Below are 68,402 nucleotides of genomic sequence, written 5' to 3' on the forward strand. Positions count from 1 at the left end.
TGAGAGGTCAAGACCAGAGAGAGGCATGCTAGATGACACGACTGAGAAGCTGTCCTGACTGGAGGAAATGTATTCTAAGCATTTCTGATCCTGAATTGTAAATTGTTAACTTCCCTTATAGACCTCATAATCATGAGTATGTTTTGTAAATTCTGTACAGCCATTGCAAGGAACTGTGGAACCCCGCTGGTGGCATGGTGGGTTGCGGATTGGGCTGCTAAGCATAAGATCGGCAGTTCAAACCCACTAGCAGCTCCTTGGGAGAAAAATGAAGATTTCTGCTCCCAAAGAGATTCACAGCCTCAGAAAACCATAGGGCAATTTTCCTTTGCCATAGAGGGTGGAAATCGAGTGAGTGGGTGGAAATCGAGTGAGTGGGTGGGATGGCTGGTGTTAGAATTGGTAAAGGGGGTGAGAGGATAGAAGCATGTCTGACCTGAGCCTCCTGGGATTTGGTCTTGGCTGATGAATTGGATTCCAGTTGCCCCTTGTGAAGTCCAAGGAGGTCAGACACTACCTCCATGCCGTTTTGCTGTGACCAAACAGGCTGACCTGGTGAGGGAAAGAATCTTGGCTAATAATACATGTGGAAGCAATGACTGAGTTATACAATTACCATTCTGTGAGCACTAGTGCAAGGACAGGCAAGGAACAAGGAATCAAAACTATTAGATAAAAGTTTAACACGAAGCCTTCCAATGGCGGGACCAGGCTGTCACCATGTGAGTTTCTGGACCAATCACAAACACCAGCTTTGACTCCTGGAAACCCCCTGGGCTCCATAGTGTTTTCAGCAGCTGGTTTTTCTCAGGTGCCGCAGGATGGACTTGCACCTTCAATCCTTCTCTTTGGTCAGCAGCTGAGCTCATTAAGTACCACCAGGGACTCAGCATCCCTAGGATGGGGGCAATGAGACCATGTGATGCCAAAACATAGCACTTCCCTCCTAAGACCTCTTGTTGGCCCGATGTTGATCATGGATAACAAACCAACCTCTAGATCCAAACTCAATTTTCAGGAAACATGGGAGAGAAAGAGGGCTAAGTAAAATGGTCCCACAAGGAGGCAGGCAAATCCACAAAATGAGGCATCTTCAGGACAGCTGACCTGGTTTCTGCAACGAGTGAATGCCATCGACAAAGTTAAAGTGTCCAGAGAATGTTCCAGAAGTATGGGCATACCTGGAAGATAGTGTGGATTCCATTCCAGACCACTAAGATAAAGTGACCACTGCTATAAAAGTGAGTCCCCCAGTGTTCTGGGTCCCAGTGCACAGGCGAGTAAAAGCAATGTTGATGCTGTGATACGATGAAGTGCACAACAGTCTCCTGTAAATGCTTGAAATAGTCTGAGAATGACCCACAGCGGACGCAGATCCCAAAAGTGAGCATGTGCCATGGGGAAATGGAGTGGATAGACTTGGCTTGACATGGAGTTGCCACAAACCTTCAACGTGTGAAACAAAACACCACCAGGTAGCTGAAGTGCAGTGACGCAGCTCTCAGGCTCAAAAGCTCATTGCTTAGAACCCTTGTGGTAGAGAGGTTAGGCATTGGGCTGCAGTCCTCCAGGTCAGCAGTTTGAAACCACCATGATCTATGGGAAAAGATGGGGATTTCTATTCCTCTTAATAATTATAGTCTCAAAATAAATAAAATTTAAAAAAAAAAAAGCTCATTACTGTTGAGTCGGTTCTGACTCGTGAAGACCTGATGGGGCACAGAAGAACTCGGTGTGTAGATCGGGTATGTACTGAGTTGAACAAACTGCTGTAAAAAGATACATTTCAGAAAACCAGAGAAATCAGATTTTCTCTTGCATATGAGACAATACAAGGAGCACTGGCAGCTGCTAACCTCTGAGTCAGCAGTTTGAAACTACCAGTGGCGCCTCAGAAGAAAGAGGAGGCTTTCTGTTCCACAAAAAAAATTAAGTCTCAGAAACCTACAGGAGCAGTTTTACCCTGTCTTACGGGGCCACTATGATCGGCATCGACCTGATGACATTGAGGCTGGATTTCTTTTGGATTGAATAATTGTGCCAGAATAGGTCCTTTTTTTCAGAGCTGTGTAAGAGGGCAAGTGACACTGTCTGAAGTTTAAAATGCTGCCGCCGAAGAAAACGGAAAGGGATACACAGAACCGATGTGACAAGATCTGCATCATGGTTGAAGCTGAGCGAAGGGACCAAAACAACCCTGCCAGTCGATGACCACTCAGAATGACCCGACAGGACCACGGAGCAGACCTCTAATCCATTACGGGAGTGGAAAGCCCTGTCTGTCTCCCAAGGCAGAGGCTAGTGGTTTCACACTGCTGGCTTTGCGGTTAGCGGCCCAAGGCCAAGCTGCAAAGCCACATGCGCCCTACTTGGACCCTCTGGTGGCATTAGCCGATTGCAATGGCAATGACTCCGCCTCACTGCGGCCCCCTGGGTATGAGGGAGCAAGGAGCAAATTCATGCTAGTCGCTTCTTTTGAGACCACCTGAAGATCCCCATGCCAACAAAATGGACTGGGGTGGGGGGGCAGAGGGAGGGTATTTGTTCTCCTTTCCCAGGACTGAAGCCCTGTGGGTGGATGTGAAACACACTCCACCCCCGTGGTGTGGTATGAAAACCCTCTCCTGGGCCTAGTTGGCCCGAGGAACCACATAGCTTGTCTTCAGAGTCGGTATATGGGCCACGCCCCCACCAGGGATTAAAACCCCATCACAGCTAGACTTACAGCAAGAGCCAATGTCTGAGGGTTAGCTTTTTTGGGTGATCTTTTTTTTCTTAAACAGGAAATTATTTCCGAGCTATTAAAAAGAAAATCCCCAAAGCAGCAGCTGCAATTTTAGTTCTAGAATAACCCTGTGTTTTAGTCAAACCTGAACAAAACCCTGGCTCACATTCGCCCCGAGAGAAGGGCCCTGAAAGCACGAACCTGTTTGACCTCCTGCTAACCATTGGCCCTTCCACCCAAGACATACTGAATCGGGCTTACCTCCCCCAGGGGAGTCCCATAGGTCCCAGGTGGCTTGTCTAAATAAGAATGACCTAGGCATCTGGCTTCACTACATCTGGGGTGAAGAGACCGCCTCAGCAGGTGGTAGAACCAGCATGAACTCGTTGGAAGCCCTACTTTAGACAGCAACCCCCACCCCCCAAAAAAATATAAAACTCACTGCCATTGAGTCAAATCTGACTCATAGCGAGAAAAGAATTGCCCTGTGAGTTTCTGCAGCTGTAACTGTTTATGGGAGTAGAAAGCCCCCCCCCTTCCTCCTGAGGAGCTGCTGGTGGTTTAGGTAGTAATGAGGTAATTAGGCCTGGGCGCCAGCGGCTGCCCCAGCCCTCAGTGCCTCAGGTCCACCAATTGCCGCTCTGTGGTGGAAGAACAGCACCTGGAACGTCTTACAGGTGGTTCACTTGACCTGATTCAGTCTTCTCCGCTGCTCTCATCTAGATTCTCGGCTGTCACCCCACATTATCTGAGCACCATGGTAGTCCTGCTCAGCATCTCGCTCGCAGCCCGAAGACTTGGGTGTCTATAGATAATCTTATCTGGGGGCATACTCCCAGGACTTCACAGGCTGGGCCAACCTCCGGCTTGTTCATTTGGGGCCTTGCAGCCGACAGGCTGCCCTGTTGATTTTCTTATTATTTTCTTATTGAATCATACACACAGCAGAGTACACACCGATGCAGCAGTTTCCTCACGTACAGTTCAGTGACACTGATGCTCTTTTCATTCCTGTTTCTCTTAATACATCGCCCGCTGCAGAAAACACACTCAGGGAGTGTGAAAAGACAAAAAAATCACATCCAATCCCATCATTGTCAGTTCCCTGGAGTCCCCACACTCACAGTACACACGGAAGGAAAACGCTGCCCAATCCTGGTTTTCCGTGAGCTGAATTTTAAAAATAGGTTAGCAGGCCTTTCTTCCTAGTCTGCCTTACTCTGGACGCTGTGCTGTAGTCTGTTCAGCATCACAGTAACACACAAGCCTCCACCTACACTTAGGATGGATGGTGGCTGTGCATGAGGTGCACGGACTGGGAACTGAACCGGGTGTCCTGCATGGAAGCCAGCAACACCCATCACCCCCTATCTGACCCATGGGCCCCAAACAGATTTGATGTGCTCTTTCCAGGAAAAAAAATTACTCAACGTCCCCCTGGTACTGTATATACTCGAGTATAAGCTGAACCAAATATCAGCCAAGTCACCCAATTTTACCATAAAAATGGCATTAAAATGTCCTGAAGTAAGGTTACGTAAAGAAGAGGTATAGCTGTAACCCAGGTGGGGACGGAGCATGATAGAGGGGCAGGAGGAAAGTCAAGGGAAATAGAGGAGAGAGCTAGGAGGCAAAGGGCATCTATAGAGATCTAGACAAAGACATATATATGCATATATATATATGAGGATGGGGAAATAGATCTATGTGTCTATATTTATAGGTTTAGTATTAAGGTGGCGGAAGGACCTTGGGCCTCTACTCAAGCACTCCCTCAATGCATGAATACTTTCTTCTATTAAATTGGCATTCTATGATGCTCACCCTCCACACACAACTGCTGAAGCCAAAGCAGGTGAACAAGTAAATGTGGTGAAGAAAGCTGATGGTGCCCGGCTATCAAAAGAGATAGTGTCTGGGGTCTTAAAGTCTTGGAGATAAACAAGTGGCCATCTAGCTCAGAAGCAACAAAGCCCACATGGAAAAACCACACCAGCCTGTGCGATCACGAGGTGCCAAAGGGATCAGGTATAAGGCATCATCAAAAAAAAATCGTGCCATAGTGAATGAAGTGGGAAGTGCAGAGTGGAGACCCAGAGCCCATTTGTCGGCCACTGGAGATCCCCTCACAGAAGGGTCTAGGGGAGGAGATGAGTCAGTCAGGGTGCGATATAGCACCGATGAAGAATACAGCTTTCCCCCAGATCCTCAATTCTTCCTCCCCCCAACTACCATGATCCGAATTCTACCTTGCAAGTCTGGATAGAGCAGAGGTTGTACACTGGTGCATATAGGAGCTGGAGGCACAGGGAATCCAGGGTGGATGATACCTTCAGGACCAGGGGTGTGAAGGGGGTTACTGGGAGAGTAGAGGGTGAATGGGTAAGAAAGGGGGAACCAATTACAAGGATCTACATGTGACCTCCTCCCTTGGCGATGGACAACAGAAAAAGGAGTGAAGGGAGACGGCGGATAGGGCAAGATATGACCAAATAATAATCTATAAATTATCAAGGGCTCATGAGGAAGGGGGTTGTGGGGAGGGAGGGGAAAAAAAAGAGGACCTGATGCAAAGGGCTTAAGTGGAGAGTAAATGCTTTGAAAATGATTAGGGCAAAGAATGTACAGATGTGCTTTATACAATTGATGTATGTATATGTATGGATTGTGATAAGAGTTGTATGAGCCCCTAATAAAATGTTTAATAAATAAATAAATAAATAAATGGAAATGTCCTGAAAAACTCAGCTTATACAGGAAGGAGTCTACAGGGTAATTTAAAATGTTTGTCCTACTTTATCCAGGATAAAGTGTAGGTATCTGCTCTTGCAGCCCCCCACCCCATCAATCCAGTCCCCCCCATCTTTGGCATCAGCAACTTTTGGAAACACTCTATACTAATAACCTTATCTCTTTGTCATCAGTCCATTCAAACTCAGAGTAAGACCCTGGAGGACAGAGTAGAACTGCTTCCAGAGGGTCTCTGAGGCCGTAATCTTTTTTCTTCTTCTAGGATTAGAATGCATCTTTTAAAATGTTTAATTGGCATGTAGCTCACATGTCATACAACTCAATAGATCAATCATATTCAGAAGTTGTACAATCATCACCACAATCAATTTTAGAATATTTTCTTGATTCCAGTACTCATTGTAATGAGCTTCGGGGGAAGCCCCCCTGCCCCCCAGCCATACCCCCAAGAAACCTCAATCCAGTGACTGTCCTATCTGGGATTTCATATGCAGCATCTTTAGGGAAGCGGGGTGGGCAGGCGCGGGAGTGGGGAGCGTTTAACCACCGTGCCTCGGGACTCCTTTCGCTCACCCTACCCTCCGCACGCGCTCCCTGCCTTGCGCTGGCTCTTCGGGGCCACCTGTGTGTTTAAGCACGTGTAGCTGCTGGGAGACTGTCACCGTGTCTACTAGCACTTCCTGCCGTCATCAAACGCCCGAGCAAACGATGAAGGGCAGACCCACAGAAACAAAGTGCCCCAGGGGTTTGGCCGGCGAACATACCCCAAGTGACCACGGAGTCACGGTCTAGACTACCGAGGGGGCGGGGCGCTCCGGCTCTGTGACGGCATCCGGAAGCCCCGCCCCTTGGGCGGAGCCAGACGGAGCTCCAGGCAGGGACACTCCCCCTTGCAGCGGCGCGCTCGCGCGGGCGGCCGGCCGGCGGCGATGGAGCTGAGTGCGGGCTGGACGCTGCCCAGCGCTCCCCGCGCCCACGCTCCTACCCTGCAGCGGTCCGGGGAGGCGCGGCCGCCGGCGGGCTGGGAGGAGGAGCTGCACGACTGCCTGGACTACTACTACCTGCGCGACTTCCCAGCCTGCGGGGCCGGACGCAGCAAGGGCCGGACGCGCCGCGAGCGGGAACTGCGCACCAATCGGCCCGTGCCCGGCGGCCACGAGCGCAAGATCGCGCAGAAGCTCCTCAATGCTCAGCGCAAGCGGCGCCAACGCCAGCTGCAGCCCCGGCCACGCACCCGCCTCGCCTGAGCGCCGGTGCGGGCGGTGGGACCCTGGGGAAACGTCTCCCACTCCCAGCCTGGCTAGGGATTCCTGTTAAGGAGCTATGTATATAAGTACCTAGGTCCCTGGCTGGGGCGAAAATGGCTTGGGCTGGGCTGCTGGCTTAACGATGGTGGTCTGAACCCAGCCTGAAGTACCGCGCAAGAAAGACCTGGGAGACCTGTTACCACTGTTAGTTGCCATTCAATTCATTCCAACTCACAGCAACCCGATGGGACACAGAACTGTCCCCCTAAGATGTTCCAGGTTCTAAATCTCTATAGGAGCAAAAGCACCAGGTCTTTCTCCCAAGGAGCAGCTACAGGGTGGATTCTGATCTCTCACCTTTTGGTTAGCAGCTGAGCACCTTACCCATTCACTGCACCACCACGGCTTCCACTTAGAGATGATGGCCAAGAAAAGCTTGTGACGCAGTTCTACCCTGCGCAGGGGTGGGTGGCCCAGAGTTGGTACCCACTCAAGGACAACTTCTCCCGCCACCGTTTGGGTAGAAACCACGTGCTTGGCCTCAGACTGAAGCCATAACCAACCCTTGTTTTCCTCTGATTTTCTACAGGACCTTGGAAGAACCTGATAATAGTATTTTCTCTGGCTCTGACCGTGACTGTGGCACTGGGGAGAAAAGAAGCCATGTAGGTCAAAACGGAACTTCTTTCAACCTGCCTCAAGTGGGCGCTCACAGTATCTTTCATTGCCAATTGATGGCTGATAAGTCGTGTGTAGGTAGGCCTTTTTAGGATTTCTAATTAAAGGGGAGCAGCAAGAATGGCATCTTCACGCTTGTGTTTCTGCCGGTTGCTATGGTAACTCAGGTCCAGTCCACAAATAAATGTACTGTGGTTTTGTGTGTGAGGAGGAAGCCACCGTGGGGGTGAAAATGGGTACCATCCTGACCTAAACTTAACAGAGCAGCGGGAAGGGGACAGGCAGGCATCTGGGTGTCAGAGACTACCATATGGGTTTAAGCCATGGTTACAGAAATGGTTGTGTTCACTAAGGAACCCTGGTGGCATATTGCGCTGCTAACTGCAAGGCCCAAGGTCTGCAGTTCAAAACCACCAGCCTAAAGTGGATTCTATTTCCCCCTTGGAGTTGTGGTCATTCTGAAATGAATCCCTTCTATACTTTTTAAAGTGTAGAACCACCTTCTCCCCTAAAAAGGGTTCTGGTGGTGCAGTGGGCTAAGCATCGGGCTGCTAACCAAAAGGTTGGTGGTTCTAACACACTGGATGCTGCTCCTTGGGCGAGAGACAGCTGCAGTCCCACAAAGGCTGACAGTCCTGGAAAACTAGAGGGGAGGTTCAACTGCCCTGTAGGGTCAAGATGAAGCCAAATAACTTTACAATTGGCTTTTCCAGGGACTTTTCTCTTGAAAGCCGTCATCTGCATTGAATGTCTACTGCCTTGAAAGCCAAGAGGATGTCAAAGTTCCTGTACTGGTTTAACCATTTCATTCCTTGTCCAAGGAGCCCTGGTGGGGTGGTGTTGTGGGCAGGAGCTTGGGCAAGCTGTGGCAGTCGGCTCCCATTAGGGCACACTGGCTGCAAACCCTTTAGAGGCAGTTGTACCCTGTCTCACAGGGTCACTGTGAGTCAGACGTGACAAGGGGCCTGGTTTGGGTGTGGAACTCCTAGTTCCTACAGGAGTCTGTACTTTTAAGATCAGCAGCTATATTCCAGCATCGCTCTTGGTCTGATACATAAGGCACAATATTCATGTTAGTCTGTCTGTGCTACCCAAAGTAGAAACCAAATAAAGGCAAACATTTCAGTTCCTCCACAATCCCTGCTGGAAAATGAAGCCGACCTGGTGGACAGAAGCAAACCAAAGTCCCCTGCCAACGAGTCAATTTTGACTCAGAGCGACCCTCTCTACTATAGTCCACAGCTGTGGTTCTCAACCTGTGGCTCGCGACCCCTTTGGGCGTCAGATGACCCTTTCACAGAGGTCACTCAATTCATAACAGTAGCAAAATTACAGTTATAAAGTAGCAATGAAAATAATTTTATGATTGGGGGGGTCACCACAACATGAGGAATTACATTAAAGGGTCGCAGCATTAGGAAGGTTGAGAGCCACTGGTCTATAGGGTTTCAGAGACTAAGTCTTTATGGGAACAAACCGCTTCATCTTTCTTACACACAGTGGCTGGTGAGTTTGAACCACCAACCTTACAGTTAGTGACCCAACCCCAAAACACCAGGGCCTCTTACCTGGGTGGACACAAATAAAAAAGTCCCACTGCCATCAAGTCATTTCCGAATCATAGGGACCCTTTGGACAGGGTAGAATGGCCACTGTGGATTTCTGAAACTATTATGGGAATAGAAAGCCTTGTCTTTCTCCTGCAAAGCAGCTGGTGGTTTTGAACTGCTGATCTTGCAGTGAGCCTCCCAACTTGTAAAAGCTACGCCATCTGTATGGACATAAACCATGTTAAAGTGTACGTCAACATTCTGTACATATAACCCTCTCCCTGGGGGATGGACAACAGAAAAGTAGGTGAAGGGAGACATTGGACAAAATAATAATTTATAAATTATCAAGGGTATGTGAGGGGGGGGCAGGGAGTGGGAAAATGAACTGATATCAAGGGCTCAGGTAGAAATCAAATGTTTTGGGAATGATGAGGGCAATGAATGTACAGATGTGCTTTACACAATTGATGTATGTATGGATTGTGGTAAGAGTTGTATGAGCCCCCAATAATATGATTTTAAAAATGTTCTGGTAGTCTGCTTACTTGAACTTGTTTTAGATAACTCAGATTTTTTCTCTTAAATTATATGAAGGTCATGGTAGAAATGGGCATACGTTCTCTGTAGCTGAATAACAAATTGCTCAGAACTTGGCGGTAGAAAGCAACAAACACAACCTCCCCGCTTCTGTGGGTCCACCGGTGGCCGATCTGGATGGCCCAGGCCAGGGAGTCTCACAAGACACAACCAAGCTGTTGGCCGGGCGACAGACATGGGTGCTGGCAGGCGGCCTGTTTCTTGAAGCATGAGCTTCTCCTGAGGCTCCCGAGTGCCCTCATGATATGGCAGCTGGCTGTCCCCAGAGTGAACAGAGAGGAGAGGAGGAGAGTGAGAAGGCCAGGGCTTTTTATAGTATCATCACTTCTGCTTTTTGGGGGTTAGAAGTGATTCACTAAATCCAGCCCACACCTACTGCTCACTGCAGCTATCGAGTCTACTCTGACTCATAGTGAGCCTACAGAACAGAGCAGAACTGCCCCTGTGGGTTTGCGAAGCTGTAACTTTTTATAAGAGCGGAAAGCCTCTTCTCTCTCCTTTGGAGCCTCTGCTGGGTTCAAACTGCAGACCTTGGGTTTAAGCAAACCAACTTGTAACCCACTGTGCCACCAGGCTCTTAGCCCACACCGGATGGGAGCAGAAACAGGCTCCATCTTTGAAAGCAGTGGTAGCGGTGGTTCTTAGCTGCCATCAAAGGTAGTGTCAAGCGTTTGTGAACATAATGTCACCCCCACATGGTATCTTTACTCATGTGTGCAATGTAGACAATGAAGAGCCAGAAAATCACTTATCCTGTCACCCAGTATGTAACACTACTACTTCAATGTATATAATCCCATTTCAAATATACATGGAAGTCATACTGTGCATACTATTTTGTAACCAGCTTTCATATAATAAAATGCAAAGGCATTTTTCATGTTAAGGGTTCAAAACATTGTTAGGAGCTACATAGCATTCCAGCATATATATGTACTATAATTTTTTAACTAGTTCTCTATCATAGGACATGATGTCCTGATGTAGTGGATCATAGTGTTGGCTGCTAACCACAAGGTCAGGAAACTGAATCCACAAGCTTCTCTGAAGAAAGACGAGGCTGTCTGCTCCCGTAAAGTCTCATAAACCCTAAGGGGGGCAGTTCTACTCTGTCCTGTGGAGTTTTTGTGAATCAGCAGTGAGTCCACGGCAGTGAGTTGGGTTTTGATATAAGGAACCCAGGTGGCACCATGTTTAAGCCACTTGGCCCTTAACCGCAAGGTCTGCAGTTTGAACCCACCAGTCGCTCAGAAGGATAAAGCACTTTTGCTGGCTGCTGGAGACCCCAGTCAATACTCACCAAATTAGGCTGCAGAACATTCTTTGTTAACTGTTATGCCCATTGAGTGGGTATCCTCCAAGACTACGGTCCTCATCCCCAGCCAGAGACTTGTTCCCGCACGGTGTCTGGGTAGGTCTCATCAGGTTATCTAACTCTGCCCCCCGTGTGCTCCACCACATTCATGGATCGATTTGTAGCAAAAGTCAATGTACATATACACATGCCCTCTGTCATACCTATATATTTAAGAGTACATTCCTACGCTCCCTCCTATACCTCGTCGGCTGCGCATCTACCCAAGCATCTACGCATAGCTGACCACGATCGCTGGACTGCGTACTGAACAGTATTTGCCTCTGTTGCCTTTAACTCTCGTAACCCTGCCCGTGTCTTCCCCTGCCGCCATCATTTTTTGCCAACCTCCCCCACTGTACAGTTGTCTTCCCTCCTCCAGTTTAACACGTCTACACTCAGCCAGTGACTTAACCTCCTTCCCGTCCCCCAGTATTTATTTTCAATTCTCTCTTTGGTGGTGGTTAATTATTAATAAACTTTCTACATGTTCTTAATGTGTTTTTTTGAATAGAGGCAATACATTCACTATTTTAAGCTCCAAAAGATAGAAAATGTTTTCCGATGAATGTTCCAACCCTGTGCGGCAGCCACTCGGCTCCACTGTTTTCAAGTAACTGTTACCAGCACAGAGATTAAATCGATATGTGACATGGCCTTTTCTCTCCACTTTACACAAATAACACTATATTCCGTTCAGTCCCTTGCTTTTATTTTTTTCCTCCTGACAGTTTATGTTGCAAGATAGTTAAAAATATATCTATAGTAAAGTCTTCATCCTTTTTTGTCTGTAGTATGTGAATAGCCCATAACTACTTATACCAGTAGCTAACATATGAGAATGTGCACTTTTACTGTCACAAAACAACCTTGGCATACACCTATTCCCTCTTTAAGTCAGGGATTAGTGATTTAATCAAGTATGGGGAATTCAGAGAACAGCCTCTCTTCTGGACTGGTTTCCTCTCTTTCTTGGATTGTCCTATGTTTTGCTCCCTCTTAAGTGCTTCTTATACCAAGATGTGTCTTTTATAAGGCTCCTTTTCGCTGTCTCTGCCGATAAATGATCTCAGGCAAATTTAAAATCTAATCGTTCTTAAAGCTTTCTTTTGTTCCTCTAAAGAGTTATTTAGAAGCCAGGGTTGGTTGGTTTCCTTTTCATAGAAAGCTTATCCAAGTGCCCCTCTATTTCGTGTTCATTGGTGCTGGGAGGGGGAGAGCTGTTTGAAGAGCTGCTACGTCCAATGGAAAGAGAATTCTGATTGCCGTTCAAGAAGAAATGAATATTCTACACTCTTTTCTGTAAATCTCTCCACATCTCCCAAAGGTCTGATCATGAAGCACCCCTGGTGAAAAGCCACTAACCAACTTAACCCAGGCTGCAATGCTGAACTGTAAATGTAAGCATTTCACACTAAAGAAGACTCAGTCGCCAGCCCTTGATGCTCTCTGCCATTGCTGTTCCTTCTGCCCCATACACTCTTACCACCACCTGATTTACCTAAGAAGGTGTCTGTTTCATCTCGGAAATCTACTTTTGATGAAGGTAGAGTCTTGTTTTGTTTGACGCTGCATCTCCAGAACCTAGTACTTGGAGGCCACTCAGAAATACTGTTGGATTAGCAACTATATCCCAACTCAGGGCACAAATTACATAGATGAACGAGGTTGAAAGTGTAGTATTCCATAAATGCAAGGCAATATAACTGTCTGAATTTCACTTTTACCTAATGTTTGCACACATTTTAAATTTGTTTCCTATTTACTACACATTCACATAGTGCTTAAAACTGAAAAAGTTCCATCAATTGAGCGATGGCGATCTGACTCACTCTCAAGGTTGGCGTTAATACAAGTGTTTGAAGAAAGCCGTGGCCACCTTCCAATCGCTCGAATGAACAAACTGCTGGCAGTTCTGACTCACCCACCACGCGGTGGACAAAGTTTAGTGAACGCCCAGGAACTTCCGGTTTCCTCAACGCGGAGCCCGAGGTCATGACGTAAACGGTGTGCGACACGGCGCTCCCGTTTACGTCCTTCCCAGTGACCTTCACGTCCCGAACGGAAGGCCTCGGACTGTGCACGGATTGGTCCCGTGCTGGGCCAGCCCCGCCCCCCGTCTCCTCTCCGGCGCCGCGGAAACCGCTCGCTTCTGCCCTCCGCGTTTCCCGCACCGAGAAGCCGCCTCGCCGCGTAGTTACGATGCCGCGCGGAAGCCGGAGCCGAACCTCCCGCGTGGCCACTCCGGCCAGGTGAGGCCAGCGCCGGGTCGGAACGCCGGGCGCCGCGACGCCGAGGAAAGCCGCGCAGGGCCCGGAGCGGCTCGGGGACGCCGCGGGCGGCGGCTTCGAGGCTGGGCCTCGGCTGCCCCGGCCGGACCGACCCCTCGCGCCGGCGGGCTGGCGGCGAGCAGGCTCACGCCACGTTAGGGCCCGCCTCCCCGCTCGTGGCACAGTCCCCACTGCGGTGAATGGTTATCGACTGAAAAGAGCTAGCTTTAAATTGCGCTAACCGGCAGGTGGTCGAAAAAGGTGGCCCGTTCGGAACGTGAAAAGCGGGGGAGGGGGAACGCTGCGTAAGGAGGTGACGTCATGGGGAAAGCGCTAGCGTCTGCATTCCAGCGTGTGCGATGACTAGGCGGCCTGCCGACCTGGGGCTCGCTCAGCCTCTCTACCCGTGGTGTTGACTGGCTCATAAGATATCTGTATGTCTGCACCTCGCGATAACCTCATCCCGTTTTACAGAAATAAACAGGAATTCAGACTAAGGGGACTTGGCCTTGGGCAGGCTGCCGAGGACCAGGGCCCCGACCCATTTTGTCCCTTTACAAATAACGATCATTGAGCAATTCCACATTGCGTCTCAGGTCTAAGGTGAGAGTTGAAACGGGATGGGGAAAGCGGTCGCTTAACCTCATATCCCACACTGTAGGAAGCTAAGTTACAGACCTTCTGACAGCCCCTCCTCTGCGGAGGAAGCACCGCTGTAGGCAATCTCAAAATGGGCAGAGGGCGAAGAGTTTAACATCGGTGAATAGTTTTAGAGCAGCAGTGGACAGAATATGTGAAATTGTTGAAGCCAACTCACTGTAGATGGGAAGTACCTACTGCCATCATCACGATTCAGACTGATAGCCCTGGACTGTATAGTATTTCCAATTTACATAGTCTTTATGGGTGCAGAATGCACCTCTTTCTCCCACTGAGTGCCTCATGGCTCTGAATCACCAATTCTGCCACAGTCCAACGTTTAGCCCTGGCAATACCTCCACGGTTCCTACCGATGGACATCTTTTTAATACAACAGTTTAGGCAGCTCATGTTCCCACACTGGGCTCTGATGTTTCCGGTAAAGTGCAGGAGCTGGACTAGAGTCCACCAAGCCAACCACCTTCCTGACTGCCCTTGGTTGGGACATCGTATAGCAGGCTCACTCTGCACTCTTCTTTTTCTGACTTAATTGCTCAGTAGACAGTAAGCTCCATGAAGGCAGATCTTGTCTTTCATTCTTCGTTGTATCCTCAGCTCCTAGACTAGTCACTTATATATAGCAATTATTTAATAAAATGGAATGGATGGGGGGGGATTAAACAAAAAGAAATGGATGAATTCTTCAAGGATCAACTCTTAGTAGTTTTATGATTTTTATGGGATAGGGACGCTATATGAATGTATGGATATAGTTGTGTGCACCCCCCCCCCAAAAAAAACCCAAACAATAAATGGTTTCTACTTGGTGATTGCAACTTTAATGGGAGGTTAAAGAGAGAAATTTGTATAAATAGTTCAGGGAAGTTTCCTATAAGATTTTGTTGTTTGGATACATGTAAATATGTATTTGTGCATAATTATGTAAAACAAAAACCCTAAGGATTCTTGTAAAGTTAAACCATTTCCACACCTGACTCTTAAGTGGCTCTTCATCCATTTCTTTCTTTCCTGTTCCAGCCGAGCCCCTCAGATGAGAGCTGCCCCCAGGCCAGCCCCAGCTGCCCACCCACCAGCTGCAGCCCCACCAACTGCGGTCGGCTCACCTGCTGCTGCACCCCGACAACCCGGTCTGATGGCACAGATGGCGACCACGGCAGCCGGTGTGGCTGTGGGCTCTGCTGTTGGGCACACACTGGGCCATGCCATCACTGGAAGCTTCGGTGGGGGGAGTGGCACTGAGCCCGCCAGGCCTGACATCACTTACCAGGTGCGTATCCTGCTCGTGAATGCAGGTGGTTTGAATGCCCGGTTATTAGAAACTCCAGTGTGTTGGGATTGCAGTCATTTCAGCATCCACAACCTGTTAACCTGACCGTTGAGGTAGTGAACCTCTATTTGGGAGCAGTTAGAATTGTAGCAGTCCACCCTGACCCACAGAAAGCTGCCACTTCCCCCTTATTTGACGACTTTGTCTTCTGTTCTAAAGAACCTCTATTAGCTCACTGCTCTGAGTGATGTGACGTTTTCTCCTGTAAGAAGCAGGACTGTGGGTATTCTGTTCTGTGTCTTGTACTTGAAAGCCTCTCATCTCATCCATCTAGTTGTCTACGCTAGTCCTCGCTTCTCTACAGGAAGTCTAAAGTCTGGAGGTACCCAGGTAGCCGTTTTACCTGGTGCCTTTCTTAGATCTTTGGCTACAACTCGAATTTCATTAAGGACCTTTTGACCTTGAAAGGTTTCCTTTCTGTGTTTTGAGATGGACATTTAGCCTATGTTGGCGTGGAACCCTAGTTCTCCCAGTTAGCCCCAGAGAACGATGGATGCTCTTCCAGCTGTGAGTCTGATGTGAGTTGTTGCTCTTAACTGTTGCGTTTTGGCAGGAGCCTCAGGGAGCCCAGCCGGTGTACCAGCAGCAGCAGCAGTTTGGTCCTTGCCACTATGAGATGAAGCAGTTTTTGGAATGTGCCCAGAACCAGGGCGACCTCAAGCTCTGCGAGGGTTTCAGTGAGGTGCTGAAGCAGTGCAAATTTGCAAACGGTAGGTGATTTATCGACCCAGAATTCATGAAGGCCCTCACATCTACACAGCCCGCTGGGAGGTGCACCTGGGGCCTACCCAGCAATTAACGTGTTAAACTGACCAAGTGGAGGAAAGCTTGTTTTCATTGCTTTGAAAATAAGTGAACTCTCCGGGGAAACTTTTCAAAAGGTTTGAGGCAACACCTAATACTTTTAGCCCATTGTGCTCTGAGTCTGATTATACCTGGAGCAGGTGCACGCCAACATGCCCCATCTCACTGTGGTTCCACAGGGTCAGAAGTCTCCCTGTTAGCAAATCTCAGAGAACAATAAAATATGCCCAACACCAAAATGATTACCATCCAGAGATTTTTAATTAGACGTATAATGCTTGGACAGGGCAGTGAGTTTATGTTAACAAGAAGGGGGACAAGTCAGAAAAGAGGGTTGGGTCATGTGGCATAAAGAACTGATACACCCTTGGCAAGCCTGTGCCGCTCGTTTGAGAGCGCCGCTAATTAATCCCTCATGGGGACTTGAATGTGTCACATGGTCAACATGTTTCCTGCCAACCTAAGATTCCGCCCTCTCCCAGAGTGCCGCTTCTCATGTCCTCACTCCTGTGGGTAGGAAGTAGGGGAGATGTTAATCCACTTAGGGGGGTGAACTGGAATTAAAGATCCCAAGTCCAAGCTCATCGGAAGCTTTTGGTGAGGCTACATCGATTCCCAGCGTGGCTGGTGGCTAGCTGCAGGACAATGAAACTGCAAGCCTGGTTGCTCCGACCGCTGTCCGTCCCAGAGGTTGTAGGGTGGGGGCCTCACTGTACAGAAATCTGTGGTCCTGGGTTACCAACCCCACCTTGGTAATTTGTGGAGTGCGTTCATTTGGTGCTCTTCTAACTTCTAACTTTGTCTGTTGCAGGATTGGCCTAATCACATTCAGATCGAGGAACTGGGATCTACATCTCTCATGACCAAGTCAATTTAGTATAAATCAATAACTGATAGTAGCTATGTAACGTGTACAAGTTAAACCTCTTTTCCATCATTAATCACTTCCTTACTTTCAGAATCACCTTGGAAAAAGGCATTGTTCTGTATTGAGATGATGTCACATTTGGGGCTGGGTTTGTGTGGCCCCCTTAATCTAGCTGTTGTGATATGATTATTTGAATTAACAAAAATAAAGTTATTTCCTGTCAAGATTCTTGGAAACATCCTTTTAAGCATATAGTCGTGAATTCGGTGTGATAGACAAGGGCATACTGCATGTGAAATTGGTATGAAATTCACATCCACCTGAAACTAACCAAACATGCCACTGGTAGAACTGCGCGTGTAGGTTTCCAAGCCTGCTGGTGCAGGTGCTTGAGTTCCTCGGAGCCAGTGGTTCATCAGCTGAGGGCAGCCAGACACTCAGTAGCACTGGACAAGTAGATGACAAGGGTGGGTTGGGGTGTAGAAATGGACCTGTTATTTTGTGTGTGACCTCTGGCCAGGTCAGGATCATGTGTCAGATACCCACTCACCATGGGTAGGTTCCAAAGAGGGTCCTTATGCAAGGTTGTTGGCTATATTGTGACAACTGCAGACCACTGGGAATATGGCCCAGTTGTGGCAGTGTTGCCTCAGTGTTCCCCGAGGCCAGGGCAAAGTAGCTGGGCGGCGGTGTGTGACTCACCGGCTAAGTAAGCACCGTCTTAAGAGAGAAAACCCATTCTGTTCACAGGCCGCTCCCCTGCAGACATTGCTTTTTCTGCCTGAAAGACATGCTGCCTACACTACCCATCCTAGACGGAGGACCAAACATAAGACGGAACTCCCAGCCATTGACTCCATTCGGGAGTGAATTCAGCTTCCGCTCTCCAGGAAAGCCCTGCTTGGAGGTGCTGACCTCATGCCCACTTTGGCGCTGCAGTCTAGTCTTGCCCTCGGGGCTTTCCCAGGCCCATCTTCCACGGATACAGTAACCGTTGATGCTACGTGGCAGGCTTCCAAAGTGGGGTTAGGGACCGTCCCCTCGAAGGCAGGGCTGCAAAAGCAAATACCTGCTCGCTCCTGGACCGTTGGCTATAGTACCAACATTTTTCAAGGCCTGGGTTGGAGGAAGGTGTGGGGTGAGTGGTTTTTTTTCTGAGAAGGGTCTCTAGGCCAACTAAGTTTAGTAGCCTGTGTTGTAATGCAAGGTACACTAATGTTTGCTACAGCATGATGAAAACCATGAAACACCCAGTAGGGACCAAAGGCGTTTAAAACCAGGCTGGCAGCAAAGTGGATTACAGAAGGCTTCTCCGGCAACCCTGGCAGAGCCCTGCAGGGGAAGCTCGGGAGCCTGTGCGACTGCACCAGGAGCAGTGCCTGGGTGGTGCAAACGGGGCACACGTGAGGTGCCTCAGAAGAAAGGCCTGGTGATCTAGTTATGAGTAGTCAAATATTGAAAGCCCCATGGAGACCAAACGGGTGTGAAGAATGGAACCATTGTCACTGAGTAGCATATCTAGGAACAATGGCACAGCTTTTGCTAAGATATATGTAATAAACCCTATAGTGGACACAATAGGGTCCAATCACACCTGGTGTGGTTTTTCACATGACATTTCTCCCAGTGGGTCCAGAGGTGGGGGTGGCGATGGCACCTGGGCTGCAGCGTCGGCGGAATTGGCTCTATGTGCCAGAACTTGGTGTACACAGAAATCACTTGCAGAAAAGAGTGTTCTTGGCAAGACAGGGAGGTCAAGTGAGCTCCTGGGGGTGGTGAGGGAGGGGGTAGGAAGGATGTCCCCAGGCTACCCGAGCTTCCTGAACCACCCACCAGAGGGACCAGGCCACAGAGTACCGCCTGCCAAGCCTTGGCCTGCCTCCCAGGCTGTGGCTGAGATTTATTTTGGGCATACCAGGCTCCAGTCATCAAGCAGCAAAGCCTGAGGACGCCCAGCAAGACCTGCTGCTCTGGCTACAGTGGCTGCTCAACACCACTGCTCCAGCCTCGGTGGTCCACTCTCTGAACAGGGGGCTTTGGGATCTTTGGAATCCCCACCAAGTTGACTCTGGGGCCTTCAAGGACCTGACGGGTGAGTAGCCAGACAGTTGATGGGCAGAAGCCAGGAGATGGAGGGGTGGCGGGGAAAAGACAAGGTCCCTGAGCCCCGCTTGACCTCCCGAAGACAAATGACAGTCTTGACCTTCAAATCCCACCCCCGGCCCCTGCACCTGGCTACACTAAAGTGGGTGTCTGCAGCTGTGCTTGTTTGGGAATGGATTTCGAGGTTCCTAAAAGGAACTCTCTGGTTCTCATTTGGGGATCCTGTCCAAAGAGAAATGGTTGGGGTGCAGCCGAAAGGCACGGATTTGGAGGGTGGGTAAAGATCCTACCCTCCCTCCCGTGGCTCCCCGCCCCCAGAACTCAGCACAGCTGGTGCCCACTGGCACAGAAGCCTGTGGTGGGGCCAGATCTACCTTCTGCCCGGGCTGGAGGCACAGGTGCCTACCTGGGAACTTAAAGCCCTGGCCAGGACTCGGCCAGGCTGACGGGGGCTGCAGGCAGGGTGGAAGAGGCCAGACACCCCTCCTGGCCAAGGCAGCTGTTGTTTTTCCAAGCCTTCTTTGGTAACCAGCCACTCAGCAGTAAGTTCACCACACATCCTGGCCCAGGCCAGCCAGCCCGAGCCCGAGGCAGCCCGAGCTGCTGTTTAGCTGATCAGCAAAATAGTCCCTTTGGACAGCCAGGCTTCTGGAGGGCGAAAGTGTCCAAGAGGCAGCTTGGGCACCACTGAGGGGCCACATGTCCCCCCTCCCATCAGGTGATCTTCATTTGAAGTCCTGAATCTAAGGTAGTTCACTGCCTTGATGGGTTCCTTGTAGGCAGAGTGCTTAGAACCAAGGGGGCACCTGCCAGGCTAGAGACACAGGCTTAGGGAGCAGTTGCTTCTAAACTCCACTGAGCACAGAGGTGGCCAAGCTGTCCAGCAGGTCACAGGCTAACAGGAAATGCATGGCCAACAGGAAGCCTGGTCCTGCGACGACTCAAGAGCACCCATAAGGCCTGGTAGAGAGCAGACATGCCATGTCCGTGTCCACTGGCCAGTGAAGGACAAGACGCAGGAATGGGGGTGTCCAGCGCTCTGGGACACAGAGAATGCAGGACGGAGCAGTGAGTAGAGCACAGAGCAGGGTCCTGGGAGGGGACATGAGGTCAAGGCAGGGTGCTCAGACTGAAGGAGGGTGTGCATCAGGGAAGAACTGCGCACCCTAAGGCTTCCTTTTCTCTCGGTATTTTGGTGAAAATACCCACTGCAAACCCATCCCCATGCAAGAGTCTATGCAGCATGATCAGTGGCACGTTTTCGGTGGCTGAGTTTTGGAGCTTGCCAGGCCTTTCTTTCTGGTTGTCTTGGGGTAGAACCGGACCTCCAACTAAAGGGACAATATGTTAAGAAAGTGGAGCTATGAGCCTGCTCCACCCTGTCACAGGTGCAGCCAACAGCCAAGAAAGGGGCCGTCTTTTCACAGTACTCTCCCTTGTCCTCTGCCCTTGCTCCGTGCTCTTCCTAAAACCAGGGCATCAAAACATCCCCTGACATCTCCTTAAGGCCACCCTCCATCACCCTAGTCATTTCCCAGTTCGGTTAAACTAAACGAACTCACTGCGCCTGAGTCCATTCTGACTCACAGCGACCCTATGGAGTGGAATTGCCCTTGTTGGGGCGGGGGGTGTTGGGGGTGGGGGCTTGGGGGGTCAAAAGGAGCTGATGTCAAGGAGTTCAAGAAAGAAGAGAATGTTTTGAAACTAATTGTGGTAGCAATGGTACAATACTGCTCGATGTGATGGGACTGTGGAATGATAGTCTCTAGCAGTATTGACTCCCAATAATGTGGCTTTTGGGGGGAAAAAAGAACTGCCCCTGAGAGTGTCCAAGGCTGTAAATCTTTATGGGAGCACAGTCTCACCTCCCCTCTCCTGAGTGGCTTGTGTGTTTGAACTACGAACCTTGTGGTTAGCAGCACAACACATATCTCAGGATACCACCAGGGCTCCTTAAAACTAAATCATTTAACTTACCTCGTGAGGAAAAAGAATCTGCTTTGAGTATTCTAAGATCCATCTATGAGTTAAATACTTCTAGGCTTCCAGAGCACAGATGCACGGGTTCATTTCAAACAAAATGTGTTTAACTGCACAAATCTTGATGAACCCATTACATTGTATGATGTAGGAAGTCTAGACCAATAAAACTTTTTAAAACACACTTAAATATATCTCCATATTTGGTTAGAGTAAACCAGACTCTAACAATCATGGGATGGGGTCCATAGGCTGTAATATATAAAGATCATAGTAAAGTCACAGAAGATAGGATAGAAGAGAAGGTAAAATAAAGGAGTCAGATACATTTCATGGTGGCATGCTCACCTCAGCCCCTCTTGGTGGTCCACATGGAGGTGGGAGGAGAGACTCCTTAATTTCTGACCAAGACCTATATATATTTAAGGGTGTGCAAGCCCCTCCCCTGATTCCAGGTAACCACATACGTCACAGGAAGGGGCTGTACAATAGGCATGTGTGACAGGAAGGGGATGAGCTAGAGGCATACACCCAGTAGGAAGGGGAGGTACTGAGGGTACACATGTGACAAGATGGGGGGACCCTAGATTCAAGATGGCAGCCTAACCTTGGTCACCCTTGGGTGGGCTCCACCTTGTCTCTGGGCTCTCCTTCAGGGAAGCAATCTACTATCCTTATTAGAAGTGGGCCAGACTATACAGTCTGATTGCTCGAGATGGCTGATAACCCACAGGGAGAACAACCCCTAAGCAGCTTGAGTTGACCTCCAAATGCAGTCATCTACCATGTGTAGCAAGCAACGTCCTAGGTTTGACATCCATTTGGGGGAGACAGCCTGGGGGAAAACCCTTTTGCGTCCCACATCTCTGCTAAAAGTGGATGGTGGCAAATTCTGCCAATAATACACAGGTCTTAGTCTCACGAAACCAGACTAAACTCACTGCCATCAAGTGCATGCTGATTCATAGTGACACCCCCACCCCCACTGCCCCGTGGGTTTCCAAGACAGTAACTGTTTAGGAGAGTAGAAAGTCCTCTTAGGAGTTTGTAGCCAGTAGGAAGCATTTGGGGAGCTCTTTCCAAAACTGTGGGTGCAAGGTGAGCACGGGAGGGGACACTATCACCCTAGAGATCAGCAGAGTGTGAGACCGAGGCTGGCTGAGGATGTGGGGTCCAGCCTGTGTGAGGAGGCACCCAGAGTGAGAAGTACCTCGCCCAGGCCCAGGAGGCTGACAGCTTCTTTCTGTTCCCTTCCCAGAGCTGCTCAGAGCCAAGTATGACCTGGGATGAGGCGCTGCCGGACTCCCACTCCACAAAGGGCTTCTACGAGAACTATGAGCCCAAGGAGATCCTGGGCAGGTGAGACCACGCCCCTCTCCTCGCTCCACTGTTTGGGCCTGGCTTCCACCCCAACATTTAGTCAGTTTGGGGGTACACCCTCCTGGCAGTGGGGAAAGACTTCTTGCCTGCCACTAAGCCTCGGGTTCGATTCCTGGGCTGCACGCCTCCTGCTTACTTCATTAGTGGAGGCTAGTGGGGTGCTGAGCCTGCATCAGCATAGCTTCCAGAAAGAGGAGCACTAGGAAGAAAGGCCTGGAGATTTCCTTCCACAAGCTGGCTAGTGAAAAAAATCCTCTGACTCGACTCCATTGTGTGGGTCTCCGGAAGCCAGGGACCCACTTGATGGCAGCTAGAGAGAGGTTTCCCTCCTGGCAAAGAGATCTATCTCCTGTACTCCCTCCCTCCGTGCGAGCAACATCGATAAGCCAACCCCAAGTCAGGGTCAGAGGGAAGGCAGAGCGTCTTCCTGACTGCGGGAGGGGAGGAGCACGGAGCTCAGGGTCAAGGATCCTGACATCAAGCTTATTACTCATGAGCTGTGGGCCGTGTCCCTGATTCGCGTTTAAAAGCGAGTTGCAGTTAAGTTGGTTGTGACTCACAGCGACCCGGAGTGGGTCAGAGTAGAATGGAGCTCCCCTGGGCTTTCAGTAGCTGGCCTTTTGGAAGCAGATTGCCAGGTCTTTCCTCTGAGGCACCCTGGGGTGGCCTTGAGCCTCCAAACTTTTGGTCAGCAGCCGAGGGTTAGCTGTTTGCACTACCTGGGGAACAGATCCTTCATCCCACCCACCACCCACCCTGAGAGCTCCCTGGGAGTCGGGGCAGTGGGTGACAGGGCTGCAGCGGCCTCATCCTGGCGTCTCTGGGCCCCAGGGGCGTGAGCAGCGTCGTCAGGCGCTGCATCCACAAGCCCACGCGGCAGGACTACGCTGTGAAGATCATTGACATCACGGGTGGAGGCAACTTCAGCCCCCAGGAGGTGCAGGAGCTTCGTGAGGCCACGCTGAAGGAAGTGGATATCCTGCACAAGGTCTCCGGCCACCCCAACATCAGTGAGTGCCTGTGCCAGGGTGCTCTGTCACTCCCTGGGGCAGCTCCACCCACGGAGGGGCCCCTTGCACCCGCCCTGCATTCTGTTCTGCCCTCACTGCTATGGGGACAGAGGTGTGGGGGGAGGTTAGAGTGAGGGCATCTGAAGTCCCGGGTTGTCCACTCCTCTGCTGGACGCCCTTTGAGGCCTGCCGTGCGGCAGCCTCCATCCACATCAGCCTGGGCCCCTCAGTGTCTGTAGCCCCCGTCCCCCTGCTCTGCGGCCGGAGTTCAGCCAGTCACTGGTTTCTCTTTCAGTCCAGCTGAAGGACACTTACGAGACCAACACTTTCTTCTTCTTGGTGTTTGACCTGTGAGTATGGGGTCCCAGGGCTGGCCACACCCTGGGGGCCCTCCAAGCATTCAGAGCATGCCTGGTGCCCCAGCACTTTCAGGCCCCTCCACCGTGGACGTCAGAGAGGGGTGCAAAGGCTTCAGACATCAGCCTGGGGTCAGACCCACTCACAGGCCGGGCAAGCCCTCTAACGATCCGTTTCCTCATCTGCATTCAACTCAATGCCGCCCAGTCGATTTCAACTCATAGCTAGCCTGGAAGACAGGGCAGACCGGTCCTGGTGGGTTTCTGAGACTGACTCTTACTGGGAGTAGAATGGCTTGTCGCTCTTTCTCCGAGTGGCGGGCGGTTTTAAACTGCCGACCTTGCAGTTTGTTTGCAGTCCAGTGCCCTACCACATTTGTATGATGGGGGGTAACAATCACTGGAGCTCTTGGGAGGTTTACTTATCTTAAAAGTGTGATGCCTTTTGACTAGAATGACAGTGCATGAGTCAGCAGCAGGGGCCCAGGGGTAGCATGTGGGAGACCCAAGTTTGAGTCCTGTCCCACCCACCTCCCGCTACCTGCCAGTGAAGGTTTACGGGCTGATGATGCGGACAGACTAAAAAATAAGGCTGGCAATCTACTTCAAAAAAATCAGCCAGTGCAAACCCGATAGATTTTCACAGTCCAACCCCAACCCACAGCTGATCATGGGATGACACGGGACTGGGTATCATTTCCTTCCATGGTGTGTGGGGTCTCCATGAGTCAGGGCCAGCCTGAGGGCAGTGACCAAGGACAAGAGTGGGTGTCACACAGTCATTACTCCTGGCTTGGAGGATACAGTGGTGCACAAGGCAGATGACATCCTTGACTTCGTGTCGGCATTTTCACTGGAAACAGACAGAAAACAAACGCTATCTTGGCTTCGTGTCCTGTGTCCATGAACAGAGGGCAGAGCCAAGGCTAGACAGTGGAAGGCTGTTTTCGATGGAGTGGCCCAGGGGTTGCTCAGAGGTGACTTGTACGGAACACGAAGTCAGGAGGGATCACAGCAAAGAGCCTCCTGTGGAGGAGGGGAAGGGCCAGTGCCTGGGCCTGGCATGTTCCAGGGACAGCAAGGTGGCCTTGTGGGGATCGGCAGCCTGGCTCGGGGTAGAGAGCTGGTGGGTCAGAGGCCACGTGAAAAGCAAAGCAAAAACCAAACCCTCCAACCAATCACGTGTATAGGATGCTGAATGTAAAACTATGATGACCTGCTCCGCAAACCTTCACCTTGTTCACAGTAGTGAGTTAAAAGAAATCCAAGCCCCCACCAAAAAAAACAAAAAACACCCACCAGATCCACTGCCATCAAATCAATCCCAACTCACAGCGTCCTCGGAGGGCAGAACCGAACTGGCCCTGTGGGCCTCCCAGGCCGCCAATCTTTACAACTGCTCATTTCGGGGCTGGTTTCTCAGGCGGTCATGACCCACGCAGGTTAAGTATTACTTGCAGCGTCATGCATTCTAGCTGCACTCCCTCAGTGAAGGGCTTTTGGACTGGGAGGGGAAAACCCGCCATCCAGCCAACCCAAATCCACTGCCATCAAGTTGATTCCGACTCATGGCAGCCCCGACCTAGGGTTATCTGAGACTATTAATCTTTACAGGAGCAGGAAATCTCCGGGGTGGGGGTGGGGTTGAAAAGCCTACCTTGCTGTTAACAACCTAATACACAACCCTCGGCACCACCTAGGCCTCTTTGCCTGTGTGTACAACTAAGCCGCTCACGAACCAGTGTTGAACAGCTGAGTCCTTTTTGCTGCTGGGCCGCCACTCACAGTCGCTGGCATTGCTGCTGGCGGCCAGTCAATTCTGACTCCCTCCCACCCTACAGAACAGGGTAGAATGGCCCCATAGGGTTTTCAAGGCTGTGATCTTTACAGAAGCAACCTGCCTCATCTCGCCCCGAAAGAGTGGCTAGTGGGCTTGAACTGCTGACCTCTCACATGGCAGCCAAATGCTGAAGCGCTGTGCTGTACCAGGCCTCCCGGTTGCTCTGGGGCCTTGAAAGCAAAAGTAAAATGATAGAAGCTGGCCTCATCCTGGCCTGTAGGAACCAAGGCTAGCCTCAGCAGTCTCCCCACACAAGGCCACCCTCCCTGCTCCCCAGCCCCCAGCCAAGGCCAGGCTCGCACTCACTTCCCTTGCTCCCCTCTTTCCCTAGGGAACCCTGCTTCTTTCCAGGAGGGGTGGGTGGACGCAGGCCGCATGCTTCCCTGCTTAATCAAGGGAGACTCAGAATTCCTGCAGACCTGCCTCTGCCCCTGGGCAGGCCCCTGAGCCTCAAAGTGCGGATCCTTGGCTTGAGGAAAGCTATTTCGAAAGCTGCTCCCACGAGCTCTCCTGGGAGCGCAACTAGATGGTTGCACGAAGATCTCGCTCCACATCAACCCAGGAAATGAGAAGCTCAGACTACAATTCATAGCCCTAGAGGAAGCCATCTCCCCTCCTGGAACCCTGGCCCCACCTCGCCTGTCTACCTGCCCTCTGTCCACCTGTCTTTCCAATCACCTTCCAGCCTGAGACACCATCTGTGTCATTACTCGCAGATGGGGGGTACCCTCATGGTGTTACCCACTGCCCCTCACTGGCTCCTCGCCGATGGGGTTCCTGGTGGGGAGTGACCCACTTTGTCCCTCTGGCATGTTAGGGTGGTGGACAGCTCTTTGGGAACAGAAGGATCCATCTGCCAACACTTCCTTTGTCCCTACAGAATGAGGCAAGGAGAGCTCTTTGATTACCTCACCGAGAAGGTCACCCTGAGCGAGAGAGAAACCAGGTGAGGGAGCCAGGGCAGAGGGGCAGCAGCAGGGCACGTGCCAGGCCGGCGACCTGGGCAGTCTGCGGGGCCTGGGTGCCACCACCTGCTGTCAGCGTTGTTCCGCCCATGCAGGAAGATCATGCGCGCCCTGCTGGAGGTGATCTGCGCCCTGCACAGGCTCAACATCGTGCACCGCGACCTGAAGCCCGAGAACATCCTGCTGGATGACCACAAGAACATCAAGCTCACCGACTTCGGCTTCTCCTGCCAGCTGCAGCCAGGAGAGAGGCTGCGAGGTCCGAACACCCAGCTCCCACCCCAGAAAACCGATTTCCGCCAGGCTACTTCCAGGGCCAGAGGGTCGGGACTGGCATCCAGTGCCCAGGGCCCATGGCTGCCTCCTACCCCCTGAGCTGGTGGCCCGGGGTTAGGACAGTGGAAGTTAAATAGTCTGGGAGACCCACAGGGGCAGTTTCACCCTGCCCTACAGGGTCCCTGGGACGCAGTTAGAATTGACTGGGTAGCAGTGAGTTTGATTTTGAGCACCCTGCCAGCCCCTCCACGCCACCTGACCCTCAGGCTGGCTCTGTGCCTGCAGAGGTGTGCGGGACGCCCATTTACCTGGCCCCCGAGATCATCCAGTGCTCCATGGACGACAGTCACCCTGGTTACGGGAAGGAGGTGGACATGTGAGTGTGCGTGGAGGGAGGTGGTGTGTGTGGGGGGGGGCTGGGTGTGTCAGCGGCCCGGCACCCCCAGGTGGAGCACCGGTGTCATCATGTACACCCTGCTGGCCGGCTCCCCACCCTTCTGGCACCGGAAGCAGATGCTGATGCTGCGAATGATAGTCAGCGGCAACTACCAGTTCGGCTCCCCGGAGTGGGACGACTACTCAGACACGGTGAAGGACCTGGTGAGGGGGCGCTGCTGGGGGGAGGGAAGGGGGATAGGGGGAGAAACTCGGCCAGACACCTTCCCCTCAACCCCCCGGATTCCCAGATCTCCCGCTTCCTGGTGGTGAGCCCGCAGGACCGTTGCTCGGCCGAGGAGGCCCTGGCGCACCCCTTCTTCCAGCAGTACGTGGTGGAGGAGGTGCGGCACTTCAGCCCCCGGGGCAAGTTCAAGGTGCGTCCCCCACCCCTTGGGCGAGGAGAGGGGCGCCATGGGGTCACTCAGGCGGGCCGGGGAACTCAATGGCAGTGGCTGGTCTCGCCCCCTTCCCCAGGTGATCGCGCTGACCGTGCTGGCCTCGGTGCGGATCTACTACCAGTACCACCGCGTCAAGCCCGTGACCCGGGAGACGGTCATCCGCGACCCGTACGCGCTGCGCCCGCTGCGCCGCCTCATCGACGCCTGCGCCTTCCGTGTCTACGGCCACTGGGTGAAGAAGGGGCAGCAGCAGAACCGCGCGGCTCTCTTCGAGAACACCCCTAAGGCCACGCTGCTGTTGCTGGCCGAGGACTCCTGAAGGCTGGCAGCGCACCGACTGAGGGGTCCCCCGGGCTGGGGCACTGTCCCCTCCACGCCAGCGCACCCACCACCCCGGACAGACGTGGGCTGGGCCGGTCCAGGTGGCTGCTGCTGCTCTCTTTGGGAAGCCCCCGGCATGGGCGCACGCACGCCCTCAGGGAGTGTCCTGACCACCCCATGGTGTCCAGGGACACCACATGGGCCGGGGACTGTCCCTACACAGCCGTGGAGGTCACGCCCCAGCAGATGGAAAGCTTCCAGAGGCTGTCTTCCTGATCTGCCACCACCCAGCATGTTCCCAGAAGGCCACCTTCTGCAGAGGGACCTGGCCTTTTACTGCACTTGACATTACAGACGTGGGGAGGGGGCTGTGGAAGGAAGCGGGTTCCTCCTCCTCCAGCCATTGGCCGGGAAAACAGCGGGCACCTGGGAGCCCAGTCCCCAGGCAAAAATTTTAAACGTCTTCCCAACCAGCTGGTTCCAGCAGTCGCAATGTCTGACTCCTGATGGGTGATTCCTGGACGGCTCCGGGCCACCATTGGGATGGGGATGGGGCTGGGGATGTCTCCTCTCCAGGAGCAGGATCCCCTAGGGCTGGTGTGAGGCGCCACTGCAGGATTGGGGAGGATGTGGTCCCTCGGCGGCTGAGGCAGAATCTAAACTGTACTCAGTGGCTGCCCTGTCCAGCTGGGGTGGCGATTGGCCTGTGTAGGGCTGCTCACAGCTCCCCGCGTGGGTGACCCTCACTGGACGCACAGCGGAAGCCTAGGTTGTCTGAGGCTGAATCAGGGGTGTTGCCCATCCTGCCACCGGAAAGGGGGGAGAGAAAAGGGGCATTGGCTGAGGAAGGCCCATTGACTTAACTTCCTTTCCGACCCCTGAGTGCCTCCTGTGTGGCTGAAGGACTGGGCCAGCCAGGTCTAGACTGAAGCAGGTGGGAGGGCCCTGCCCTATTGCAGAGGGGGGAAACGGGGGACTGAGGAGGGAGTGATCCCGTCACAGCACTGACCCACTGGGGAGCTCACACTCATCTTTCTTCATCTGCCATTGCCCCACCCACCCTGGAAGGCAGATCTGTCCCAGAAGGCTGACCACCCAGTTTCCCAGTCTTTGGGCCAATCGTTAATCTAGGCCAATACTTGCTCACAATTTGGTCCTGGAAAAGCCAGGGGCTTCCACATCCTGGGAACTTCTGGGAGTTGGAATGTCCTGAGGCCCCACATGCCCAGGGCAGAGGGTTTGCAAAGGAAGCCACCTGATTACCTCTGCCAGCTGAGAGAGCAGTGTGGAGACAGGCCTGGCCACCTCGGTCCACCATCACCCTCAGTGGGCTGAGTAGGTACCGGGGCCACTCTTCCTTGGTTGTAAAACTAAGGGGTTTGGAAAATGGCCTTTCCTGCCCCTGCCCATTTGAAGAGTCCATGACCACTGGCTCCCCAGATGTGGCCATGCCAAAGCCCTCTGCCAGCCTCACAGTACAGACAAGACAGGAAACCCAGGAAGAGGAGTGGGCCACATGGGCCCCCGGGTGCCACACTGAGCTGGCAGGGAACAGCCCATGTTCTGGGGGAGTCCCTGTGCCCTGGCATCTCTGCACCCAGCACACAGTGGCTCAGATGCCACCCTGCTCAGGAGCCAGCACCCAGACCCTTGCCTCTGGCCCACAGCCCTCACGCTGGGTGTGTTCTGGCCCGAGCTGGTTCCCGTTGGCCCAGGCCCCTCACCTAGTGGTGACCCGAGCTCGGTGGTTGGCGGAGCCATCGACGGTGTCGATCCAGGATGCCCCCCGGAGGACGCGCATGTCCTGCTTGCCAGACTGGTAGCTCGAGGCTGTCCACTCCCACACGTTGCCCATGAGGTCGTGGAGACCTGGTGCCCAGCAGACCAGTCACTGGATGAGGAGCCCAGGGCTTCCCCACCCCCACCCCCACCCTTCACAACCCAGGGTAGCAGTGGGGGTGGGGGCTTTTCTCAGCCTCAAGCATTGGGTAGAAGAATCCCACCCACCAATCCATCAGGAATCAGGATGGCACCTTACCGTAGCTGTTCTGTGGGGGGAACGCGTTCACCGGGGAGGCCCCGTGGAAGCCGTCCTCGGCCCGGTCACCTTTGGGAAATGTTCCCTGAAGGGAGAAATCCAGATGGGAAGACATACTAAGTCTCAGGGTGAGCTCCTGCGTGCCCATGGCAGCACCCAGGCCATCACACGGTGCCCAGCGCAACAGCAAGGTTATCTTCCTGTGCCATGTGGGAGGGCATGGGGACCACAGACAAGTCCCTCCCCTCAGCTCCCCACTCCCTGTCCTGTTTGAGCCCTTGGCTGGCTCAGAGTGTGTGTGGCTGTCCCTTCACCTACTGCCCACTCTACCATAAGCCACCCCCTCCCCTCAAGCTCTGGTGCCCGATGGAGATGGACTGATCCTTTTCCTGAGCTGATCCTGTTTCCTCAGCCCCAGAGCAGGAAGCCCACTCCCTACCACCTCCTCAGGAACCTCTCTGCCCATCACCCCCACCCCAGTTACCACCGCCCCCTCCTGCTCTTTACCCACAGCAGCTGCAATTCGTCCAACGCGCTCCGCTCCTTGCTATCAGGGTTTCAGCTGCCGGCAGTTTGGCAGCTGCTCTTCGGTGGGGGGACGGCGTTGGTGGGTGGGTGGAGGTGAAGGGCTTATCGTTTACTCGACACTCTCCGTGTGCTAGGTTCTGTGCTGGATTGGCGACATTTCTCATTGACTCCTCACAAGGTTTGTCTCCATTTAAAAGCAAAAAACTACCATTCCTGAAAGGACTGCTCTTTTAAACCAGAAACCAAAGCGGTTCCTTGCTGGAGTCTTCTTAAATCCAAACCCTCCTTTGGCTTTAACAAGTAAAACTTGGCTGCCTTGAGCAGCAGGCTTTCTTACCATCCAGCTCTAAGGGATTCAAGCAGGACCCTGGTGGCCTAGTGGTTAACCATTGGGCTGCTAGCTGCAAGGTTACCAGTTCAAAACTACCAGCCGCTCTGAAGGAGACAGACGGAGCATTCTCCTCCTGGAGGCCCTAAAACCCATAGGAGCAGGTCTGCTAGCCTGCCCTATAGGGTTGCTATGAGCCAGAATCGACTCAAAGGCAGTGCGTTTGTTTTTCACGTGGGATCAACCATCTGCTCCTATAAAGAGTTGACATCTCAGGTACTTCCAGTGGAGTTGGGACAACTGTGGAGCTCCACGCTCACAGCCAGGATGAGCTAAGGCCATCCGGAGGGTGGTGACTCTCCCTGGTGGTGCCTCCAAGGGTTCTCGTCCAGCTACCGGCTTCCTCCACTCGCTAAGTCTCCCTGCGGGACGTGTGGGTATTCCCACCTCTCTGACCCAGGTCCCTACCCTAAGCTCCAGGCAAGTTCAAAAGCTAATTTTTCTCAAAAAACAAAAACTCACAAATCAAGTTCGAGCCCTCCAACTGAGGCATGCTGTTGATTTACTTTGGAAAATGGAAAATGCCATCACCCCAAACTTGGATTCATGCTTGATGTCGGTCGATTCTCTTCTACCTCCCCAAAGCTGGCTAGTTAGCAAACCTTGTATCAAACTTAGCCTGTTTGGTGTTTTCCAGTCCTCAGGACTGCCACATAGCCTTGACTTCAGAGACTTCCTGTCACACTCAGGTCCACTTCATCTGGCCCCACGATCTGACCCCACCGGGACAATGTGGCATACCCCATCATCAAAGGGATGCCAGCCCTGTGCTTGGAAGCTTCTGATGCTTTAGAAGAACGAGGAACAATGTGTATAGCTAACTACCTCAGTAGCTGCTTCCTTAACCCTGAGACCAGAAGACGGGGATGGTGCCCAACAGCCGTTCCTGAGCATTTGACCAAAGAGCCCATAAAAGAAGACAGGGAACAATGCTTCTATACAGGCGGAGAATACAGAACAGAATCTCAGATTCTCGGCCATCTAGCTCAGAAGCAACTAAGCCCACATGGAAGAAGCACACCAGTCTGTGCGATCACGAGGTGTCAAAGGGATCAGGTATCATCAGAACAAAAAATCACATCATTGTGAATGAAGGGGGGTGCAGAGTGGAGACCCAAAGCCCATTTGTAGGCCACTGGACATCCCCTTACAGAAGGGTCTTGGGGAGGAGATGAGCCAGTCAGGGTGTGATGTAGCAACTACGAAAAATACAACTTTCCTCCAGTTGCTAAATGCTTCCTCCCCACCCACTATCATGATCTCAATTCTACCTTGCAAGTTTGGCTAGACCAGAGATGTACACTGGTACAGATAGGAACTGGAAACACAGGGAACCCAGGGCGGATGATCCCTTCAGGACCAGTAGTGTGAGTGGTGATACTGGGAGGGTGGAGGGAGGGTGGGTTGAAAAGGGGAACCGATTATAAGGATCTACATGTGCCCTCTTCCCTGGGGGATGGACAACAGAAAAGTGGGTGAAGGGAGACATCAGACAGGTCAAGATATGACAAAATGATAATTTATAAATTATCAAGGGTTCATGAGGGAGGGGGGAGTGGGAGGGAGGGGGAAAATGAGGAGCTGCTTCCAGGAGCTTAAGTGGAGAGCAAACGTTTTGAGAATAATGAGGGCAATGAATGCACACATATCTTTACATAATTGATGTATGTATGGATTGTGATGAGTTGTATGAGCACCTAATAAAAAGATTAAAAAACAAAACAAAACTCGCATCTCAGATTCTCACGGGCTCTAGTTCCTAGATTTTCAGGAGTCATGGAGGGTGGACGAACCCCTAAAGCCACCGCCCTGAGATCATCTTTAACCCTTCCAACAAACAAAAACCCCTGGAAGTCTTCTTAAAATCAAGCAGTAGTTCAGCTAAGCTGTAAACATGGTCTGTTTGGAGCATTCTGCTCTGTTCAGGACTATCTACGAGAGGGCTTCAGAGTTTGTTTGTTTTTTGGTGTGGGGCGAATAAGTTCATGGAAATATTCCCTTATTTTTTCATTCAACTTTTCATAAGACTTTGAAGTCCCCTCATGTAGGAGATCAGATTGCCGACAGTAACCAAAAGACTGGATGGAAACCTCGGCAGACAGTGGGTTCATGTTCGCGGGGAGGAAAGACTTAGCGGGGTGAGAGGGGAGCGCTGCCCTACTCGAGGAACATCACCCTCATCACCACCTGGCACAGAGAGAAACAGCCGAGGTCTGCTCAACGGCAACCAAATAGAATGTAAGGCAGGAACAACCTCCTCGGCTGGAATGCGAACACAAAGCTGGACATTAGGGTTCGCTCCATTCACAGCAGCCCCAAGGGTGCAGACAATGGAAATGCGCACTAGGAAAGAATGGATAAGCAAACCGGGGCCTAGACACGCATGAGAATACAAACCACTCAGCCATGAGAACTGGAGTTCTGACCCCACAGCGTCAGGACCAACAATGGGTGGGGCGATGCCAGCAGGGGAAGGGGAAGGTGCCGGAAGAAAGAGGGCACCGATCATAATGAGCTACCTATAAACCCCTCCCAGGGGACGGACAACAGAAAAGCGGGTGAAGGGAGACATCAGTCAAGTGTGAGACCTGAAAAAAAAATTATAAACTATCAAGGGTTCATGAGGGACGGGGATCTTGGAGGGAGAATAAAAATGAGGAGCTGATACCAAGGCCTCAAGTAGAAAGCAAATGTTTTGAGAATGATGATGGCAACAAATGTACAAATGTGCTTGACGCAATGGATGGATGTATGGATTGTGATAAGTGTTGTACAAGCCCCCAATAAAATGAGAGGGAAATGAGGGGCGGGGGGGGGAAGAAAACATCATGCTGAGTGAGATAAGTCGGTCCTAAGAGTTGACATAGTGTCTGACCTCTAACCTGAACTAGGCAAATGGAGAGAGGTGACCGGAGGCAGGAGGGAGGGGGCAGAGTCACCGCTGAGGGGGCACTGGGCTGCTGCGAACCCTGGTGTCTGATTTGGAACGGCTGGTCATGGTTGTAGAGCCCGGGGAGTAAGATCGATTTCGGTGAGCCGTCTGCATAGAAATTGCTGAACGGCCAATACTTTTGTTACACCCGAGGGTATTTTGACTTCCGTGAAACAAAACACCTTTGCTGGTTCCCACCACCTTGCAGGGCAAAAGGGAAACCACCTGGCCCTTCACAAGCTGCTCCCCACCGCTCCCCTACCCCACCCTCTGTGTCCTCTCTTCCAGCCGCTTTCCCTGGGCACCAGCCTCTCTGCACGGTGCTGGGCACACATCTCCTCAGCCTAGAGTGCCCTTCCCACCATGGCAAGCCATCAGCTCAAATGTCACCGGTCTGGACTGGGATGGGTTCCTGGATGCATCTGACAGAGCTTAAGGACGGAGCCGGGACGCCTGCTCCTAGGGTTACCAGTTATCGTCACTACTCAACAGAGTCCTGGGAATCCCGCCAAACACTGTGCCAGCGTATTAACCAAACCACAGCAAGCCCCACGGCTGCAGCATCAACTCCGACTCACAGCGGTGACCTTTCGGGACAGAGGTGAACTACTCCACAGGGCCTCTGAGGCTGTCAATCTTTACAGAAGCAGGCGGCCCCATCTTTCTCCTGCAGAGCTGGTGGGTTCGAACCGACACCCTTTCAGTTAGCAGCCCGAGGCTTGATCCATTATGCGGTCTCCAGCAGGCCGCCACCAATGCGCGGTAGGACAGGAGCTAGAAAAACACAGGCCTCACCTGCCACAGGTTGGTGCGGTTGGGCTGGAACTGATTCCCCCAGGGGTAGACTTGACCTGCAGGGAGTCAGGGATGGTGCAGGAGGGGGAGGGGAAGGGTTAGTGGGGGAGAAGGGTGGGCAGAAAGAGTGAGGCAACCAAAAGGGGTTGAGTGATGAGAAGAGAGAGATATTTATTCATACTTCCCATGCCCACCCTCCATTTCCTGTTCTGTCCAGGAGTCCCTCCACACACAGACCTCCGTTCAGGGGTCCATCCAACCCACCCTTCCACTCAGCATGCCGTGTGCGCCCCGGCTGTATTAAAGGGCAGTGAAAGTCTAAAGGTGGCTCTTGGACCCGTGCTGGAATGTAAACTGTTTGTTCATGGCCCTTGTGAGATCAGTACAGAGATGGAGACTAAGTACTGAGAAACTTGCCTGGTGAACTAAGATGAGATAAATGCACCAGCAAGAAGCAACCTTTGTCACACCCCAGACGGTACCTATGGCTATGCTCGCGTTCACTCCGCGGGGCAGAGGAGCTTGCTATGGGGAACCGCAGTTTCACGTGTCACTGCTTAGTTAAAAGCCAACGTGTTGATTCCAACGTGTGGCCCCTGCATGTGTCAGAGTGGAACTGCCCTCCACAAGGTTGGGGAAGTAGACCATCAGGCCTTCCTAACTTTTGAGGTGCTCCGGGTGGACCAGAACACACCACCTTTGGGTCCCCAGCTGCGCCTGCTCACCACTTTCGCTACCACTGACTCCAAAACTGTTGTGTTGAGGCTGACTCATGGCAACCCCACACGTCTGGGTGGATCTGGGCTCCCGCTCGTTTTCAATGTTGTCCGTGACAACCATTTACAAGTGAGTAGCAGGTTGCTCTATTACCATATATACTCGTGAATAAGCCGAGTTTTCCAGAATGTTTTATGCAGTCTTTGTGGCAAAATTAGGCGCCTCGGCTGATATTCGGATAGGCTGATACTCGAATATATACGGTAACCACCAGATCCCACCTGCAGAAAACAGGTGTAGTTGTAGCCGCTGTTCTCTGTCTCTGCGTTGTGTTATTCTGATCGCATGTAATGAGACGTCACTTATATCTGTGGAATGACCACCAGCAGCGACTGGGGCCTGCCTGCCTGTCTGTCCGACCTTCCACTCCATCTTTCCAGCTGCTCCTTGTTAAGTATTGTGTTTTATCGAAATAGCATTTCATCCTGCACTACAGGCAGTTTAAGCTACCCTGGAGCCCAGTGGTGTAATCCTCAGGCTGCTCAGGGCAAGACTGACAGTTCAAATCTACCTGCTGCTCTGTAGAAGAGATGAGGCCTTCCCCTGTTAAGCATTAGTGTCTGGCAAATCCTCTGGAGCTGTTGTACTCTGTCCTATAGGGTCGCCAGGAGTCAGGAGCAACGGCGGCAGTGGGTTTGGCTCCAGGGATCAAGAACCCTTGCACCCTACAGAGTGCCCCGCTGCATGGCAGGGAGGGCACCAAAACAGAGGGAAACCCCCTTGGCGCTGCATACCCTGTAGGCCCCCTCGTGCGGCGAACTCCCACTCCTCCTCGGTGGGCAGCCGCTTCCCGCGCCACGCACAGTAGGCCCGGGCGTCGTTCCAGCTCACATGGAGCACAGGCAGCTCCAGTCTCTCTCGGATGCCGGAGCCGGGACCTGCAGGCTGACAGCCAGGGTGAAGGCAGACAGGCTTGTGGGGTCACGGAAGTCTGCGGAAGGCTTGGCTTAGTAGCCTGGGCTCAGCATTTACCACGAGAGGGAACAAGGAGTCAGAAGAGCTAGTGGGGGAGCAGAGAGCAGAGGTGGGGCAGGGAAGAGACGGCGACAAGGAGTGGGAATGAACCATGGGAAAAGGAAAAAGGAGCAGGGCAGAGGAGACCAGAATGCTTGGCTGGTCCTGAGACCCCTTCTTCCCATCATCCTTTTCAACTGGGCGTAGCATCCTGGTAGGCAAAGGGTCGAGGAAGGTCATTGCACTTCACTGGGGGTAGAGAATGAGGTATAGAAACCAACACTTATTACCTGCCTCCAAAATGCCTTATCCACAGGAAACCACCAGAGGAGAGCCTGAAAGAGAAGGAGCCCGAGTGTAAGGTGCAGGCGCCTGAGGCTGAGGCTCAGTTGATCTCTGGGAGGCGGTGGCACTGAGGCTAGTCAAGATCTCCCCTTGCCGGTTCAGTGGAACCCTATCTGACCCAAGATCCATCTGCGTCTTTCCCCAGGCAGCAACTCTTCTTCTGAGGTGGGCTTCTCTAGCTTCCGCTCAGCCTCCAGCTCTCGGGTCTGCAGCCCCCAGGAGGGCGTGTCCCACAGGGCCTCCAGCCAGGGACCACGCCCTCAGCAGCAAGCTAAGGTTCTCTCACCTGCATGTCGTGGCTGGCTTTCTTCTTCAGTTCATCGGAGACCAAGTCCTCAAAGACAAAGCTCCATCCGAAGGACTCCGCCTCCGTCCGGTATTTGCTCGCCCGGACAAACTCCCTGCAGAAAGGTTGCACCTGGTTCAGCTGACAGGGACCCCGGCCCCCTTCCCGCTCAGGAGAACCTCGTGTTCCAGGGCTTCGAAAAAGTCGTGGAAACACTCTTACCATCTTTGCGTTCCGTTTTCCCACATAGTTTTTCAAACCCTCTGTGTGTGTGTGTGTGTGTGTGTGTGTGTGTGTGTGTTGGTGTGACATGATTTGAGTGAAAGGTTACAGAGCTCATGGGTTTTCCATTCAGTCATTTATACACGTGTTTTGCGGCACAGATGACGATACCATCAATGTCCCAGCACTATTCCCACTTCCTCGCTGGGTGCTATTGTCCATCTGTCCCACTTTCCTGTCCCTTCTGCTGTCTGAGCCCTGGATCAGGGATGAGGATCAGTGGGCCTGGAGAAATGCCGGACATACCTGAAGTCTTTGTTGGTGACAGGAAATATGTCGATGGCAAAGGGTTTAACAGTCACCACCCGGGCAGGCCCCTCCCCATCTCGGGCGTCTGGAGAATTTGTGCCCATCTGAAACTTCCCACCTGGCAGCTGGACCATGCCGGCAATCTGTCCATTTCCTGCAGGGACGAAGGAGCCCTACATGGGACATGCAGGTCCTGAAAACAAGTGGTACTCTGTGTACCAAAAGACACACGATGCTATAATGAAGAAAACAAAGAAGGTGCAGACACTCGGCTTTCGATCTTCATTTACATCCTGATGAAATGGCACTCAAGTTGCCAGGGGAGTTTCAGCACATTACGACATCGATGTTTCAATCGCCCCATGATGAAATGGAGATAGCGTCTAATGATCTCAGAGGGGGTGATTGAGAAACGCTTGGACCTGGGTAGATTTCCACCAAATGTCTTCCTTAGCTCTTCAGTCCTCTCCCCAGCCCTCTGTCCCAGTTGGGTCAACCTAGACCGTGTCCCCGGCGACACATCTGCGGCTTTCCTACCTGTACTTCTGCCCACTCTACTTCTCCATAGTTTCCTCTCCTCTTGCTGAACTCCTAGTCATTTGTAGCGCTCCTCAACTCCGTATTTTTTCATCTCGGAAGGGGCCTCAAGAAGTCCTTGGACAAATGGAATTAAGAGAGAACAGGGGCAACTCACTCAAGTCCCCACCTGTTGCATTGGTGCTTCTCTTTCCAAATAAACTTTGCTTTCTGCTGGCTGAAAAGGATAATGGCATTTCCCTCACGAACTTTTGGGAGCCCCCTAGTAGGAGGCACAGAACTAAGGTCCGCAGGTGTGTGACACGCACAGGGCACACAGGAAACGAATACACCAGGGGCTTGAGAGTGGTTTGCAAACCATGTAACATGGGCGTCGTTGGAACCCAACTACAATTACAGTAGTTGCTCCCCAAGGGCGGCGACTGCCAGTGTTTTGCAGGGATCCCTCAGGCTGGCGGGAGTGCTCAAGAAGCTGTCATTAAATGAGCTGCTTTCCACTCGGTCTGTCTTTTGCCTCCGGGAATCATAGAATTAAAGGGGTCGGGTGGAAATGAAGACCCAGAAAGGAAAATTAATAGTTAGCAGGGGACAAGACTAGATCCGAGTCTTCTAGTTTCCAGCTCAGAGCTTTTCCCAAAGGGCCACACTCTTTGGGAATGATGTCCTGGCAGGAGCTTGGTGGCAAAGTGGTTACGCTTTGGGCTGTGTAACGTGAAGGGTCAGTGGTTCTACACCACCAGCTGCTCTGCAGGAAAGAGGGCATTCTACTGTCTTAGAGACTTCAAAACCCCTGAGGGCAGCTCTACCCCTTTCCACAGGGCAGCTCTGAGCCCGACTCAATGGCACTGAGCTTGGTTTTCATGCAGGGTGTGTATGTAAGTTCTGTACGTGCTCCAGAGGCAGCCCAGGTCTCCAGTCCTCTTCCACAATCAGCTCAGATCGTGAGGATGGGCCCAGACAGCAGTGTTTCACCCTGTTTTTTTGTACACTGGGTGAGCTGGAACCGACCCCACAGCATATCCTCATTGACACACTCAGTGCGGGCCCCATAGATGACAAGAGAAAAATGGGGTCGCGGGCAGGAGCGGGCAGGCGGGGGTGGGGTGGGGGGAACCGTTTTGTTCGTCTCGTTTACGTTCTCCCGTTGAAGAGACTGCAAAGAACGAAGTTAGGAGGGAAGCAAGGCGCGCGCGGTCCCGCGGTCATTGTCAGCCGCCGTCCGCTCCCCGCCCTCCAGGCGAAGCTCCCTCCCGGGCGAGTGGGCCGGTCAGCACACTGACCTGGCTGGAGCCACGGGGCGAGCAGCACGGGCAGCAGGGGCAGCAGGGGCGGCGAAGAGCCCATGCTCGCTGGGAAGCGGGGAAGCGCGGAAGCACTGGGCGCCACGAGAGCGAGGTCGGCCCTCGGCCCCGCCCCTGACGCACGACGCCCGGAAGGCCCCGCCCCGCGCACGCGGCGTACTGCCCTTCCCGCTCGCTTCCTGCCAGCTTCTGGAGCGCTCCCGCCAGCCCGAGGGATCCCTGCAAAACACGGGCAGTCGCCGCCCTTCGGGGGCAACTACTGTAATTGTAGTTGGGTTCCAACGACGCCCATGTTTCATGGTTTGCAAACCACCCTCAAGCCCCTGTGCATCCGTTTCCTGCGTGCCCTGTGCGTGCCACACACCTGCGGACCTTAGTTCTGTGCCGCCTACAAGGGGGCTCCCAGAAGTTCGGGAGGGAAATGCCATTCTCAGTGGTAACCTCTACAACCAGCAGTGCTCCGTCCGTCAAATCTTGAAAAGGCTCACCTGCTTTGCTAGACTGGTAAGCACCAGCAAGTCCTTGCTTAGCTGCTTTATTGGGCGTTTGTGGCCACTGGTGGGAAGTGTGAACAGAACGGGGACTGGGACTGCTGCTATTCCAAAGACGAGGTAGCTACAAAGGTGGGTGTGGCTGTCCTGGTAGGAGCCCCATGGAACATTCTGAGCCCTTTCTCACCCGAATGACACCATTGTTAACACCACAGGGAAGGAATGGACTTCCATGTTTACTGCACACCTTCAGCAACTGCTAACCCTTAAGACACAAAGCTAGGTAATACAAGTCCACAGAAATCAAGACTCTAAGAAGTTCTGTGATGAGGTGCCACTGGGCCATGGATGCAAAAGGTTGATGCCGGAAGGCCCTTCAAGGGGAGCAAAGATAGAGGTGCCAGTATGGGCAGCCAGGCCGCCAACACCTTCTCCCTTGTCACTATGCCGACGTTTAACTTTCACTCCCTGGCCTCCAGTGCACACCTTTCCACCTGCTAGACACAGGGGTCCTCAAACATGCGGGCCACATGCAGCCCGCCAAGGACATTTACCTGGCCCATTACATGTTTTCTTTTACTTCAAAATACCATATATACTCGTGTATAAGTTGAGTTTTCCAGCACAAAAGATGTGCTGAAAAACGGGTTCAGCTTATACTCGGGTCAGTGGTACCCCAGCGAGGACAGCATCTATGATGACCTCACACCAGCTGAAGCTCTGCATTGGGATACGGATGATGAGGAATCCAGTTTTTAACTCTACATTTTAGATTGGTTGCTGATTGAGCTCAGGGAATAGTACTCTTAAGGTATCATTGTTGATACCTTGTTTTTGTTGAACCTATTTTCCATTTACTGTGCTGGTTTACTAATGTTAAATGACTTGTCCTTTTTTATTTAAAATATTTAAATACATTACCCCACTGATTATTAGGCAAATGTTTTGAGGATGATGATGGCAACAAATGTACATATGTTCTTGACACAATGGATGTATGGATGGATTGTGATAAGAATTGTACGAGCCCCCAATAAAATTTAAAAAGTCTGAAAATCCCTGTGCTAAAGTATAAGCTCTCTTTGGGGGGAGATGGCATTTTAGGAAAGCTATCTCCTCCAACAAAAAACCCAATGGATCTAGTCCCTGTACTCAAGAGGAATCTGTACCTCTGACAGAGAGATATTAGATATTAGAATGTGCAGTGTAAAATTGGATCAGTTAATTAAGCCACTAAGTGATTTTTGAAGACATATTTATTGACAAGGAGCTAACATATGCATGGTCTACGTGTACTGTAGGCTAAAGGAAAACCATCCCTTCTTCCCGAGGGCAAAACCACTAGGCTCGATGTGTACATACTTCAGTGCCATTTAAAAATACTGTAATTATAATTTACGAACTTCCAGAATTTAAGTGACCGTGATCTCCTGTTGCAACATCAGAACAGAAAATCCCTTTGAGAATAATTTTCAGCTTGGACCAAAATCCCATTGCTCTGTTCTTAGGATCACTCTGTAGAATCTTCCATGATCCCCATGATACGAGGCAGGCTCGTTTCAACTCAGCCTTTCAGAGACGACATCCCAGCTCTCATGATCTCGTCCACAAGGAGAATGTTGGTAGCGATCACAGTGCTGAACAGGGGAAAAAATGAGGAGGCTGAGAGAGGAGATTCCAACCACAACCCAACATTTCCACATGCACAACCCATCTCATTTCTCACCCCCTCCATGCACACGGGACCAGTTCAGCCTGTCTACTTTTAGCTCCTCCCATTTTAAATTGGGGTAGTTATAGGGGGAAAGGGGGCTAAAACAATACATAAGCTAAAGGTTATGAACGGTTTAAGCTTTCTCAAACTTACCAGGAATGTAGAAGCTGTTTCTTTACGCAATAGTTATCCCATACACCTGCTTCAGCGGCCACCATCGGCTCACCTGGAAACGAGTTGAGTTTTCGTAAACCCAGTGAAGTGCTCGATTCAGCACCGATTGGTCACGACTAATGGGGGGACTTCCCATAGCTCCTCCGGGGCCTGTTTTCTACTCCACACTATGACCCCTGCGCGTTACTTGAAGACTTCCAAGGATAAAAACCATCTCTTTGGTGGCCAAATGTTCTACCCCGGCTTGTCCCCCAGTTCCTTCTTGTCTACTGTGCGCCTGTAGAATTTGTGTTATTGCCTGAGCTTAAGAGCAGGGCTTTACTTTGGTTCCGGTTAAATGCCATTAGATTTGATCTCATCTTTCAGTATTTTCCACCCATGAATGTGTGTTCTCATCAAAGTCAGATGGGAGATTCCAAAGTTTCTCATTGAAATAGGATACAGAAAGCCCTTCAGTAAGCACTACTCTCAGTCATCTCCTACCGACCACCCCCTCTCCCAACAAATTGATACGCTTTGAAACGTTAAGGCCTGCTCACACCCGGTCCATTAATTCAGACACCTAGCGCCGTCATTAATAGGTTTTAGTCCCATTTAGAACCCAAGGTTCCCGATAGCAGTGGTGCAGTACCGCGCAACTGCTCAGATTCTTTGTTCCCTCTTCTTGATCGCTCCTGGCTGCTTCACTTCCTTTAGGATCTTACCTGTGTTCAAGTCCACGCCCACAAGCTGACCAGACTCTGAATGCTCAGTCCGAACTTTTACTAGCGTTTCCTGAAGGTCAAAACCGGAATTCTGAGCAAGAACCTAGAAAGACACACATTTAATTCTTCAAAAGACATGACCTTCTCCTGACCATTGTCAGCATGACCCGGGGTCTCCAATGTAGCACCACCAGTCCTTCATAACCAAACTCAGGACAAAGACAGAACCACTGTGTGTGCTCACTTCAGCGTAACTCGACCAAGTGACACCGACCAATGCAAACCCACACTGAATTCAGCCACACTCAGGTCCCAAGCAACACTCCCCATCATGGAAAATGACAACACACAGCACAAGTGCATAAAAACACCAACACCACGAAACAGACCCCCAGAGACCGTGCAAGCCCTTGGGAAAAATCCAGTTGTCTCTTGCCACTTGAGTCTTCCTTCAGAAGGCAAAGTCTCCTTGCCTCAGGACCCAACGGTGTTGGGGGGAGGGGGGGGTTAGGGGGTAGGAGGGAGTTTGAGAAAACCAACCATGCTCAACCAAAATCACACCATGGTCCAAAACCCACTGCCACTGAAGCAATTCTGACACGGTTGGACAGAGGAGAACGGCCTTAGTGGGTTTCTGAGGCGGTCAATCTTTACAGGAACAGGAAGCCCCATCTTCACCTACAGAGCCGTTGGTGGGTTCCAACTGCTGACCTTGTAGCATGCAAGACAAGGCACGCCCCCGCCCCCCCAAAATGTGCAAAGGTCCCCACCTTGGGTATGATGAGCAATGCATCAGCAAATGCTTGGACTCCAAGCTGGGCCCTGCCCTTGATGCTGGGCTTGTGCTTCATCAGAGCCTCTGCCATGGCCACTTCCACGGCTCCGGCCCCAGGAACCACACAGCCTGGAGAGCAGGGGAACGAGCAGTGTCACGTGACCGATCATGAGAGCGAAAAGGCACCTGCACATCAACGCACACCTTAGAGCAGTGGTTCTCAACCTCCCTCATGCCTTGACCCTTTCATACAGTCCCTCCCAGCCATAAAATTATTTTCGTTGCTACTTCAGAACTTTAGTTTTGCTACTGTTATGAATTGGGAGGCCCCTGTGAAAGGGTCGTTTGACCACCAAAGGGGTCAAGATCCACAGGTTGAGAACTACTGCACTAAAGTCACTTACTGAGTTCATTCAAATACAGTACATTTGGAAGGCAGAAAGACAAGGAGGCCACAAAAATGTTTGTGGCAAAATGGAACTTAAAGTGTTATCAAACAGCACCATTGTCATTTACACCCAGCACAAAGCTGCTTGCAATCTCTGTGTTCACCTTTACAGATGATATGCCATGTAGGAGACACAGCACACCCGAAGTACGTTAAAGGGAAGCGATACTGTGGCATGGTGTCTGGCTGTGTAGATTACGGATAAAAAAACACAGTATTCAGCCATGCGTTCAGATCCCACTGACTGGGTATAGGCTTTTTGTTTAAGGGATTAAAACAAGCGGGACAAACGTGCCGGCCTTACCATCATCAATGGCATTTTTGACAGCCCTCAAGCCATCTCGGATGGCATCTTTGATCTGAGTGAGGGTGTGCTTGTTTGGTCCTTTGATCAGCAGCGTGACGGAGCGTGGGTTATTGCATTTCTCAATGAAGGTGAACTTCTCTTCTCCCTGTGTGGACAAGAGAGGGCCTTGCCAGATAGGGACTGGGCTGCGACAAGGGAAAGGGACGGAGGCTTCTGACAAGAATCAACCCAACATTGTAGCCCACTAACGCCAGTCTTTTAAAGTCGCACACGTGGCGGCTGTCCTGCTACACATACATCATCAAAAGCTATGTGAGCAGAGTAACATCTGGCCTGAGCCTGTCTCACTGAAAGGAAATCATGAGCCGTCAGGAAGGAAACACTTACCAACGTGTACTCATAGACAAGGCCTGCATGTCCCAGACAGTCTGGATTCAGGTCGTCCAATGAATTTAGAGCTACCCCGCCACAGGCCAGCGTCAGTCTGAAATGTTCAGTGAGAGGGAGACATATGAGGAGCAACAGCGATTAAGTTCAAAGGAAAGTTTTAAAAGAAAGCTATCTTTCAGGATTCCATAGTAAAATGATACTAAGTTCCCCTTTCATCTCCTATTGCCTGACAGACCAGACAATGGTCCCACCCGCCTACATGGCTCTTCCCAACCTCTGCAGTGAGAACTGCCTGGACCCCAAGTCGCATCGCATACAGAACCACATCCTTCCTTTCGATTTGTGAAGAGATAAAATCTGACCAGTGTCAGTCACCCTCCTGAAGAGAGGCGTGCCCTCGGGCTAAAGCAAGCCTGAAAGAACTAGTGTTACTTCCAAGGACAACTCTCAGTGGTGGCAAGCCCCTGGGAGAAAGCACGTCACTTCCCTCAAGCCCCTTCTGAGCTAGACTCCTGACAAGTAGGTACAGACTGTGCCACAGTTTAAGATCAGCACAGGGGCGGGAAGGCGAGCTGAGCGGCCAGTCACTCATACCTCTCCATGTTTCTCCGCTTGGCTCTGCGCAGGGCCACGATGCCTTCCTTTGCAAGGGCGTCTAAGGAAAAGGGGTCAATTCCCTGGAGCAACAATAAAATCCCTTCAGGATCTCACCAGAAAAAAGGACGTTCCCAAGCCACGGCGCCACCTGAGGGAAGCCGTGTTGCCCAACCTCACCTTTTGGTTAATGACGACAAACCCCTTACTGGAATCGCCGCAGACTTTCTTCTTCAGCTCTATTATTTTCCTCACTCGGTCTTCAATGAACTTCCTCTCGGCCCTCACCAGTTTCTCCCTCTCCTCCGCGCTCTTGTAGAAGAAGCCAGAGTTCACTTCTCTAGTAAAGAAGGAAAAGTGATCTGTCAAGGAACCTCGCACACACTGTGACACGTGAAAGAAGCCAGACCAAAAGGGCAAATTCACCCTGCTCTCTCACTATCACATCTGCTCCAGCACGGTCACACCGAGGACAGGACATCACAGTCGATGAAAAGCTACTGTGTGGGGGGTGGGAGCACAGAGGAAGAAGAGGACAGGAGATACTGATTATAGGGCCATGAGCTTTGTTTGGGATGCTGAAAATACGTTTTGAAATAAATCATGGCAAAGGATTCCTAGAGTGATGACCAGAAATCAATGTCATTGTACCCTTAAAAATGGTGGGTTTTTAGAAAACAAATGTTTTGAGAATGATGGCAACAAATTTACAAATATGCTTGACACAATGGATGGATGTACGGATTGTGGTAAGAGTGGTATGAGCCAAGAAAATAATTTTTAAAAGGTGGGTTTTGCTTTGTACTATTTTACCAAAAAAAGGATTTTGCCCATTAAAGAGACAAAGGGTTCGTGCCTGTTTATATTGAACAACTTTTGCAGTGGACAACAGGAAGCAACTGCAGCTGCCTGGAGATGTCACAAGTAGTCACCGAGCTGTACTTCCTTCTGGGGTCATTTTCCCATAATCCTCTCAGACACATACCCTGAACACAGTACCCTGCCCAGGTCAGGGAGGACCTTGCACTCACGTTTTCTCGTATTCTAAGGACACATTGCAGGTGAGGATGTATGCGTCCTCCACTCTTTTCTTCATGTCAGGATGTCGGGCTCCATGGTCCAAAACTAGCCCTCTGATTAAGCTGTCAAAAAACACAGGACAACATACGAAGTGACCAATGACCAGATGGGGTGTATCACGAGTAAACAAGAATGCCACACTGAGCTGAGACATAATCAGTTTTATTTCTGGAATGATCGGAGTGAAACCTGAGTAGATTTGAAATATGCAAATGTCCACAACATGTGAAAAACAGATTCTAGACTATGACCAAAAAACAAACAAAACACAACAAAAACAAACAGTACACACCAAATCAACCCAAACAAAAAACAACCACCTTCCCACACATAGACAATACCAGCGAAAACACTACCAATGGCAGATTATCACCCGAAGGACTGTTCAAACCCCACTCCCAACCGTCTTCCATTATGTTCAACAAACGCTCTACAGCCCAACAATCATTTCAACGGTACCCACTGCCTGTCATAACCCCCTTTTCAGTGGAAGTCCTGCCCAGAGTAAAGATTCACCTAGGCAATGGACACAATCCACAGAGAAGTAATCATCCAAGAAAATACATCACATACATGCCAACACCTGCCAATTTCTGAACACCTCACACCAGCATTTCATAGTAGCCTACCACCTACCTCGTATCAGTCTCTGACTTATGCCTCATCTCCATGATTTCAACCATGAAAAGGTCAATGGGCTCATCTTGCTTCTTAATGGCCAGGATAGAGTCCACTACAGCCTGCAACAGAAGATACCGCCCCATCAGTTTGATGCAGAAGTGTGAACCCAACAGTTTCTTGCCTTCACAATCTCGGATCCAACACAAGTCTTTGTTGACGTGCCTGTAGCACATCTGTGGCATGTGATCTATAAAGGTGGGCCTCATTTACATCCCCCCAAATCTTACAAGGATTTGCAACTGCCCAACCAGCTGACATGCTTCCTACTGGTTTGTTATGAATACTGACAACCAAAAGCATTTGAATCATCGAACCTCCCCTTGGTACTTTTTAACAAAGTTGCTACTTAAAGACACCAGGCTAGTGTCACCGACAGGAGACCCCACACAGCTAGCTATACAAGGACTCCACTTCCTGCGCTGTGGCACCCTGAGGACTTGGCGCAGTGCTGTGCAGGTGGACCTGCGAGGGGCACTGAAGTCTCTGCCCGCAGCAGTCTCCCCAATACCAGTGTGCTCTCAATTCAACACATACCTCTGTTAGGACGTCAGCAAGTTCCGCATGGACTTTCGTGTGCAGTGAGGTCCTGGCCACATCGATCAGCGTCTCTCGGTCCATCTCTTTGCTGACTTTGATCTGTTCCAGAAACTGAAGGGCCTTTTCCTTCGCCGCTTCAAAGCCTTCGGTTATTATGCGGGGATGCAGGCCCTGGAATAAACACAGTTATAAGACTACACCCCTGGTGTTATTCCGGCAGATGCAACGAAACAGTTCGTCGTAAGGAATCAAATTATTTTCGGAAGCATTCCAGAATTAAGATTTACTACAAATAAGATGTGCTGGCCTTTTGAATACATTTGAAAGGATGAACATACCTTTCCATGCAGAGGAAAAGACCAGACATTGCTCTAGCACAGTGTCAAGGCCAAGGGAACTACGAAGCACACTCGGGTGTTCACTGTGCGACCCTAGAGAGGAACCCAACCCAAGAGTGGGTCACAACAGTTAGCACTCCGTGAGGAATAGTACCTCAATTCTACAGGGCACCTAAAATTCACTCACATCATTTACTACTAATGGGAAACACAAGGAAGCCCAGTGCATGGCTTCTCTCTTCCAGGAAGCTCTGCTATCAGACCAGTCCTCAGAGGTTTGCATTAGCCTTGAAATCACTCGGGGTTAAAAAGGCTGAGATTCCAACGGTTTATCAGGTTCTGGCTTTTGCCCTTATACCCTGTAGATTCCAATTCTGCACTCCAGTGATTAATCTGCCCACACTAAAAATTAAACATGCAGTACAACTGATGCCATGTTCTTTATTTTCATGCTGAGGAAGGTTTTACAACCTGTCCAAGGTCACAGTACGTTTAGGTCAGACCTGGATACAGCCCCTTTCCCAGATGCAAAACCTCTACTCTTCAGCTTCTAAGACACAACCCTCAACTGCTTTCCGAAATGCTCGGACAGTTCCCATACACAGCACAACTCAGAAGTGGCAGAGGCGTGTATACTTCAGAAATGTAGAGGTCGGCCTGCTTGAGCAGCTCCCCGATGATCAGGACGTTGGAAGTGGTGCCGTCTCCAGTTATGTCATCCTGCGCGGTGGCGACTTTTGCTATCAAGGAGGCTGTTGGGTGTTGAATTTGCTGGAAGCAGAAAAAAAACACCAATAACTTCAAAGAAAGAGACTCCCTGTTTAAATGCAACCACCTGAACAGTCCCTGACTCCACTTGACTCTGATTCCAGAGTGATCGGTACAAACCATCATTGCACAGGGATGGCAATCCTCAAAGTGCTTTTAGGGCCCTTACGCATCTACACTTCACTGATGAAGAAACACGAGGCTCGGTTTGAAGAGGTCCTCTTCAGAGTAAATGACAGACACTTAACCAGAACTAGTAACAAGTTCAAGTCCATGGCCCAGACTCAGGCGCTTTTAACAAGCCTGAAATTAACGCCCAGCAGCCTCCAGTATGAAGACATCAAACTAGCAGCCGGAGAAGTCCTGTTGCAGACACCTTCAACAGAAGCAAGCCCACTGTGGAGCCGCCGGCGACGGACAGGTTGTCTGCCGTGCCGCCAGCACCACCCCACAGTGGCTCCTGCACCGTCTTTGGTTTCCATGGCAGCTCATCTCTCATCTGATCCTTTAATCTAAAGTTAGTCACCTGGCCTGTTACATCTTTAGAGACTCCTTTTAAAAACACCTAGACCAGGCATCCTGGCAATTGCCTCAGTATCTGAACTTGATGTTGCAAATTTCTGGTAAGAATACTCTTAAGTTGAGAATGATGATGGCAACAAATGTACAAATGTGCTTGACACAATGTAGGATGGTGATGAGTTGTACAAACCCCCAATAAAATGTATTTTTTAAAACCCACAGTAATAATAATAAAAAAGGCTCTAAGTATCTTAGTGTACACGTAAGGCACCAGACGCACTTACTGTCAGATTACAGACAGATCTTTCAGCTCATCATCTGGGAAAACAGCTTTATATTTGAAGAGACAATGTGGAAGCAATCATGGAGGGTACATCAAATTGCAGTTACGGAGCATCAGTGTCCTAGGTACCATGATACACGGCACACGGGTGTTCCCTGTCATGTGCTTTAAAGAAAGTAAGCCTCTGGTCCACGACTCGCAAGTTCCATAAAGGTTCTCGGTGATAACACTTGCTACACAGCTGTGACCTTTCTGAGTGACCTCAAGTTTAAACTGTGGCTTCGATTGGTCCCATTGACTCTGTTGAACATAAACCATTTGCCCCTTCTCAGCTAGTCCTTATGGAAGATATCTGCAAGCACCCTGGTGACGTAGTAGATGCTGAACTAGACTACCAACAGCGAGGTCAATTCTAAACCAACTTCTCTGCAGGAGAAAGAGGCTTTCTACCACAGTAAGGAGTTAACAGTTCAGAAGTCACAGGGTCAGGTCTACCCTGCCCTCCTATAGGATTGTGCAACAGGAGTCCGAATTGACATGAAGGCATTGAGTTTGGTTTTCTGGCTTGGTATCTTTCCCATTAAGATTTAGTCTTAGAAACCCTGCATAGTTGGAATCAGCTCAGTGACAGTGGGCTTGGTTTAGGGATGCTGATGGGGTTACATAATATTATCAAAATTCTGACTTTTATTCTGAAATCAAATTGTGGGCAAGTAATGTCCCCCTCCTAGATTTCAACTGTTGAGACTGTGGAACGTGGTGATTATATGTACAACAGAGGGACCTCATACTTCAGCTCATTGGCCCAGCACGTTTTATAATTACATCTTTCATCCCTTAACAGATAAAAAATGATAAAAGAGCTTGGATCCAAACTACCCGGCCATAAGGCTGATTAATAATCCTGTCAGTATTATTACCGATTATATTCCTCTTCCAAATCTTCCAGTGGTTGAAATAGTCACCACCAGATAATTTAATTTTCATAGACCTTTCAAAGAATGGACTTTAAAATGTGAAAAAATTAAAATAATAAATAAAATGTGGACAAAACAAAATTAACTGTTTAACGGAATGCTACTGTGTATACTCGACTATAAGCTGACCCGAATATCCACCGAGTCATCTAATTTTACCACACGAACTGCACTAAAAATGTGGAAAAAACTTGGCTTATACTCGAGTATATACGGTATTTCACTCTTTAAACTTTTACTCAAACTACAGTGAATGGAAGTGTGTGGGAAGGGAAGAGATGGACAGTTAAAATTCTTCCTACAAATCAAGCAAGTGGCAAAGCCGTCTCACCATTTCATGAAGCAGCACATTACCATCTTTGGTCAGCTTGATGTCTCCAGCACCAGAAACGAGCCTGTTCACGGGCAGAAATGCGATCAGTGTTCCATTCCAAAGTAAACTTCCCATCAACACCCGACTTTTCTAAACCGGCAAGAGCCTGTCTATTCCCACAGATTTGCTGCCTCGGAAGCCACGAGGCGCAGTTCTCTGTCCCCCAGTTCTACTCTGTCCCATGGGGTCCACAGCAGAGGGTCTGGGGACTGTGGTCTGTGGATATGGGTTAGGCATGGGGTGATAACTTCAAGGTCCGCAGTTCAAACCCAACAGCCCACCACATGAGAACGATGAGGCTTTCCACTCCTGTAAGGATTTTTTGCCGTCTAATTTAAAGCCGCTCAGCTGGAATCGACTCGATGGCAGTGGGGTTAGTTTGGGGTGTGTTCCCCCTCTAAATTCCGGAAAACCGGGGCTACAGGCTGGCGCAGGGCCCAACCCCACGGACAGAGCCGCTTCGGAGGCCTGACGAAGGAGCTGGAGGGTGGGGAGGGCGGCGCACGTGGGCAGCTTTGTTCTCCACGGAAACGCAGTGACTACAGAGGAAATGGCCGGCCGGCCGGCCGGGAGGGGAAGACAGCGGCGGCCACGCGGAGCGCCGAGGGGCAGGTTCCGGCTCGCCGCCCGCAGGGCCGCCGCGGACGGAGGTGTGCCACCCCAGGCCCGCCCTTCCGCCATCCCCGCTCACATCTTCATGGTGCCCTTGGGGCCCAGGTTGGTCCTCAGCACGTCCTGCAGCCCTCGGGCCGCGCTGATGTTGACCGCCAGAGCCGCCTGGGCTCGCGCCACCTCGGCCTTCGGGTTCAGGGTCTTCACAGCCGACATGGTGGCGGGTATGAGCAGAGAAGAAAGGCAGAAACCCCTAGGCCGGCTCGGCGTGGCCGAGTAACGCAAGCAAGACCCTTCTGGAAAAATCGGGCGCGCCCGGCCCGCCCCCGGCGTGCCGGCGCGCTGCTGCCATTGGCTCGCTGCTCGGCTCTGTCTGCTCATTGGGCCACGGGCCTGTGGTCCCGCCCCCCTCTCCCGCGCCCCGGTCCGTCCGCCTTTACGTCCGGGTGGCGCGTGCGCCCTGCAGTTTGGAGCCCCCAGTCCAGGTGTGGTGCTCTCCGGGGTGAGCCAGAGGCTGCCCTCCTCGAGGCAGGATCTCAGAGGAACGTACATCCTTTCGCTGGAGGATTCGGGCTTCCTCTTACACTCTGCACGTTTGGCCTTCAGATTTCTTCCCCCGCTTTTTATCCCGTTTACTAGATTTCAGTTAAAGACTACGTTTCCATTATTGCCTTTTACGATCAGGATCTTTATACATCGCATCTTTATTTGTCTTTGGGATTGGGAACATGACAAAAACTTAAAGACCTATTTTTCTACATTTTGTTCTTAAATGCCATGGGGTCAATTACAAACTACTGGGCACCTGTGTACAACAGAGAAAAACCTGTCTTTCTCCAATCCCAGTGCCACATTCTTCATCTAATCCTCCTCAGACTATTTCATCCGCATAAGACTGGATACTGATGGTGGAAAGCTACAACCCTGTCACCTATCCTGACTTTAAACCAGACAGTATTCCCTTGCTTTATTATTCCAAGACCACCTCTTGGTCCGTGGACAGTTTCCACATCAACACAAGGACGCATTCGCCAAGTCCCATTCGTAGCCATTGCTTATTAGGATCCACCCTGCTGAAGGCTTTCATATTACCAAGAAAACATCATTCTAGTGTTCTCTTCCTTCAGCCAAGATCCATCTCATGTCAGCAATGATATGTTTCGTATTATTAAACCAACTTCTCAGGAAATGGGATTACCTGAGTGAGAGATTCAATGACCAGCTCAAGGTCAGACCACTGTGTTAGAAAAGACCCCCAAACATCTCCTATGACTCCTCCCTTGGCCACAGGTTCTCAAATCTACCTACTTTCCCATCCCATTTTCCCCACTCAGGTGTAGCCCACAAGCATGCTACCCTAGATAATTATGATTGTAACCTAAATTAGTTATTCCTCGTGTTGCTACTAAAGCAGTCAATCAAAATTAAATCTGCAGCTACTGGAACTATTGCCTGAGATAGTTTAAACCAAAATATCTTTAAACCAAAAATATCTCCTAAAGCCTTCTTAAAACCTAATAGTAGCAGTGTTAGCTAGTAAAGGCCTGCATTCCTTTAAGGATGGTCTGGATCTGTAGGGACTCAAATTGACAATCATAACCCATCAATTAGGTAGGACAGGTAGGAGGCACTGAGTTTATGCTAATGGAGCAGGGACAACTCAGAACAGGAAGTCCAGAATGCTTACCCAACTCAGTGTAAACAACACCACTGAGTTCTACAAGTAGAAACTGCTGAATCTGTATGTGTTTTTACTGTGCATTTTCTCAAATAGCAACAACAAAAGGATTCCTTCTTAAATGACTACATGGAGCAGTTCTGCGAGAGGTTAGGAAAGAGGCTAGATTCTCCTATCCCCATCCCCACATCACAAGTTTGCATGACTTTAAGGAGTTTCCCAGGCCAATACATTGGAGCTCAAAACATCCTTTATCCAGTTAGCATTTAAAGGTCCTTCTCAGGGTTGCCCTTCGCCCTTCGTCCTTCACCCTCTCCTATGCCTGCCTGCCTGTCTTCTGAGGTTTACACCTGGGCAAATGCTGCCAGTTCATGAAATGAATCATTTCATATGATTTGTTGTTTAAGGGATGCTTACATCCCAGACAAAGGTCCCAGGGTATCTTTCTTTCTTTTATTTGATTCTTGTTTTAATCTTTGGTTCATCTGGAATTTGTTTTGGTACAGTGAGGTCAGACTCACGCAAAAAAATTTTCATTTTTCTTTCCATAAAAATCTCTTTCTCACTATTAATATGTAATGCAACCGTGATCCCACCCCATCGGACTGTGTTCTATTCCATAGGTCTATGCATTAAAGCACATCTGCCATACGATTTTATTTGCTATAGTTTAAAATATGTTTCCAAGTTTGATAAAGCTAAATGCTCCTCATCCATCAGTATTTTTCCAAATTTTCCTGGCAATTTTTAGATGTTTGTTTTTCTTTCCAAAGAAATGATAGATTGATCAAGTTTCTAAAGTCCATCAGTATTTAAAACATTTATATATTGCTTTGATGTATAGGTTGGTTGTTTTAAAAAGAGGAAATATGCTATAAACATGTGCGACTTTTGTACTAAAATGTTTTATGAGGCAGAAATATGAATATAACTTCCCAAATTAAAACAGTGATGGTAGAGTAGCAAAGGGAGAGGAGCTAGAAGCATTTCTGGTATAAAATGGACAGAATTTGAGACCATGACTACTCCAGGAAAAGGCCAGTACGACCAGTTTCCTTCCGGTAGATTCTTCCTCCTGGCAACTCCGTGAGTCTCAGAGTAGAACTGTACTCTCTCGGGCTGTAACCAGTGGGGTCACCAAGGGGGTGGGGCTGTGGATTGCACCCCCTGACAATGCTAGAGAGGGTGACAAAAAAGGCCCAGGAGATGAATCCCCTCTGACTACAGACCAGAGATGGGTAAGGCCCTGCAGGCAGACAAGAGTACATTGCAGGATGGATTACTGCAACCGCAGGTAGCTGGTCAAAATACAACACCTTGTCATTGAGCTTCTTCTTGACTCAACGTATAATTGCATCAGGTTTTTAAAATTTTTTAATTTTAATTACTAAAAATATATTTAATTGGGGGCTCGTACATCAATTGAATCAGGCATGTTTGTACATATGTTGCCTTCATTCTCTTTTAGACAATTTGCTCCAATTTTTTATACTTTCTGCCTTGTTATCAATTGTGGTTTTCTTTTTTTTTCCTTTTAATCATTTTATTGGGGGTTCATACAATTCTTATCATAATCTATACATATATTCATTGTGTCAAGCACATTTGTACATTTGTTGCCATCATCATTCTCAAAACATTTGCCTTCTACTTGAGCCCTTAATATCTGCTGCTCATTTTCCCCTCCTCACCACTCCCCCCAACCTCATGAACCCTTCATCATTCATAAATTATTATTATTTTGTCATATCTTACACTGACGTCTCTCCCTGCCTTCTTCTCTGCTGTCCATCTCCCAGGGAGGAGGCTATACGTAGATTCTTGTAATCAGTTCCTCCTTTCTACCCCACATTCTCTTCACCCTCCAGGCATCGCCACTCTCACCACTGGTCCTGAAGGAGTCATCTGTACTGGATTCCCCGTGTGTCCAGTTGCTATCTGTACCTGTGTACATCCTCTGGCCTAGCCAGATTTGTAACGTAGAATTGAAATCATGATAGTGGGGGGAGGAAGCATTTAAGAACTAGAGGAAAGTTATGTGTTTCATTGTTGCTACCCTGCACCCTGACTGTCTCATCTCCTCCCCACAACCCTTCAGTAAGGGGATGTTTGGTGGGCTACCAATGGGCTTTGAGTCTCCATTCTGTACTCACCCACATTTACAATGATAATATTTTTTGTTCCTTGATTCTTGATACCTGGTTGCTTCGACAGCTCGTGGTCACACAGTCTGGTGTGTTTCTTCCATGTGGGTTTTGTTGCTTCTGAACTAGATGGCCTTTTTTTCTTTTTGAAGGTATTGAAAAAGTTTATATTTAACATTAGCCTGCTGGGATCAGTTTAGATGATTCCTATTTTTTTGGGCAACATCAGAGTCAGGAGCCAATGGAACATATGCCTTCTTCTTGCCATCAGGCCCGGTCCAGGTGTTGACCTTGGCTACATCAGTCACAGAGCTCCTTCACAGCCTGTTTGACTGGTGCTTGTTGGCCTTGCCGCCCACCATGCAGACTAGTGTGTTGCTATCTTCGATCTTCTTCATGGCGGACTCTATGGCCAAGGGGGCGTGATGATGGCACAGTAGTCCATCCAGCTTGTTTCCCTGGGGTGTTCTTCCGAGGGCACTGGGGCTGCCTTCTCAGCCTCAGGGTCTTGGGCCTCCAGAAGGTGGGTGACGCCAGGCCCTTCTTCTTTCTCTTGGTGTGCCTGTGGACGCCTTTCAGCACCCTTTTAGCGCCTTGGCTTTGACTTCTGTTCGGGGCGGGCTAGGGGCTTCCTTCATTTCCTTCAGTGGCATCCTCATTAAAAAGGGTCAATTGTGGTTTTTCTTTGTTTCATAGTTGTTGAGCCATTTTTTGTCTTTTGTCTTAATTTTGTACAATTCTCTGTATATGAAACCCAGATTAGGGAAACCTACGGAGACAATTGGATCACTGGAGTCAAAGCGACGTGACAGGGGAGGCTGACAGGAAATGGGGAGCTGACAACAAGGAGTACAAGGAAGAAGACGTGTCCCGGGATTGATTGTGGTGATGGGTGTCTAACTTTTATGAACATGATCAAACTCTTGAAATATGTGATTTGCCAGTGAAATTGCTAAAAACACACACCCTAATGATAAAATGATAAAAAGGATGTCCGCAGGGTACGTGGCAGTCCTGTGGACGGACCAGTGCTTCCAGGAAAGAGGCAGACATGACAGTGACGTCACTAGGTTTGGTGTCAACCCCCGCCCCCATCAAATCTTGTTTTGCTATTACAGATGCTGTACATATGGTATTTCACATGCACGTGAAAATGGCTTAGGATGCGTTCTAGACATGGGACTGCATTTGTATGTCAAACAGTTAATCATTAGAAAATGTGTCAGGATATAAAAATCTATAGAAAACCTTTAGGAATACTATATTGCTTTTTTATTTACCAGCTATGATCAAAACTTAGTAAAAGAATGTGCTAATGTAACTTTCATTTTCTTATATAGTATGAGGGGCCTTTATAAAGCTTGTGGCTAAAGTGGAATGCAAGGATAACGGAATTTTCCCTTGAGCTTTTTAACAACTCACTGCCATTGAGAGTTGATTCTGACCCCTAAGCAACCCTCTGGCACAGACTTGAATGACCCCTGTGGGTTTCGGAGACTTTAACCTCCCTGGCGGTAATCCCGAGTGAGTCTCAGGGTAAATGTTAACTGTCAGAACCGGTAACCCCCAAGCCGCACTCGGGATTACACTGCAGAGAAGTCCCTTAACTGCTCCCAGGTCCAGCGGTGTTCTCTGCGTGCATTGTTGCTTCTTGGGGCAGAATTGCCTGGGAAATTCAAAACTGCAAGTCTAAAAGAGACATACACACAAACACTGATACAGTGAAACTTGTGAGGATTACATTGTATCAAAGAAAATCACCTCAGATTTGTCCCTAGATCCGTCTGCAGTGTTCTGCCTGCCCTTTTACTATCATTTGGAAGAGTTTTTGCTTGGAAATTTTTGTCCATGGCATCAAAAAAGTGTCACGTTAGCACAAAATGAGTTTTAGACCAGATAAATGTCAGCGACAGTGACTTAGAATTGCTCGCAGAATTGAGCGATAGAGGTTCATGGGGAAATTCGTCATCCGACACTGACACTGATCAGATAAGTGACGACAGTGACGGTTCCTCACCTGAGCTCAGTGATGTGCGAACTTGCTGCTCTATTGTCTGCTGTACGGATCAGGCAGCTCCCCCAAGATTCCCGTTGACTAGAGCACCTGGTATGAAAGTAGACGTTGACCACAACAACCCTTTGGCGTAGCTACAATCATTTCTGACTGATTGTTACAGAGACAAACTGGTACAAAGAGCAACAATCTACTACTCTGCTTCATAAGTTTTCAAGAAGCAGAAAGTGGGAACCAGTGACCAAAGATGACATTTGGAAATTTCTGGGCCTAATAATACCTCAGGGAGTGGAGGGGAACCCCTGCAGAAATGGTACTGGACCACCAGTAAACTACTGCAAGTCCATTTTTTGGCACCGTCAGGTCAGAATACAGATATTCCCTCATTATGAAATTTTTTCACTTCACAAACAATGAAGAATTTGATGAAACTACTCATCCTGCACCAAAACTAAAAATTTGGGAAGTATCTCAAATGATTGTTAAGAATTCCCAGCAGACCTATGTGCCCTAAAGAGACATCAGCATGGATGAAAGTCTAATGGCCTGTAAGGGACGGCTCAGCCAGATACAACACATTGCATCAAAGAGAGCACGATTTGGCATAAAATCCTATATGCTCTGTGCATCATTAACATGTGGAATTCAGACACATACTCTGGAAAAGGCACACAATTCAATCCAAAGTACAGCGACTGTGGAATGGCAACATCTTCTGTTAACACTCCTTGAGTCATTGCTAAATTAGGACTTGCGTTACAACTGACAACTTTTATACATCCCCTGAACTTTAGGAGCTTCTTATAAAAAACAAAACCGATGCCTATGGAACCGTCAGGGCTAACTGGTGTGACATGCCAGCAATGCTTGTCAAGAAGCAGCTAAGAACTGGAGCAATGGTTGCCTGGCAGAAAGGCAAGATGATGGCCCTGCGATGGCGGGACAAGAAAGATGTGTGTCTAATGAGTACAGCTCATGATCCCTCAGCTGCGATGGTGCGCACGGAAGGTGGGGAAGAAGTCACGAAGCCACAAGGAGTGCCAGACTACAATCAAGCCATGGGAGGTGTCGACAGAGCCGGCCACGCACTTACATTCTACCCAGCAACGCGGAAACAGCCAGAGAAATACGCCAAGAAGATCTTCAGGTATCTTCCCGAGCCATGCTTGTGGAATACCTACATTTTGCACAGAGCAAAGAGCGACAAGCCTTTGGTTCATTCTGACTTCATTTGGAAAGTTGCTGACGGATCTTTGTGAACCACCAAACACCATCAATGGCTGTGACAGACCTGGACGTCGCACTGTTGACGTTGTTAACCCAGAATGCCCAACTGGTCGTCACTTCATGGACTATTTCCCACCAACCAAAAAAGTCAGCACCTACAAGGCTGGTGTGGTTTGTTGCTCAAAGCTAGATGGCAATGGATAGAGAATGCGAAAGGAAACCAGGTTCCATGGTCCTGATTGTGACATCGGACTTTGTGAAGTCCCAGGCTTCAAAGTTTTTCACACCCAGGATTTTTATTGAATGCACCCTTGATGTTGCACCCTTTTTGAAAAATTGCAGTGTTCTTAATTTGATTACATTATTGAAAAGTTATATTATTTTTATATTTATTATATTATAATTTATGATTTTGTGTATGAAAGTTTATCATACTTGGAATGTCTACTAGAGAGATTAAAATGAGTAATTTCTTATAAATTACAGGCCTACAATATAAAAAAACAAATTTTATGCAAAACAATGTACTGTTTAGAGTATAAAATTACTGACAATTAGACCACCAGGGAGGTTAAGCTTTTCACATCCCCCAACTCTAATCAAGGGGTTCTCCAGAGGCTTAATCCATGTGGGAACCTTGCAAATGGCTTCTGGGCTTCAAAATGGTAAGCCTTGTTATCAGACAGCATTGTAGAGTAGATTATGGCAGACACAGGTTAAAATGTAATAGTATTTTATCATTTAATCTCCCTTTTGACCCAAGTAGTTTCAGTTTAAAAGAAGTTAGGGTGGGGTGGGGAATCTGTGTTGATTAAGTCTCTGGTGAATTCCCTCTGACCATAGACCATGTATGTAAATAGTTTTGCTATCATGCAGAATACACTGGAAAGCGGATTATTGCAGATGCGGGTAGGCTAAAATTCAGCACCTTATCATTTGATCTCCCTGTTGATCCATTTAAAATTTGTCCTAGTTTTTAATGCCGTCTGCTTTCTTTTCTATTGAGGTTTTTTTTAATTTGTTTTACTTTGTTACTATTGTTAGTTTTTTTCCTTCTGTATATGAAATCCGGGATAGGTAAGCTTATAGAGACAATAATTGGATTAATGGTACATTGGGGGGCGCAGCAGGGAAGGTTGGAGGAAGATGGGGAACTAATCACGATGAATAAAAGAATGAAGGAAATGTTTAAAAACTGATTGTGGTGATGACTGTTAATCTCTTCTTGGTGTGACTGAACTATTGAATTGTGTGATATGTTAATTATACACCAAGAAAACTTTTTTTTTAAAGAGCTACAGTTTTGGAAACCCACAAGTGCAGTTCTACTCTGTCCTAATGCTGTTAGTCAGAGCCAACAGGATGGCAGGAAGAAAGCTGGACGACGTCTACAACGTGCCATCCCATGGCCACAACTGCTGGTGCAGTGGTCAGTGTGAAGTGTATTCTAGGGTCCTGAGCAATTGACCTGAGCCCTGGTGGTGTCATGGTTATGCATCCGCCTGTGGTCTGCAAAGTCTAATTCAAAACCACAAGGCGGGCTTTCTCAAGTCACAGTCGCAGAACCTCACAGGCACCGTTCTATACAGTCACTATGTCCTATAGGGTCACTGTGAGTCGGCATCGCCTGGACCCGGTGAGTTTCTGAGCAACTGACAGGTGACATTCAATATAAATTTTGTAGCTAAAAGCTATTTAATACAGTTTTGTTTTAACATCTATGAAATAGAAATAATATCAAAAATTAAAAATAAATATAAATAATGGCATAGATGAACTGTTCTAATCATTCACATTGATTTTACTTAAGTTCCTTTCCCCCTTGAAACGAATTAGTGATCATTCTTCATATTCATCTAAAACATCTGGTGTGGAACATCTTGTATCAAAAATTATACCAATTTCAAGATGCACACAGATGAATGACTACATTTTAAAAAAATGTTTTATTAGGGGCTCATACAACTCTTATCACAATCCATACATACATCAATTGTATAAAGCACATCTGTACATTCATTGCCCTCATTATTCTCAAAGCATTTGCTCTCCACTTAAGCCCCTGGCATCAGGTTTTCTTTTTTTCCCCCTCCCTCATGAACCCTTGATAATTTGTAAATTATTATTTTATCATATCTTGCAAATGATTACATTGTTATATCAGATCTCTGACTTTGTTCCCTCTGGCTTTATTCCCTCCCGCTGTTTCATCTTTTACTTCAAATATCAAAATTCTTCCTTGCAGTGCTTCACCATGTCCATGGAGCACTTAAACCAGGCCGCCCAAACCTTCCAGCATTTTCGTACTAGTGGAATGTGGGGGATACTGAACCTCAAAGGCACATCGGATCAAAGAGCATCAGCATTTGTTGACAACAATGGTGTAACTGTGTGCTCTCTACTAGACTCTATCTCCTAGTGACCCAATGGGAAACAGTACAATTGTCTTGTCAGGTCTCCTGGACAGTGATCTTTATGGAAGTGGGTTTTTATAGCAGAGCTGTTTGTTGGTGGCCTCACACGATTCACCTTCCGGTTAGTAGCTGAGCGATTCACCAGGGTTCCTTTCCTCACTCATTATGGGATCAAACAACAAATCCATCAAGTCCATACTGACCCCCAGTCACTCTGTAGAACTGGGTAGAGCTTCCTTGGTGTGTTTCCTAGACAGTGACTCTTTACAGGAATAGAAAGCCCTGTTTTTCTCCTGTGGACCGGCTGGAGATTTCGAACTGCCGACCTTATGGTTAGCAGACTATACCATCGAGGCTCCTTTGGAGTGTGGTTTTCCAAAATAGTGAGACTTTTTCTGTTCCTGTAAAGCAGTGGTTCTCAACTTCCTTATGCCACGACACTTTAATACATAGTTTCTCATGTTGTGGTGACCCCCCCCCAATCATAAAATTATTTTCATTGCTACTTTATAACTGTCATTTTGCTACTGTTATGACTTGGTTGACCCTTATGAAAGGCCCCCAAAGGGGTCTCGACCCACAGATTGAGAACCGCTGCCATAAAGACTTGCAGCCTCAGAATCTCCATACTATGTGTTGGAATCAACTGAATGCAGTGGGTTTGGTTTGGGGAAAGACTTACAGTCTGGGAAGGCTTGCCCTAGGTGGAATCAACTAGATGGTGGCATGTTGGTAGTGGTGCTGAATGCCAACCAAAATGACAGGGCATTCAAATCAGTGTCTGATTACCCAATAAGCAAAGTAAGCACGGGTTTCCTTGTGCTGAGTGAATAATCTGCAGTGAGCTTTTTCTCATGTGTTTCACCACAACTCTGTGTGAAATGGTTCACTGGATCACTGAGTAAACCAGGACTTACCTTGCTTCTTCAATAATCACCCAGGTGAACCAGTCCCACCAGCCTGCTTCCACAGAGATTCTAGTCTCAAAAACTATGGGGGCGGTTCTGCTTGGGCTTATAGGGTCACTAAGAGAAGGTATCCACCCCAGGGCAGCAGGTTTGAGTAGCAAGGGGCAGATTCCCCTTCCCAGCACTGCACCCACTCAGGCTAGATGACCTGTTTAGCAGGAACCCAGAGATCTGACATAGAGTCTAAGGCTTTTAGGTTTAAGGGTTTCAGTGGGACTTCACTGCCCAGGTCCAGTCAGCTGCGCCCAAAAGTCAATGCTTGGAGGGTGGGAGGTGGTGGTGGTGCTGGCGGTGGTGGTGGTGCTGGTGGTGGGTGAATCACCTTTAGCTCCTCACTCATTTGTGTAATACACAACATAAAAGAGTCAATAAAAAAAACCCTCAATAATTGACACCACCTGGAAAGTCTCCGGCTGCTCGCCCGGCCCCCCTTCCCTCCGAGGAGTCTGCATTTCTACATTGGTTGTATTTTGGTTGCAATTACGTTTCGAAGTTCCCTTGGTACCTACGTTCCTGAAAGAGCGTAATGCCAAACGTGGACTTCAGGAAAGGCCCTGTTAGCTGGGTTCTCCCAACAGCCTTTCCCCGAGTGGCTTGTTTGTTCTTGTCCTGCCATGCGTGCCTTCCAGACGGAACTTGGCCTCCACAGGCGGAGAAAGCATTTTAGACTGCGGCCGGAGGAGGCGGGGCCACAAACCACGCCCCGTGGGCGGGTCCCTTCCCCGCCGGGCGGCCCTGGTGGGTGGGACCTAGGAGCTCCTCCCATAGGAGGCGTGTCTGGGGCGTGGCTATGCGTCCTGCCCCACCACCCACCAGTCTCCGTTTAGAAAGGCACATGCAAAACGGGGCGGCTGCCACCCCACTTACTCAGCAGATCTGGTGCCGCCGTTCGGGGCGGGCTCTGCCGGGGCGCACAGGCCACTCCCTTGGGACTGAGCGACGGGCCGGCGTGCGGCCCTCCAGCCGGAAGGTTACAGCTAAGGGAGCCTTGGTGTCGGCGGCCCAGGCCGGAGCAGCAGCGCCCGGGTAAGTCCAGGCGGGCACAGGCGGACCCGTGTGTGCACCCAGCTCGCTCGTTCACCGTCCTGCCTCTCACATCCGGGGCCTCACCGATCCCACGCTTACTAACTTTTTATTGTGAGTTGAGTGACGGTTTCTCGAGCGATCCGTTTTCCGTGCAATAATTCATGCAGATTTTATGTCATGGATCTCAATCTCCACCGCTGATTTTTTTCATCCCCTTCATCTGTCCCGGGTGAGATACTTCATAGCTTTCCCACTTCTAATTAATTTCTGGGGAGTTTCACTTGTCTTAGGTCGCGGTTACCAAAGCGTATGAATGAATGATGCAATCGTGCCTGGGGCACCCATCGGTACAAGATAAGGAAAATCCCCGAGATTGAGCTGAAGTGGTTAAGTCTGCTCTCTGCCCTCTCGTCAGAATTAGTTTGTGTGTTTAAGGAATTGGAACTTTAAAGTACTTTCCAAGATGCAGTTGTAAAGAGGAAGCCTCCATTAAGCCACTCTCATTCATTAAAGTTCTTCGCTGTATTTTCTTTACCTGTGACTTGTCAGTGACTCTTTAAGGATCTGGTTGACTGGGATTCTAAGTGTTTGAATGATGTGACACATGCGCGGTAGCTTTTATTAAACAAAGAAACTCAAACTCACTGCAGGGGGGTAGATTCTGGCTCACAGTGACCCTATCGGACAGAGCTGAACTGTTCCTGCCAGTTTTCAAGCCTGTCACTCTTTACAGAAGTAGAAAGTCATCTTTCTCCCTCGGAGCAGCTGGTGGTTTAGAACTGCTGACTTTGCAGTTAGTAGCCCAATCTATAACCTACTAAACCACCAGGTCTCCTATAACCTTTAGTAGCCAATACTTTATCGCTGCATAGTTTACGTACCATAAACTGCGTCCATCTTAAGGGTACATTCTGACGAATTGTGACAACTGTATAAACCAAAAGAGCAACCAAACCCATTGCCCTCAAGTGAGTGCCAACTTCGAGTCACCCTAAAGGACAGAGTGAAACTGCTCTGCAGTGTATCCAAGGACACAATCCTTACTAAGACTCTGGGTCAGAATCAACTTCAAGGCATTGAGTTTGGTTTAAATGTGTTTAATCCTTATGGGAGGGTGCCCTGGTGACATAGTGGTTAAAGTACTTGACTATTAACCTCAAGGTTAATGGTTCGAACTCACCAGGCACCCCATGGGAGAAAGACGTGGCAGAAAGATCCCAGCCTCAGACATCTATTGGGACGCAGTAGGTCATTGTGAATCGGACTCATAGTTGTGGGTTTGAGCTCTGGTTAATATTTACAGAAGCGATTCGCATCAGTTGGGTTTATCTTCCCAGAAGTCGACGGTCACATCTTTCTCCTAGAAAGCCACTGGTGGATCCCAATGGTCCGCCTTTGGGTTAGCAGCCAAGCACTTAACTGTTGTCCCCTGGGACAGCTGTATACACCAGCAGTTCTCAACCTGTGGGTCGTGACCCCTTTGGGGGTTGAACGACCCTTTCACAGAGGTTACCTGATTTATAACAGTAGCAAAACAACAGTTATGAAGTAGCAACAAAAATAATGTGATGGTTGGGGGTCACCACAACATGAGGAACTGTATGAAAGGGTCATATGATAGGGTCGTGGCGTCAGGAAGGTTGAGAACCACAAGTAACCCTTGTAACCACCATCCCCATAGAACCTTCCAGCCCCGTCAAGGCTCACTCAGGTGCCCTGGTGGCACAGAGTGGTGGAGTGTTGCTGACTGCAAGGGCAGTGGCTGGACTACCAGCCGGATACTCTTGGGGAGAAAGATATGACAGTCTGCTTTCTTAAAGAAAACAAATAAGCAAACAAAAAAGATTTGTACCCTTGGGACCCCTTGGAGTGGCTCTGCTCTGTCCTATAGGGTCATTATGAATCAGTAGGATGCCAGCGGGTGGGATTGGGTTTGATTTAGTGAGAGCTCCCTAGGGCTTTCCACCCTCCCACCCCTGTCCCCACTGACCCGACCTTTGTCACACCCGCCTCCCTGGCATTCTCAAGCGTCTCTCATGAGTGGGATCCCTGTACGCCCTCCTTTGTCTCTGGAGGCTTTCTGTCAGGCTAATTGTCATACCTAGCCATGTTTTTTGCATGTGGCAATAACTCATTTCTTGTCATTGGCTAGTAGTGTCTGACGTGAGAACAGACTGCATATTGGTGACGTTTTCATCTCTGGATGAAGATGTGTGGCTTGTTTCTAGTTTGGGGCCGTCACAAATAAAGCTGCTGTTCTTCCTGCTACCCTGGTGTTTTGTGGACTTGTGCTTTTTCCCTTTTTTTAATAACTTAATTGGGGGCTTGTACAACCCTTTATCACAATCCACACATCCATCCATTGTGTCAAGCACATTTGTACATTTGTTGCCATCAACATTCGCAAAACGTTTGCTTTCTACTTGAGCCCTTGATATCGCCTCCTCATTTTTCTCCCTCACTCCCCCCTCCCCCCTCCCTCATGAACCCTTGATAATTTATAAATGATTATTTTGTCATGTCGTACACTGTCCGGGGTCTCCCTTCACCCACTTTTCTGTTGTCCGTCCCCCAGGGAGGAGGTTATATGTAGATCCTTGTAATCTGTTCCCCCTTTCTACCCCAACCTCCCTCCATGGACTTTTGCTTTCTCTTTTCTTTTAAATACTTTTATTGGGGGCTCTTATATTTCTTATCACAATCCATACATTCTTCCAGTGTGTCAAGCACATTTGCGTATCTGCCGCCATCATCATTTTCAAAGCATTCTCTTCTCACTTGAGCCCCTCATATCAGTTCCCCATTTCTTCTCCCTCCCTCCCCCGCCCCCTCACGAACCCTTAATAAGTTATAGATTATCTTTTCCATATCTTACATCCTCCTCCATCTCCCTCATCTACTTTTCTGTTACTTGTTCCCCTGGGAGGGGGCTCCAGGTTGATCCTTGTGATCGATTCCACCCCCTCTTCTCCCACGCTCCCCTAATCCTCCTGGCATCTCCACTCTCCTTGTTGGTCCTGAGGGGTTTATCTATCCTGGATTCACTGTGTTGCGGGCTCTTATCTGTAGCAGTGTGCGTGCTCTGGTCTAATTCTAATCCATTTGTAAGGTAGAATTCAGGTCATGATAGTGGGGAAAGGAAGCATCAAAGAACTAGAGGAAAGTTGTGTGTTTCATCGGTGCTACACTGCACCCTGCCTGCTTCATTTCTTCCCTGTGACCCCTCTGTGAGGGGATGTCCAATTGTCTACAGATGGGCTTTGGGTTTCCACTCCACATGCCCTCCCACCCACCCCCACCATTCACCTTGGGTATGGTTTTATTCTGGGTCTTGGATGCCTGATACCTGATCCAATTGACACCTCATAATCACACAGACTGGTGTGCTTCTTGTGTGTGGACTTTGTTGTTTCTCAGCTAGATGGCCTCTTGTTTATCTTCAAGCCTGTAAGACCCCAGACACTATATCTTTTGATAGCCGGACACCATCAGTTTTCTTTACCACATTTGCTTATGCACCCACTTTTGTCTTCAGTAATTGCGTCGGGAAGGTGAGCATCACAGAATGCCGGATTGTTAGAACAACTGTTCTTGTGTTAAGAGAGTATTTGAGTTGAGGCCCAGTGTCCATCTGCAACCGTCATTCTTAACACATAGATATGAGTACATAGTTCTATTCCCCTCTCATTATATATATATATATTTACATATGTACATGTCTGTATTTAGGCCTCTGTAAATGTCCTTTGCCCTCTGGTTCTTTCCTCTATTTCCTTTTTACTTCCTTATTGTTCCACCATCATGTTCGGCCTTTATTCAGGTTTAGTAATTCCTTGCTGCTACATTGCCCTTGACTGAGCCCCACTAGGCACCCTACGACCATCTTTCCATTGATTTTAGTTCACTTGTTGTTCCCTTGTCTCCCTTGGTACCCCCACTTACTTTCTCCCACCTCCCTTCTCTTATAACCGCCCCCCCAACCATTGATCCCGTTATTTTAATTTCCAAATGATCCCACCTATCTAATCTAGACAGACATGCAGATACATTATAAGTACAAGAACCAGGTAAAGCCAAATAAAACAACAAAGAAAGGCAAAACCAACAAAACAATAACAACAGCAAAAAACAAACACAAAGTAACAATAACAAAAAGAAAGCCACTGACAAAAATGGAAACGCTTATAAATAGTGCAAGGTCTGTTTGTTGGCCTCTGTGAGTGTTCTCCAGTTGAGTCTGATGGGGTGCCACACTCTGCCTCCAAAGTCTATTTTTGGCATTTTGGTATCCCCTGCTGCCCTGCTGCATGCCCTCAGTGCCTCGCCCCGGTGTGACGGGGCCAGACCGTGCGCTATTCCCGCACTGTGTCCCCAGTGCTGTCCCCACAGCGTCCATGGTTCAGTGAGGGACGCCGTGTCCCGTGGTGGGGCCAGCCCTACAGTCCTCTTGTGCATTGTCTGCTCCAAGCAGGAACATCGTCCTGGGGCTGGGTGGGCCAGGATGTCGTCTCCTCCATCTCCATCCCTTGCGTTTCTCTGTGTGCCGTAATCGAACACGTCCCTCTCCCCAAGCTGTAGCCCCAGTGCTGTCCTCTGAAGTGTGTGCTTTGGCCAGGAGTAGGATCACTGGGTCTTGGGGGCAAGTGTGCCTTCAACTTCTCTGTGACACAGCCAAACCATCTTCCAAAATGGACGAGCCATTTCACATCCCCAGCGGCCACGTGTGGGTTCCAAGTCCTCACCGACATTTGCTCGGTGTTGACGGTCTTTGAAATCGGAGGCCTTCTTTATCCTGAGCTTGTCTGTCTGGCTCCTCTTTTGAAATCCCTACTTCACTCGTTTGCTCATGCCTTGGCCCGCTCTTTTCTCGGCCCTTCTTTTAATGGTCTTTTGATGAGACGCAGTTTTCATATTTGATGAAGCCCATACTAATTTCTTTCATTACATGTACTTTTTGTGTCTTTTATAGAACTTTTACAATCTGAAGGTGATTGTCTATGCATTCCAAAAAAAGACCCCTAACCCAAACTTGCTGCCTTTGAGTCAATTCCGACTCATAGCAGTGCCGTAGGACAGGGTAGAACTGCCTCTTGATGTTTCCGAGATCGTCACTGTTTACAGGAGTAGAAAGCCTTGTCTTTCTCCCACAGAGCGGCTGGGGGTTTGGAACTGCAGACCTTGCAGATCACAACCCAATGCATGACCACCATGCCACCAGGGCTCCTTCGTATGCACCTATTGCTGCACAGCAAAATGACTCCCAAGACTTAATGTCTAAACAACCAACCTTTCTAGTTCATAGTTATGGTGGGCCAAGGGGCCCTGGTGGCATAGTGTTTACCCATTGGGCTACTAAACGCAAGGTCAGCAGTTCAAAACCATCAGCCACTCTGCTGGAGAAAGACGAGGCTTTCTCCTTCCATAAAAAAGTGACCATCTCAGAAACCCACAAGGGTAGATCCTCCCTGTCCTGTAGGGTCAAGGTCAGTTGGCATGGACTTGATGTAGTGAGAAATCCGAGACACAGATAAATCCAGGAGCAGCTCGCTTTAGATGGTGCTTCCTCACTGGGAACTCTTAGGAGGTCGCAGTTGGCCAGACCAGACTGGGCTTTCCACCGATTGGCTGGAGAAAGATCTGCTTCTGAGCCCAATCATATGACGGTCAGCTGTGTTGGTTCAGTTAGTTCCTTTAAAATTTTTAAATTTCTTTTGCAGTCGTTGAGAGCACCCACTCACCTACCCAACTGTTTCCAGGGGAACAATTCAATGGCATTGATCACATTCTTCCCCGCTGTGCAACCAGACTCCCCTTCCCTCTCCGAGCTGTCCTCTCTCTGAAAAAGCCCTG

At 49.7% G+C, this 68,402-nt stretch overlaps 6 protein-coding genes and 2 non-coding genes across 10 annotated transcripts in view; 4 read left to right on the forward strand and 4 right to left on the reverse strand.

Moving 5' to 3' along the window:
• The first annotated feature begins 6,405 nt into the window (after window positions 1-6,405).
• On the forward strand, window positions 6,406-6,723 carry NUPR2 (nuclear protein 2, transcriptional regulator). The gene has a single exon (XM_075528702.1). It carries the CDS (start codon window positions 6,406-6,408, stop codon window positions 6,721-6,723), a length of 318 nt encoding a protein of 105 aa, XP_075384817.1.
• A 6,236-nt stretch (window positions 6,724-12,959) lies between these two features.
• CHCHD2 (coiled-coil-helix-coiled-coil-helix domain containing 2) lies at window positions 12,960-17,058 on the forward strand. Its single transcript, XM_075565021.1, has 4 exons — window positions 12,960-13,157; window positions 14,853-15,102; window positions 15,716-15,872; window positions 16,778-17,058. Exons 1-4 carry the CDS (start codon window positions 13,108-13,110, stop codon window positions 16,786-16,788), a joined length of 468 nt encoding a protein of 155 aa, XP_075421136.1. The 5' UTR covers window positions 12,960-13,107; the 3' UTR covers window positions 16,789-17,058.
• Window positions 17,059-22,193: 5,135 nt separating this feature from the next.
• Window positions 22,194-27,982, forward strand: PHKG1 (phosphorylase kinase catalytic subunit gamma 1). Of its 2 annotated transcripts, none has more exons than XM_075565022.1 (9): window positions 22,194-22,276; window positions 23,129-23,307; window positions 23,603-23,657; window positions 26,384-26,449; window positions 26,564-26,727; window positions 27,030-27,120; window positions 27,191-27,344; window positions 27,431-27,556; window positions 27,657-27,982. In XM_075565022.1, the coding sequence occupies exons 1-9, from the start codon at window positions 22,194-22,196 to the stop codon at window positions 27,897-27,899; spliced, it is 1,161 nt and encodes a 386-aa protein (XP_075421137.1). In that variant the 3' UTR covers window positions 27,900-27,982. The 2 variants fall into 2 exon arrangements, with proteins under 2 accessions (XP_075421137.1, XP_075421138.1); XM_075565023.1 differs by having other exon boundaries at window positions 23,129-23,285; window positions 23,608-23,657.
• Window positions 27,983-28,160: 178 nt separating this feature from the next.
• On the reverse strand, window positions 28,161-39,425 carry SUMF2 (sulfatase modifying factor 2). 2 transcript variants are annotated; one of them, XM_075565025.1, is made up of 9 exons: window positions 39,293-39,425; window positions 37,473-37,629; window positions 36,945-37,059; window positions 36,604-36,648; window positions 36,094-36,244; window positions 34,583-34,638; window positions 29,940-30,024; window positions 29,626-29,770; window positions 28,161-28,704 (listed from the first exon to the last, which is right to left on the reverse strand). In XM_075565025.1, exons 1-9 carry the CDS (start codon window positions 39,354-39,356, stop codon window positions 28,620-28,622), a joined length of 903 nt encoding a protein of 300 aa, XP_075421140.1. In that variant the 5' UTR covers window positions 39,357-39,425; the 3' UTR covers window positions 28,161-28,619. The 2 variants fall into 2 exon arrangements, with proteins under 2 accessions (XP_075421140.1, XP_075421141.1); XM_075565026.1 differs by lacking the exon at window positions 39,293-39,425 and adding an exon at window positions 38,013-38,134 and having other exon boundaries at window positions 28,165-28,704.
• Window positions 39,426-41,042: 1,617 nt separating this feature from the next.
• On the reverse strand, window positions 41,043-51,385 carry CCT6A (chaperonin containing TCP1 subunit 6A). Its single transcript, XM_075565027.1, has 14 exons — window positions 51,161-51,385; window positions 50,428-50,491; window positions 48,183-48,317; window positions 47,206-47,379; window positions 46,627-46,730; window positions 45,942-46,052; window positions 45,091-45,250; window positions 44,911-44,993; window positions 44,314-44,410; window positions 43,924-44,071; window positions 43,167-43,300; window positions 42,397-42,499; window positions 41,672-41,744; window positions 41,043-41,441 (listed from the first exon to the last, which is right to left on the reverse strand). Exons 1-14 carry the CDS (start codon window positions 51,295-51,297, stop codon window positions 41,369-41,371), a joined length of 1,596 nt encoding a protein of 531 aa, XP_075421142.1. The 5' UTR covers window positions 51,298-51,385; the 3' UTR covers window positions 41,043-41,368.
• LOC142423631 (small nucleolar RNA SNORA15) lies at window positions 43,712-43,847 on the reverse strand. The gene has a single exon (XR_012779239.1). It is a non-coding gene; the product is annotated as a small nucleolar RNA SNORA15 (small nucleolar RNA).
• On the reverse strand, window positions 47,504-47,637 carry LOC142423662 (small nucleolar RNA SNORA22). The gene has a single exon (XR_012779267.1). It is a non-coding gene; the product is annotated as a small nucleolar RNA SNORA22 (small nucleolar RNA).
• A 10,972-nt stretch (window positions 51,386-62,357) lies between the features above and the next one.
• PSPH (phosphoserine phosphatase) overlaps window positions 62,358-68,402 on the forward strand; it is a 20,068-nt gene continuing 14,023 nt past the window's right edge. Inside the window, exon 1 of the mRNA XM_075565029.1 lies at window positions 62,358-62,552. The gene's annotated coding sequence lies outside the window, so the exon portion shown is untranslated. The remainder of the gene's footprint in view (window positions 62,553-68,402) is intronic.

The sequence above is a fragment of the Tenrec ecaudatus genome, chromosome 12 (assembly GCF_050624435.1).
Source record: "Tenrec ecaudatus isolate mTenEca1 chromosome 12, mTenEca1.hap1, whole genome shotgun sequence".
In the NCBI taxonomy this organism is placed as follows: domain Eukaryota; kingdom Metazoa; phylum Chordata; class Mammalia; order Afrosoricida; family Tenrecidae; genus Tenrec; species Tenrec ecaudatus.

Excerpts from the sequence above, each read along its gene's own strand:
- NUPR2 (XM_075528702.1), top strand. The coding sequence starts at position 6,406 with ATGGAGCTGAGTGCGGGCTGGACGCTGCCCAGCGCTCCCCGCGCCCAC.
- CHCHD2 (XM_075565021.1), top strand. The coding sequence starts at position 13,108 with ATGCCGCGCGGAAGCCGGAGCCGAACCTCCCGCGTGGCCACTCCGGCC. Across the intron at positions 13,158-14,852 it reads CGCGTGGCCACTCCGGCCAG|CCGAGCCCCTCAGATGAGAG; the intron begins GTGAGGCCAGCG and ends TTCCTGTTCCAG. Across the intron at positions 15,103-15,715 it reads GGCCTGACATCACTTACCAG|GAGCCTCAGGGAGCCCAGCC; the intron begins GTGCGTATCCTG and ends GCGTTTTGGCAG.
- SUMF2 (XM_075565025.1), bottom strand. The coding sequence starts at position 39,356 with ATGGGCTCTTCGCCGCCCCTGCTGCCCCTGCTGCCCGTGCTGCTCGCC. Across the intron at positions 37,630-39,292 it reads CGCCCCGTGGCTCCAGCCAG|GAAATGGACAGATTGCCGGC; the intron begins GTCAGTGTGCTG and ends TCGTCCCTGCAG. Across the intron at positions 29,771-29,939 it reads CCCCCCACAGAACAGCTACG|GTCTCCACGACCTCATGGGC; the intron begins GTAAGGTGCCAT and ends GCTGGGCACCAG.
- PHKG1 (XM_075565022.1), top strand. The coding sequence starts at position 22,194 with ATGACCTGGGATGAGGCGCTGCCGGACTCCCACTCCACAAAGGGCTTC. Across the intron at positions 23,658-26,383 it reads TTCTTCTTGGTGTTTGACCT|AATGAGGCAAGGAGAGCTCT; the intron begins GTGAGTATGGGG and ends TTGTCCCTACAG. Across the intron at positions 26,450-26,563 it reads CTGAGCGAGAGAGAAACCAG|GAAGATCATGCGCGCCCTGC; the intron begins GTGAGGGAGCCA and ends CCGCCCATGCAG.
- CCT6A (XM_075565027.1), bottom strand. The coding sequence starts at position 51,297 with ATGTCGGCTGTGAAGACCCTGAACCCGAAGGCCGAGGTGGCGCGAGCC. Across the intron at positions 50,492-51,160 it reads CCCAAGGGCACCATGAAGAT|GCTCGTTTCTGGTGCTGGAG; the intron begins GTGAGCGGGGAT and ends GCCCGTGAACAG. Across the intron at positions 46,053-46,626 it reads AAGTCAGAGACTGATACGAG|CTTAATCAGAGGGCTAGTTT; the intron begins GTAGGTGGTAGG and ends GTTTTTTGACAG.